This window comes from Argiope bruennichi, chromosome X1 (assembly GCF_947563725.1).
Source record: "Argiope bruennichi chromosome X1, qqArgBrue1.1, whole genome shotgun sequence".
In the NCBI taxonomy this organism is placed as follows: domain Eukaryota; kingdom Metazoa; phylum Arthropoda; class Arachnida; order Araneae; family Araneidae; genus Argiope; species Argiope bruennichi.
The window spans coordinates 65,279,258-65,351,346 of NC_079162.1; the positions used below are offsets into that span (position 1 = coordinate 65,279,258).

General features: G+C 27.7%; 1 protein-coding gene across 1 annotated transcript; it reads left to right on the plus strand.

Moving 5' to 3' along the window:
• The first annotated feature begins 5,815 nt into the window (after positions 1 to 5,815).
• Positions 5,816 to 44,649, plus strand: LOC129959248 (trissin receptor-like). The gene is made up of 4 exons (XM_056072070.1): positions 5,816 to 5,849; positions 6,338 to 6,439; positions 34,496 to 34,776; positions 43,708 to 44,649. The coding sequence occupies exons 1-4, from the start codon at positions 5,816 to 5,818 to the stop codon at positions 44,647 to 44,649; spliced, it is 1,359 nt and encodes a 452-aa protein (XP_055928045.1).
• The last annotated feature ends 27,440 nt before the right edge of the window (positions 44,650 to 72,089 follow it).

Genomic DNA, 72,089 nt, shown 5'->3' on the forward strand with positions numbered 1-72,089 from the left:
CTTTGAATTTTGATATTTTAGACTAATTAACACCCATCGTGAGAAAATTCCTTGTGTTGATTTGCCGTTCTTACTCTATTCGTCTATTGAAATGGCCTATAATCGTCTAAACTGTTGATATATATGTTTTTTTTTATTCTGTCCGCATTTGTCTCAGATAAGCAGAATTATTTCTTATATTTAAAACGTTGGAACAGTAAGAATATTTAATTTATTATGACTGATAAAAATGAGTATTTATTAATAAAGAATTAATAAATTGCATTTAATGAAATATTGAACGTTTTAATTTTATCAGCAGACCGCTTATTGATTCATACAACAAAATATAATTATTTACAACGCTTAAAGCATTATCACTAATCTGAAAAATATATGTATATTTAACAGTTTAGAAATAAGCCATCAGACGAAATCAAAATGTACAGCCTGTATATAAATCTTATAATTGAAAAAAATTACATCAACATACTGCGTATTTTTTATTGCTTCATTAAAATTGTTCATATTCTAAACATGATATAACATTATCCTATTTTATTGTAATCCAAACGCAAGAATAATTCAAAATGATGCGTCATGTATGCAAGATCAATGTATGAAATTGTAAATGTTCTGTAACTATGATGTGGTTTACAATACAAACACGGTGCCATCATATATAGACCATTTTTCTTAAGGAATTGGTACGCATATAGTATTACGATTTCAAAGTATGGTGAGAATTTTTCCTTTTTACACAACAGCGCGCTTGACTGTACATCATATCTGAATATAAATACAATTAACTTGAATTATTTGTACAAAATCTCTGTTGTAAACAACAGAAGCAGTTTAAATCGGTGAATTGTGAATACTTTGCAATTATGGCCATTGATACCGCAACATCCGCATGGATTATTCGAAGAAAAGCGGGGGAGGGGAGACTCTAAGATGCAAAATGCACAACTCATTAAAGTCAGATGATATTTCAAAATGAATTCGAAACGATGATAAAAAATAAAGTATTTTATTTATTTATTGAACAAGAACACCAAAGCTATATCCTGCAGCTCGCTTTTCTTGATTCCGTGATTTATCAAAAATAAATAAATAAATGCATAAATAAATATTAAAAATGAAACGATTCTCAATTTTATTCTCTTTATTTATTTTAAAATGCCCCTTAATTTTGTGAGCCATGAATTACTCTAGTATGTTTAAACAGAATGCAAAACTATCCAGAAAGGATTATTCGATTGTTAAAATAAATAAAAAAAAATACCTTTTTAATCAAAAAAATTATAATAAAAAATATCTTTTTTTTCCCTCATGAATATTCATTTAGAAATATTCCCTTTTATTTTTATTCTAAGTCCCTATCTAGGGCATCATCTTAAATGAGGTCGCAGTCTTTTAAGATTAGTTTTTGGGTACGATGCTAATGAATAAAATGTATGCACTTTATTAGAACCGAAAACAATAATGCAGAGATGATTTTACGTCTTCACGCTGTGAAATGTAATTAGAAGACCAAAGCAGTGTTCATACAGTGTTAAAATATAACTAAGATGGGAAAAAATTCTGAAGTTAATGAGGGATATAACGAGAGCCAGTTAACACAAAAAGAATCTTATTAATGCTGTGATGTAAGTAACGTCTGCCAAATAATTATAATAAAAAATAGATAAAGAATAAGTGACTCGATTTCCATATAAAGTTTTAATGCAAGAAGCCAAAAATAAAACCATACAAAATATTAAATATAGCTTCTTAAAAAGAATGGTCTGAAATGGACTTACTATAATTAAAATCGAAAACAAACAGAGATATTTATTAAACTCATTCTTGTTAAAAAGAATAAATGCAAGAATGTTAAGAATTTTAGATAATAAGTTTTGCTCTGTTAAATGATAATATCTCACGGTCACATCTGAAATATGAAATCGAACATAATTATTTGCAACTTCACTAATGTTAAATTCGTACTTGGGCATTCATGATAGACAATCTGCTTCGTTTCTTCAAGCGTCAAAGCGTTACGTTAATCCGCGGTCTTCCTATTCCCGGGGGAATAACTTGACGTTATTATATTAGAATCAAATCAGCAGTAAAGGTATGGAGTGGTCACTGCAGCATGAATCTCGATCCGTGCGATTTCCCCATGTGGAGCATCCTGAAGATTCAATTACGCCAAAGAAATGTTTTGACGTTTGAAGAGATTGAGCAAGTTATCTTTGTAATTCTGATAGAACTTACCTCCAGCTATGGAAGGTACAAAACTGCATACCGCTACAGTAAGCACGCGTAAAGGTTCAGTTGACACAAATTCTCTTTTCCTCATATTCTAGCTGTTCTTCTTGTTGGTCCTGTATGATTCTTGCCTGTTTACGTGCTTTATCTTTTTCCCCATTAGTTTATATGCAATAACTGAATTTATATCTTTTAAAGAATATAATTTTGGCATATGTAAAATCAGTAATATGAAACTCACACACATTTTTTTTTGATATTAATAAAAAAAGAGAATAAATCATGTTATTAGTTCATGAATAGATATAAAATCCTATTTGTTCATCAAACATACATATGTCGATATTGAGATGCGACCTATGAAAAAGAAAAGAACAAATTCAACCGAAGAAGAAATTTGTAACTGATTAAATGAACAATTTTTGTCTTATTCTTTCAAAAATGATATGACGTCTCTTTTTAGCTTTTTTATAAGCTACCGTGGTAAGAACTTATCAGTTAATTGTCTTTATTTGTATCTTTCTTGACTTAACTTCTAGGACAATGGTTTGACATGCGTTGATCTCTTTAATCCTATTTCAGTTGACAGTCCTGAGTGTTATTTGGGTGATATCGGATTCCAATAAAAGGACTCGGATCTAACTCTTTTTCTTTTTCAATGGTACTCCCGACTTTTTAGATTTCTTTTCGGACACTTTATCAGTTTTTATTTTTCCCTGTCATTTGCTAAGACTGCTATATTTCGTCAAAGGAAATGACAAGTATTACCGACTTTATTTCGACATCTTTCTTCTGTGAAGATAGTTTTCATCTCTCAGTTTTATTCAATTAAGGAAAGAAAGAGGTTAATAGAAAATTAAGAAAAAAATTCCAGTTTTTGATTATTATAAATTTTACCTTAATTTCCTGTATAATTCACATTTTTTTCTGAGATCTTCATTTACGGTGGAAGTATTTAAAATCTTGAGAACATTAGTCGGTTTATGTGTCCATGCATTTATATAATTATCACAAAGATGCTTGTTTATTTCAGAATTATCCTTGTAAATGCTTTATTTTTGACGTCTGATGTAATAAAAAATGAATAAATATTAGTTTTATTCATATATTTACATTAAAAATAATGAATTGTTTGTGGCAAAGAAAATGTTTGTCTTTTCTTATAAGACTTAATTTCGAAGAACTCATCTGAGAAATATTAATTAAATCCTTGCGAAATGAAATGAATGCCCAATTGATAAGTTTGTTTTTTCTTTGAAATTCTTTCATTTAACAATTTTTCTGAATTTCATACTTTAAGGAGTTTCGATTTGAATAATTTGCTCGCTCTTAGCAAAAGAGATCTTTAAAAAAGTTTAAAAGAATGTCATTTCTTTTGAATATCAAATTGTTGCATTTTGGTAAAACAAATTCACATTAGAAATTATTTCCAACATTTGAATATCTACATATATATGGGTAGTTCTTTAAAATCATATATTTAAGGAAATAAGATGATTTTCGTGACTCCCATATTTTTATTATTTATATTATATTATTATTATTATTTATATTACATTATTTATACTATTTATAAGATTATTTTTATTAGATGCATGATGATATCGTGCAATAAAATTTTCTTTAAAATTCAACTGAGAAATTTTAATACCCTTAATACTTTTTTTAGCGAAACAGAAAAATCACGAAACTCAAAAATTTAATACATAAGAAAATCATACATTCGAAGTATTTTAAAATCATTTAAATTATTTCCGACTATTATAAAAAGTGTTTAAAATGGAATTTTCACTATACATATGATGGATTTTGATACGATTGCGATTCAATTTTTTTACGATTCCGCATTTGAGAAAGATGAATGAATCAAACAGGCTGATTGAGTTTAAAATTAGAGTCCCAATTTGAAGTGACATTAAATCTAACTGCAGATGGGCCTCGTAATTTTGAACCTTTGCCAGACGAAGAGTAAGAGAGACATGCACTGGCACTAATGTGTCCAAATTTGCAAAAGAGAGACATTTTCGATAGATTTTATATCAAAAATGATAAAAATAGAAATTTCCACTAGGTTGCAGCTGCTATGTGACTTAATTAGCTGGAATTATATTTATTATAATGCATTCATTGACTTATGTAGTAACTACATTTTTAATCAGGTTATTATTAAATCGAAAAATTATTTTCTGAATGCTATTCAATATTTCAAATTTAAATCTAAATGTTTTTGCAGGCTATAAAGTTATTATTGTTTGAATGATTTCAGCAGGTAACGACTGTTATGAAATGTTATTTATATACTCACCTTCCACCATTTTTTTTTTACCTATGGCTGGTTGGAAATATACAAGGTGTACAAAAAAATGGAGCAAGCATTTATTTCATTATTGCACCTCGACATATATTTCTTGATACAAAGTTTCAGCAAATTATGCCGACGATTTTATGAAAATACTTTTGTTTTTTTGTTGATTAATAACAAAACGTTTAAAAATTTAAATTTTTATACGATCCCCGTAATGTAAAAGTGCCAATTAGTAGAACGTTTCTCTTCAATTGTCTCTGCATACAAATGTCAACAAAATTTGCAAAGTTTTGTTTATTTCTAGATTTAGAAAACTTGTAACAAATTTATATGGACGCATTTATTGTAGAAATGTAAATTTGTTCAATACAAATAAACTGTTATAAGCAAATATTTTTATATATGCAATAGTCTTGATTTTAAATAAATTTGCTATGCAAGCATAATGTTGTTTACTTTGTCTGGCTAACAGTTGAAACTTCTATTTAATATAGAAGTTAAGAAAAATTTGAGAAATAGAATATTTTAGATATCTAAGGGAACTGGTACAATTACGAAAACAGAATTTTACTTGCAATTATGCGCTATATATCAAACTTCCCTAAAAATATCGAACTGTCCTAAATTTCCCTGAACTTTCTTCCGTAATGAGGAACTATTTGATTTATATTGTATGTAATTGTAATGCAACTAAACGTGAATGCAAATATTGTTAGAAAACTACAATTTCGTATAGGTATCGAAAATGTTTACTTTAAACAAGTTTTGTAAGCACTTTAGTTATTGTATTATTTTAATATTTTTAAAAATTTAATAAGAGCAAATAAATGTATTATTATTTTCTGATTCCGGCCTTTTGACAACCTACTGAGATATGTATTATCCGAAAAATGTGGAATGGAAAAATCATTCTGACACCAAACACAAATATAAAAAAAGAGCCTGCCTTTTTAATACTTTAGAGAAATTTACATATAGAAACATGAAAGTTTGGTTTGGTGTAGGTGAATGTAAGAAAAATATTTTACTAACTGACACTTTTAAGCTATGCAATTGTATAAAAAAAACTTTTGACTATCAACCTCTACTAAATTTTATATGTATTTATCCAATTACCTACTTTATTTAATTAAAATTGGAACTGAAAGTATTTATCTAGGTACACTAATTAAGGAAATAAATTCTTTTTTCACTTTTTTTCGGACATAATCTATAGGTGTCAATGTATTCCCTATCGCATAAAATAACCAACTCATCACATCAGACATAACAAGAACAATGAAAGAATATTTACTAAACTGTTCTCATACTTTTATTATTATTATTATTATATTAACATTAAAGCCTTTTTACTCATTATACCTTCTTGTGTAATATATATATGAATGACTTCAAATAATTTAAATTTATAATAACTCTCATTAAATTCCAGAGAATCTGGAATCTGGAATTTTTCAATCGCTCTGAAAAAAACAAAAAAACTGAAACTAAATTAAATATCTTTCTATCAAATTTTCTGGGGCCAGCTGAACACTACTGTGAAAATCGAAATTTTTCCGAAATTCACTTGAAAATGTTGTAAATGTCCCAAATGTTGCAAAACGTCTAGTAATCATATCTACATAGTGATTGATTTATATAACAAACATTGAGACTATTCTCTAATTTCGATATATTTTCTACCTTTAGGCTTCCTGATGACTGCGATGAATGAAGAGTATCCGTTAGGAGTGCAGGGGGGCGGTGCAGACGATGGCGACTGCCCCAAATGCCGTCTGTATTTTCCGAACGTGTTCAACATCACTAACAGCACTGTGGCTGCGGATTATATCTTCAATCGCCTTGATGTCCAAATCTGCTTGATCCTGGCATACACTTTTGTGTTTTGCTGCTGCTTCTTTGGTAAGATGTTTCATCTTTTTTTCTAAGAGGGTAAATTTATGTGATTTAAAGCAATTCCATACACTTAAAAGTTGCTATTTTTTGACTCATTAATGTTTATAATTTTTTATGAGAAAAATGATAAATAAACAGAAATTTCTTTTAAAAAATCATCTGAAAATATTTTTAGTTTTTAAGCAACTGGGTTATGAAGAGATGGCAATAGGTTAAGATAAGCAATTAAAAATTTGGTTTTCTAAGTTCATTTTTTATCCAATATCTTTTAAAAAATTTCAGAATGCAAAGGACTATTATTTTTTGATTTTACTTTATTATTATTATTTTTTGATTTTCGATTATTTTTTGTGTTTTATTTTTCTTGAATAGTTAATTTTTGTATATTTTATGAATTTAAGTAATGATATATTTTGAAGATGATGTATCTGTAGGAAAAATTTCACGTTAGCACTGTAAATTTTGTATAAATAAAACAAACAGCAATATAAATTTACAGACATTTAAAAAGTAGAATTTAACGAATAATCAGAAACAGTTAATGTTCTTCTTTCACAAACTATCTGTGATATTTTTTAGGAAAGAGTGAAACATAAAAAAATTAAAAATTAAGCAACTGAATATATAGTTTTCTGTCTTATCGACAAATATGAATAAAGTTAAAGAATTTTTGTTGAATATTTCAATATCTACAATTGTTTCAAAGAATAAAATTTTGTATAGCTAGATTTTATCATTTTGTAGTCATTTTTATAGATTTTATTTTTCAAAGAATAAAATTTTGTATTGCTAGATTTTATCATTTAGTAGTCATTTTTATAGTTTTTATCATTTCAGTTTTCATTTATTCTTTTTCAGATTTATTAAAGCGTCTATTAACTTTTAACTAACTTATAATTCAGTCGAATTACCTAAATAAATTTTGATTTTATACGATAGGTATTACTTTGTAAAGAATTTCAGAAAAAATTCACAATTTATTTTGTACATGGTATTTATTTACATTTCTTTGTTAATAGTATTCCTAAATACAAATTGAATAATATTTGAAGATAAAAATTATTCAGAATGATTAATTTCTTGGGATTTTATCATTTTCTTATGAATATTGAAAAAAAGATGAAATCTAGATTTATTGCAGTCATCATTTAGATAAATAACAAATGTATCATTTTCTCAGAATACATACTTTGAATTCCTTTATTCATTTTTTTCCATTTGGATTCTTATTAAATAAACATCAGAAGTAATTTTAAATTTTCTTGTAGAACATAAATATAAAAATCAGTTCATTTTCAAGACACGTTAGAAATTAACTCTGATTAATTATTGAACCAAAATCTGTGCTGAAGAATAATTAGCTTGAGAGTGTCGAGGGAAAATTACTTTGACTCAATAATCCTTCTGCAGCCAATGAATGATCCAAAGTATCTCATTAATGTTTTTATTTTATCGGAAGTTTCAATTCACAAAAGGAGTTTGGAAAACGTTTCTATTAAAAGTCAAGGGCTTATTCATTTTTGAAACTTTTACTATTGGAATTATTAATAAAACCCAGTTAAAGGATTTATTAGGGTGTCCTATAAGTTTCTTTCCTATTTCTAATATGAAATGAATACACAATATATACTGTTTAAGATATTATTTATTTTGTTACATAAGAACCCTTTTGCTGTATTACCTTTTTCCATCTCTCAGGAAGCCTCCTTATGCATTCTTTCTAAAATTGTTGTGTTTTAGACAAGAAATAATCCTTGAAGTTCACTTTTATTTCGCTGATTTAAGATGCTTTTCCCGAAGAGAATTTTTTAATTACTAGAAGAATAAATAATCAGATGGTGCGAGATCTGGAGAGTATGCAAGATGTGGTAAAACATCCCAATCAAAGTGTAAGAGCTCCTCTCTTGCGATTAATGCAATATGTGTTCTCGCTTTGTCATGATGAAAAACAATGCCACGTTGGTTCATTAATTCTGGCCATATTTTTGCTATGGCAACTTTCAATGGATCCAGTTGATAACAGTATTTCGTAGAATTTATTATTTCATCTTGAGGAAGGAGCTCGTAGAAAATTCGCCTTTCCAATCCCACCAAATGGACAAAATAATTTTTTTGGTGTGTAGTCCCAGCTTAGGGTGTAGTAGAGCTCTGGTACGACTGAAGTCGATGACATAGACGGTTAATAGATAAGCCTGCATGTTCGCACAAGCAGGGCCAGATAAGGCCCTTCATAGCGCGATGAGAAATAAACTTTTGGGGGACACCCAAATACTTAATGAACGTATGAAATAATTAAAATGAGTAAAAAACTTTAACTTATTAAATGAATCATGAATTAACTTTTTTACTTAATATAAAATCATTTTTTTTTATTTCATTTTGAGTACTGTGAAAAATGACCACTATATTTTCAAAGAATGAAAGTAGAAATAAAATGGATAAGAAATTTGATATACTAAATGCTTATCTCTTAAAGATGGATTTCATATTTTTTCTCTACAATCAAATGACGAAGGCAGCATTTACATGATAGCATCGAATTATACATACATTTTCATCTCAATAATGACAAATTTATTTTAAACCGCAACAGAATACATACTTCTAATGCATAGATTGTAGAAAAGTTTTCGTGTAGCACAGACTATTATCTTTCTAGAAACTTTCGATTCCCTATCCATTTGAAATAAAAATAAAAACGGTTTTTAAACACACACTCTTACTAAAGTACTGAAAAAAAGGGTAAAATATTTTTATTTCAATTATTTTCTGCTTTCAAATCTGATTTATAATGCAATAGCTTGAATACTTACCTTCCTCAGGATGAAAATCCTTTTACTTCTACAGTTTTTGCATACAGTACAAATTATTTTAGTCAGAATATTATAGTACATAAATTCTACAATGTAATTTATAAATAATTTTTAAATAATTATATAAAACTTAATTAGATATTACAAGTATCATCCCGGAAGTAAATAAAATAAAATAAAATGGTTTAAGTTATCTGTAGAATTTACATCAAATAGGAATGGTAATACTAAAAATAAAATAGTTCTTCTACACATGGAATCTGCTTTTAATTAAATTCATTGTTTTCAAAGATTCACAAAACTTCCTATGTGCTTCATAGCGTCTATGATCAAAATTTGAAATGCGTGTATTTAGCAACCTGTGTCTACCCTCTTTTGGCCGATTTTGATGCGGAATTTGGAAAAATAGAAGAATTTTTATCCAGAATATTTGTTAATTATAATCAATTCCCAAACTGCCTATTAGTTCTTGAAAACCCATTTACAAAATAATTTTACAAAAAGATGCCACATAAAATGTATTGTTTTCCGTTGTTTGGTTTCGTTCTTTTTATTTGTAGGAATGTTAAGATGACGACCTTTCTTCGTTTTCAGCTTATGGCTGTAAAATGGTGATAGCAGAGAGAATTGTTATAGCAATGAAAGGTAGTAAAAAAACAGTTTTTGTAAAAATGTCACTGATTCTTAGCATCAACTTATAAAGAGAAGAATAGAATGAATTTCAATCTGCTTAATCCATCAGCGAATACTATAGGTCTGACCTTCACAACACGGTGTAACAAGACATCTTTTAATTTATATAATACTAAAATTTGTATCATCACCCTCGAGGTTCAACTAATTTTTCAAAAAACTGATAACTCTTTGGTAAAATATGAAGTCTTAAAAAGAATAAGATAGACTTAAGTATGCTGATTTTGTTCAAGATTCTGCCTAGAGGCTGCAAACAATTTCTCAGAAGACTAAAAAAATTTTGTCAAATTTGAAAACTTGTATTGGGATATCCTCCTGCCTCCTATATTGATTTTGTTGAATTTTTTTCTTGGTAATTTCTCTTGAGACAGTTTTTAACAAGTTTATGAAATTAGAATATTCCTTCTTTTTAATTTATATTTCACTATCAACTGTTCATTTCGTATAAACAATCATGCAAAAAATCTTTATATAATTAGAATAACAAAACATAATTAGAGTTTCTAGTTTTACTGCTTTTAAAGCAACATCTTTTATCCTTCGGCAAAATTATTTTTAATAAATGGAAGGGTACTTGAAGAAATCAATAAATTTCCTTTCATTAAATTTTTCTATCCAAAATATTACGAATTTCTTTCTTTCTTGATTTGAAATTTCTTTCTTTCTTTATTTAATTTTTATTTTACTTAATTTTAATACTTCTGTAATTTTGTCATGAAACATTCTTGTAACTATTTCAAAATTTAAAAACGATAGACAAAAAAATGCCCAAGGATAAATAATAATACATTCAATCTAATCAAAAAATGAGAGGAATTAAATAAAGAATTCCAACTATTTGATATCGCTGTTGGAAGTAAATGATTGGTTGACATTAAAGGAAAGTCTACTCATATTAGCATTTGTTTGGAAATAATGGAGAAATCCACCAGATTTAGTACAAGGGCATTATTTACAAGACCAAAGAAATTTTTCTATCATAAATACTTCTAATGAAAAAAACCCAACAAAACGATACTGTTAATATTTGATAATACTTTACGCAGGTTTGAGAATGAATGTTTTTTAAATTAATAGATTTTTATTCATTTTTAGGAGAAAAAAAGAGCTATTATTGCCTGTAATAAACACTTTTGCATAAATAATTTAGTTTAGCATCAAAATATAAAATATACGCAACTTAAATTTAGATTACCAAATCTAGTTTGGACCCATACTTTCTCTTCTAATCACCCTTCAAGTTTCAGCTTAAAACAAAATCAAAAACACTTAAACGAAATAATATATTTCAATTTCTTGCGAGGTAAAAATATTCTTACCACTAATTTTTTTTGTAATTATCTATGCCGGTATAAGTTTACTCAGAGTTTTTCAATAAACAAAACATTAAGTGCTTCAGTTTCTCCTATCACATCAAAACGAAGTGATTTGATTTGATTTGTTAATTAATCATCACATGCAAATAAAATTTATTTAATAAACTTAATGAATCGGATCAATCTCAATTCTAAAATTATCTTAATATACCAGCTTTTTTTAAAAAGTCATTTAAAGGATTAAACAACACATTATTGGTGTATTTATAGTTCCTAGTAACTTTTCTGTTTGATGAAAAGGGAAAAATATTGAGATGATAACTTGCAAATTTCTTTTTTTTTTATGATTTCCTGCAAATAAATGTTCCGCAAATTGAATTCTTCAGGTAAAATTTTCTTCAAAATTAGTATCAGTGTTTTATAGCATCTTTTATCGAATCAATGAAAAAGAAAGTAAATCTGTAAAATTTAAGTTAAAATATGAAGGAAAGTTATTTTAATTCTTATTAAGAACTATTTTCAGTTTTAAAGAAATAATTTTCATACTTTTCTCCTTAATTATCGCAAATTGAGTCAGAAATTAAATTATTTTTGCAAAAAATGAAAGTTATAGAATTTTTTTGAAAAGACTTTTAGAACAGCTTAGTTAATTTATATAAGATTTAATTTAAAATGTAAAAACTTTTTATCCGATACATTAAGATAATACGGGAACAAAATTCTTGTAAGTGTGTATCATTACACATTTCACCGAATTTTACTTAATGTACAATTTTATCATTTTAATCTCTTTTCTGGTTTTTATTACGCATTTTTTTTCGTTATTCATTAAAACAGATAATATTTACATTATTAATTTAATAAAAAGAAGAAGCTTAACTTTTTCATTAAAGAGAAAAATAATTTCTACATCAATAATTCTTTTAGTAGCGGAATTCATTCGGTTAAATTTACATTTCTAAAACAACTTTTTAAGAAAATGAAAATGTAGGTAATTTTAAATAATAGATAATCGCTTCAAACATATATTTTTAGAAAATAATTATACCCCATTTTCTAATTCACTTTTTGCAACGTAGTAATAATTGAAGTTCTCTTTTATAAAACGTCTTAGCGTTTCCTAATTTCCGAGGAGGTTTTCTCTCAAAGCTTTTTTAAAAATACTTGAACTAAATGAGTTGGATTTGTGAAAATAAAAATAAAAATTAATTTTATCTGATATTCTTTCAACGGATCCTTGATACAAATATCGGAATTTAAAATACATAGATAGTTAAACAAAGTCCAAAAATTATTTTCTTTGGTATAGATATAATACAAATAAGTATATAATTGTAATGGTAAAAAGTTTAAATGTAGCAAATAATTATATTTTTATATTGTTTAAGACAATAAATGTACTATTGCAGAAATTATGATCGAATTTACAGTCTCAGAACTTATTTATTTAATTCAATAAAATATTTTGTCAAACTAAAATTTTAAATAAAAAAAAAACTCTAAACTTAAACTCTCCGAAGCATATTTTTATTTCTATCCAATGGTATTATAATTTGGTTCCCTTTAATTAATTTATTAAACATCAGTAAGTGTTGCTTTTTTACAGTATATTTCTTTTTTGAAAACAAATTAGTTTAGAAATTTCATTTATTAGTTTAGAATTTTCATTTCAGTAGTTTGAAAAATATGTTTTAAATCATTTTAACAATTCTTCGAGGCACTTTCCAGTTCATCCACAATATCCCAAAAGAGTTATGAAAATTAAAACCCATTTTAATAATTTTATAGCGGAAAATTATTTGTAATTTTACCAAATTTTTTATAAATCGTTATAACGGTTTTAACGGGGATTTTAAGCCTCAGATGGTAAAAAAAAAAAAAACAACATTAAATTATTCACAGATGTTTCAACTTCTTTTTTAATAAAAGTCATGGATTCTGTTTATATCCAGGAGACAATATAAATAATATGAAATAGTTTTATAACTACTATTATTGTATTTTTTCCCTCTTGATTCAAACGCTCTTCGCGGCCCAACAATTGCGCTGCATTCTGTTAAAATCATATAAACTACAAGAGATTCAAAAAATACGCATTAATGAATTTTCAATGCGATTAAATTCTAACGCTAACATAGAAAAAAAACTTTTAATAAATATTATTCATTTTTATAATTTATCATATTAAAACTAATTTAACACAATTCAGGTGGAAATTAAAAGAAAAATTAATGGAAGATATTATTAATTTTTAACATGGTTAAACGCAATTCAATGAATTAGATAGTAATGTAATTGCTCAAAAATAATTTAAATTGCATTCAAGTTCCAATTCCTGTTTTTACCTTTGCATCAAAATAACTGTTCAACTAAAATCGTTTGAGCATTCCTTTAATCAAAATGTCCTCAACTCTTTAAAACTTTCGTCTGCTATCTTTTTGATACGTGTGGGAAATTTTATTATAACTGAAATCTCTGTTTTCAGAAAAATGCCTCGCTTAATTGTGATTTTATTTGATTTGGAATTTCTAAAGGTTGAATCAAAATTTAATTGTAAGACCGACGGATTAATTCAATTTTTTTTCGAAAAGTCTGATTTTTATCGAAAAACAATTTAGATTTAAAATATTAATGGGGAAAACTCGAAACGAAATTTATTCCTTCTTTATAAAGTCTTGAAATTCAAGAAGGAAGGGAAAAAATAGAATATAATGCGTGGGTTTAATTTTAAAGTGGGGAACAAAAAAAAATTACTATATCATATTTCTATGGTACATTACCTGGAATAAATTTTCGATTTCCAAATTTTTCAAGTTGTTTAATTTATTTATTAGTTGCTCTCTATTAAATCACATAATTATTTAAAAATATATGCAATCTGAAAAGCAGTAATATTTTTTTTCTCCTTTTAAAATTCAATTTAAAATGTTATAGAATTTTAAATTATTTTGTTTAATCATCTTAGACTTCAAAAGAATAGTTTCTTCTTCTTCATAATATTATTTGTAAGTCTCAGAAAATGTGTAATAAAGATCATCTGGAGTAAATATGGTACTTAGAATTTTCTTATTAAGTTGAAATCGTTATTGATTTTAAAATGGCCCTTCATTAAAAGTTCAAAATAATACCAAAAATGATAAAAAAGATGAGCATTAAGATTAGATTTTTAATGTGATTGAAAAGTGATTAATGAGGTAAAACAATGCATATGGAATTTGAAGTGGGTGAACTTAAAAATTGATGAAATTTATGAGTAAATAAAATTTCATCATCGAAAATCAAATAGAAAAACAGTAGAAATTAAATTTCATAGAAAAAAAACAACCAAAAAATTTCCTGATGAACAAAATAATATATTTTATTCCTTTATTTATGTAATTAATGTAAGTAAATGAACACCAGTTCTGGGCTTAATTTGTTAGTTGAGCTAGAATTGACACTGTATAATTGCAATTTAAAGTCAAAGTTTGAACTTTTGACTGATGAAACACAGCAAGTTTATTATGAATGGATATGAAGAAATCATGTCAGCACAAACTAGGTAAATATGAGTTGAATTAATGAACTTATTCCAATTCTAACTGCGTCGATTATAAAAATCTACAAATCTTGTAATTTTTTCAAAATCTGATATAGAACGTGGTTGCCTTGAATCTGTGCATTAACTATACTAATTATTAATTATGGTTCTATGCAATTATACTAACTATTAACTATGGCTCTATGCATTAACTATACTAACTATTAACTATGGCTCTATGCCTTGACTATACTATATTACTAATTATAAAACCAATGTTCGCAATTTTTTTCATCAAGATTAATTTAAGCTATAAAATCTAGATTGTGAATGCGAGATAAGTATCATACACGATTGATACTAGCTTTTTTACTTGATTTATAAAACGACTGAAAAAAGTGCCTTCAAAATTACCTTTTGTAACTCAAATGGCACCAAAATGCTGCCATGTTCAAAAGAATGAAAAAAAAAAAAAATGTTTGAAATGTTTCCACGAGCTTTTATATGTTTGTGTACGTAATGTATACTGATATAAATGTCATTTCAGTCTTCAAAGTTAATTGAATTCTTAGAGTCACATGCGACTCATATAATTTCAGAATAAATATGAAGGATTATGAAGAGATAAAATATTTTTAAAGGTTTATTAAAGTTATTAGTCTCTCAAAACATTAAAAATAATTACATTTTTATACACAAAATTTTCTTTGACGTGACTTAGTAAGTATGGACATATTTTTTTTATATTCTTTGCAGCCTAAACTAATTTCGTGGAAGCAAACACCCTCTCTTTAGAGGAACAAAATCTAGCAATCCACTTCTATACACCTAACTCAGAGGATTCTGTAAACTTTGGGTACATTTGCATAAAATTATGTCTCCTTTCGGCTAAGAAGTTTATGTCAGGAAGTTGGGCAGGGTAACTTATTTAAAGCAAAGAGAGATTTTCTTTACTTTAGAGCTTAAGGGAGTAAGTATTCTTGTTGGTTCTAAGAAAGTGGATTTTAAAAATGAAAAATTAAGAAGTTTACTATAAATGAGAAATGTTACTTTTAAATACAGTTACTTTCTGGAAAACTTTTTAACCGGTAAAAAAAGTGCAATATAAAATGCAAATTTACTTTCAAAATCTTAAAAGAAAATTAAATATTTTTACAATTGTATTATATACAGAAACTAAAGGAATGACAAACTATGGTACCAATGGATGGAAAATAAAGGCACGTAAAGCAATATTCTTTAATCATTCTATAAAGTTAAATTTTTCGAACTGACGTTGTAAGTAACCAAATTATTCTTTGCATAATTAGCAGATTCTGTTGTAGTGTGTAGCATGAAAAAATAATCAAAACTTTCTTCAATATAAAAGTATCAAATCTGACCCGATCTCAGAATAAACTTTTAAACTTTACCTAGCATTAGGTTATAAACTTTTGGCTCAGTCTTCATGAAAGAATTAATTAAAATAATTAAAAAGAATTATTTTATAATATAGGCTGTCAAAAAAAATTGTTAATGGCTCCATTTCTGAACTGGACCATTATATGTAACCATACCATAAGTCATGTCTTAAGTCCCATCATGTTTCATTTACTCATTTAAGCTTATCAGTTGTACAAATAACATATGATGCTCTTCACGCTTCAAGTTTTTTTATATTTGTAATTATAGTGGTGATGCTACATAATGCTTGATGTAAATAAAAATATTTAGCTCTTAATAAAAGCATAGATCCGAGTCCTATTTTTTTTAAAACCAAAATGAATTAAAATTATTTGAATTTTTATTTTTAAGAGTTATACTGCAGCTTAACTTTTCTTTAGCAAAATGATAAGGAAACTTTTTAAAAATAGATATGAAAATATTCAAATACTGATTTTAAATCAGTTCATGCCAAATTCATTGAAAATCATTTAATATCTGAAAGCTTTACTTTGAATATGCTCTTTATCAGTTAGGTGATATTGCAAATAATTGAAAACGGGTAATAAATTTAAAAAAAATTCTGTGTCAAGAAAATAACATTTATTATTAACTCAAAGAAATATTATAAAATGTTCACTAAATTTCGTGAAAAAAAACATAATTAAGTTATTATAAACAATTAAACAACCAATAATGAGTTCATTTATGGAATTTTATATTTTTAATTTATATTTGTATTATTTTATATAAAATTCCATAAACTAACTCATAACTTTCATAAATTAAATGTCCTTAGCTAAGATATAATCATCGCCCAGCGAAAACCATTGCAATTTGAAACATTAATTACTTGCTTCTTTTTCAAAATGGGCCAATCATTCTTTAAACAGTCATTATTATCAGGCGGGAATAATGTATTCAAGCATCGACCATACACTGACAGAATAGCTACTTCCTTTGTTTCCCTCGCCTGTAATTTACCTTTCTCTTTTGTAATTAACATATTGTACAAAATTTAACAAGTGGTACGATTCCGATACTCGAAATGCTCTATTTTACGTTTGTTAGTTACTTAGAAATTCTACAATTGATGGAATTGACAAGATAGTTAAGCTTTAAATTACTCTTCCGATTATTTCGTCGTATACAGATCATTAGCAGAATCAGGCTTAAATGGAAGGATTCTGTCATTTTGGCAGGCAAAAATCATTTGCCATCTTAATTCCATCTTTAGAACAAATTCTATCGATGATTATCGATCTCTTTACTAAATGCATCTAACGAACAAGGTGCATATCCAAAAGTCAGATCTTAAAGATAAAGGGTTCTTTGACTTGGTAAATGATTAACCAATACACTCTGCATTAGCTTTCATACATAAGTATTGATTTTAGTAGAGAAATTGTGTGGTTGCTTGAAATAGCCCTCTCTATTAAGTCAATGAATTTTCTCGTTATTAGAAGCTTAATAGGAGTCGAAACAGAACAATGACATTTCTATAAATTATAAACTTCTCATAAGCTTAGCACGTATCTCTATTAAAGCCAGCTGTTTCAGATATTTTCGATCATTTTGCTCGAGGAAGTGACTTTTAAATATGATCGAAGGATTTAAGTTAATATGACCCCGCCCTTACGTCAATGACCAATGCAGAAATAATTTTGGACTATTTTCCCCAAAATTAATGATTACTTGAAGAAACTTCTTAACATATATTGTATAACATTTTGTATTCGCTATTCTTGTAAATTGACTAAATCAGTGGGTAATATCAGTGGGAAGATTTTCCTTTCGAATTTCGTATATTTAGAAAATATGATCAGATGAAAAGTGACAAAGTGAATTGTTTGAGTTTCGTGTATTTTAACTTAACCTCCTTTACTAACCAACTGCATTCAAAATTTGATATAAAGTATATAGTAATTTAATCGAAAGATCATACATTCATGAATTTTATAGAGTTTTATAAATTATATAGTTCAAACAGACTTAATTAAAAAGAACAGCAGAAAATCATCTCATTAGCGGATTATCATATCTGCAAATCTGGTGAAAATGCATATGCCGAATTTCATTAATCTAATTCAGTGTTGCATGTGATCTTTTTCATTCTTATGCATGCAGGCAAACAGACAGATTTCTCATAGATGAAATAACATATTTAAGCGGATCAACATATTGTTGCATTTATCTTGTCCATTCTTATGTATACAGAAAAGCAGACAGATTCCTCATGGATGAAATAAATCTAAAATTTGATAGAAATATACTATTTTTGTGTAAATATCACCTGCCAAATTTTATCCGTAACGCTTGTTGCGATTTTGATTCATTGTCTTCAAATACAAACAAACAGATTTAATTCTAAAAAAGTTTTTTCAACTTCAGGCAACTTCAAGTCTAAGAGACTCACCGAAATCTTTTTAGTTTGAATTTTCTGACGATTACATTATTTTTCCTTCCTACACACCTTAACTGTTTGCAGGTTTTCCTTTTGCATACGATTTAAGAAGCTTTTACTTTTGAAAAATACTCAAGAAATTGGCCTTTTACTTAGCTATTCTCTAAAACACTTATGGTTTTATGACAAATCTCAGAATTACACGAATAAAGCCAGGAACTAAAATCGCTGCTCCATTGGAGAACTACCATGTCCGAAGGATTTGGAAGGAACCTTATATATAATCAGATTTCTTTGACACTGATTATATATAAGGTTACTGTTTCCGAATCGTATGATATAGGAACTCGGAGAGTAAGGATCTATCCCCTTTCTAGCTGCATCTATATATTTGTAATTCAAATTGCAATGTCTGTCTAAAGCGTTAATATCGTTACTTCTCGAAACACTGTTTAAATAAAATCATTCCTATTAAATAAAAAGACAATTCCTCTGCATTTCATCGAAACTTTTAGATGCAATCAGTAATGAAACAAACAACATAACTTTATTCTGATATATTTAAAAGTTTTGAGAAAAAAATTAAGAATGTAATCGAAACTGAGAGTAAATAAATACACTTTTCTAACATAAATGTGTAAAAAACTAAATAAAGACTTTCAGATATTTTTTTATGATAAAAAACAGGAATTATTAATTTTGCGAAAAGCCACAAAGCTACAAAAATTTTATTAATAAAGCCGTTCTAGCACCTTTTATTAAAAATTATATAACAAAAATCTGTATAAAATTATATGAAATTGAGCTTAGAAATTTAGGTCTCAGGTTAGAAACTTAAATAAAAGCGGATTTCTAAAATACGTCTTTATTAACAGTTGATATTTTAAAAATTTAACATACTTACTAATTTTTAGACTTTCACTATTATAAACCTTATAGGATCTAGAAATAAAAATGTTTTCAAATCCATTTACAGATGGTACTACGAATATATAATCAGTATTTGATTTAAATGATAATTAATCTGTCACATTAAAAAGGGAGTTAACATTAAAACTGGCACATTAAAAAGTGAGTTAAAAATTGAGTACAAAATTCTATCTTTGAAACTATGAAAGGAATCAAGTTAAATAAAACTATTCAAAAATTACAAGGAACGAAAGTTGATACTTTGTAAAAATTAGAAAATAAATCAGAAGAAAAAAGTTTGCATTTGTTCTTCAGAAAAAAAAAAATGACAAAAGAAAACATAAAATGATTTTCTTTTATAAATTTTTTCTCTCTTTTTAAAATCGTGCAATCAAAGAAAATGTGAATCCTAACAAAGAACCTTTTATTTGACTAAAAATAGGATGCTGAAATGGAAATCAAAATACAAAAAAATATCGTTGGAGCATTAACCTTTCGATGATAATCTCAGATTCTGGATTTGAAGTTCTCTCTACTTAGCCAACTATTGGCAATAGCCTTGCGTCAAGAAGTGCTTCCGTGGAACCTCAAAGCCGATTAGAACTTACTAAGTATCTAGACAGTTACTAGATTAGTCTTTCCTAAGAAGGATCTGATTCTAGACATGATCTTTTTTCTGACTAGACAATGCATTTTTTGGCACCATTAAATCACTTACTATTAATATATGTTTTGTTAAGAATAAAACTCTTGCATTAACATCTACGCCGCTTTAAGGGAAATGGAGGAGAACCAAGGATTTTCTGTCTCTTTTCTGAAAAAATATGTCAAAAAATTAAGATACGATGAAGCTTTTAATACATGCTGTCGCATTTTTGGAACCAACTTCTCTCTAATGGTTTGAAAAATTATTTCTTCTGCTTCATTAAAATTTGTACTAACATTTTTATAAGTTTAATACTGAAGGCTAATAATTAACATGGCCAAAAGTAATTGAAGATTATAATTAGGAAAATCTTACAATTATTCGGTCAATTTTTATGAAAAAAAAAGTTATTCTTCCGTTAAGAAAGAATTTTGGGTTTTGAAAAAGTTCCGATTATTATGTTATAAATTTTTAAATCCCTTTTTTATTCAATGTGTAAAAAAAACATTTTTAATTCCTTAACATAACCATTTTATATGATATATTCTTTTGTGAGTAACAAAGCATGTTTTCAACTTTAAAATATGTTTGGAAGCATTGTCTTGTTGAAAAGTCAAATTCAAATTAATTTAGTGACATCAGTCGTCATACCTTCTACAAAACGTTTCTATCTGAACTGATGAAAAAAAGGCATTCCTAAACGATGTGAAACGTAACCAGAAGCAGTGAAACAGTAGATAAAGCCTCAACCGGCAGAATATTTTTTTTTAATGTATTGAAATGCTTTCCATGACATGTTAAATATATATTTATGCCTAAAAATATTTTTCGTTAAGATTTTCTATGGGAGAAGGCATTGATTCAAATTGGTTAAGGTATGATTCCTCGCCACTAGATTTATTTTCTCGTCAAAATGAAACTATTAATCATACTTTCCATTGATCTCACCCACGTAAAGTTTGTTTGTCGAAAAAAGAAAAATTTATGACAAAATTCATCGAAAGAGTTGAATCTAAAAATATTACCTGACGTTAGAAGAACCTTTGAGAAGTCATCCTAAGCTCTCGGAATTTCTCCGAGGCACAAAAGAAGTAAAGAAGGTGCCTTTTTGGCGCAGAATAGCGTAAAGATTTCGGCCTTTAGAAAAAAGAAAATCAGGCAAAAGCGCCGCAAGAAATGGGATTTCCGAAATTCTCCTGAATACATTTCAATTTTTTTCCTCTTTTCTAACTTCATATGAACTGTCAAAAAGATTCTCTGGGAACTGCTATTTGTAGTTCTTTTGTTCAAGTATAAAACCATATCACTATATAAACTATTTGGTTGATTTAGTTTCTGGGAAAGTAAAAGCCCTTACTCTTCGCTAATATTAAATGGTATCATTATCTTTTGTCCTAAATATAAGCAACAAGCAACTCAATGGGTATTTTCTTTAATTTGTTTTACCTCCCGTAGATGGACAGTCAAAATAAAAGGTGAAAAAGGTTATCTCTATTGCTATTCCTTAAAAAATGAAGACAGTCGGAAAGCAGTAAAACTGAACAAGATAATACACATTTTACACAGTTACCGTTAATGAATGTTTGAATGCATATTAAAACTATTTAATACAGATTTTTATGGGAAATATTCTCGATATTTTCCCTTTACTAATAATTATGCTTTTGCATTTTAAACGCTTCTTATTACTTATTAGTTCATAATAAGTTTTTTTTTTTATCTGTAAGGAATTCTGAGGTTAAATTTGTTTTTGAAACACATAGAAAAATTGAAAGTGTATAATAAGAATTTGCCAGTGAATTCTTTTAAAATAAACACTCTTCTCAAATATTCATATGAAACCAAAAAAGATGCATAAAATAAAAATATTAAATTGAATCTTTTGAAATTTTTTACATACTTAGATTCTCCATAAGTTAAACAGAACTTTTCTGATTCAATTAAATGAGAATTTTTTGAATTTTAACAATTCTAATAGAAAATCTTGTTTTGATTTAATTGTTTCCCTCTGTAAATGTACCTTTTCATTTTATCAGTTATCAAATTATTTTGAAAATAAAGAAAGGAAACAACTTAAATATCATGGTGAAGATTATTTTTCAAAAATTAGTTTTCCTCAGATATATTCATAAAATAAAGAAACATTTATGAAACATTAACTTTCAGTATTTATTTTTTCACTGAACGGAATTAAATTATGTAAATAAATGTAACTTTAGTTGATATTTTAAAAGTAAAAATAATTTGTGTTTCAACGTAAAGTTTCATTGAAACATGAATGAATTTTATAAAACATTTGTTCTTCATAACATTAGATAGTGAAATAGGAATTTAAAGAAAAAGAATATGTCAGAGCGATAAATATACTTTTCTATAATTTTTAATAAACTTAATCAAGAAAATACATGCTTTAAAGGTACACATTATTTTTTACAGCTTAAATGATAATTTTAAACTAATATATGTGAAATATTTATGATATATTTTGCCTAACCATAAACAAAAATGTATTTTGTATGAAAAGTATCAAAGAATTTTAAAAGTAAAGTAAAAGTTTAAAAGTAAAAGAAAAGTTAATTTTAAAAGAAGTTCAAAAGTCTCTTGGTTGTTTATTTGATGCAGAATATGTAAATCTAGAAATAAAAATGATTGAGAGATTTTGCCTGTTTAGAAATGCCAATAGACAAATTTACCCGTCGATTTTTAAGATTTTCTATGTTATTAAGCTTATCCAATAGTATATGCAATGAAAATTCAAAAAGTAAACATGCTTTTCCACAAAAATTAGGCTGCTAAGAATTATACAAGTTACATAATAAATGAATTTTCTTTTCGTTGATGCGACTTATGCAACTTAGTCAAGGGAAAAAATTTAATTTTAAAAAATTAAGGAATACAGTATATGCAGATGCCTTAAAATGTCCAGTAGGTGTATTATTAAATGCCATCAGATTAGATCATAGATTTGTGCTTAGATCATAGATTTAATAAGCTCATTCAATAACTGACAATGTAATATTAACATTAAAACTGGAAGTTGTTAAAGAGTTTTTTATAATCAATCATATATTGGCGAAAGTTAACATTTATATAAATCTATTTTTCATGAGAAACTCAATGATGTATGGATAATATTCTGAGTTAACTATCTTAATTATCTTAAAAATATTCAGAATGATATTGCTGTAAACACAATATTTTGTAATTTATTGAAGATCTGTGGGATTTTTTTTATATATATCTGCTTAAATAATTCTATACTCAAGATATCATCAGTTATTCAATTTATCATTATGTTCATCAGGAGAATTCTATTTGGGCAACCGCAGCCTCCATTAGTTATAATTATTGATTAAACTTAAGACTGACAATCTCTTCCCTCAGCTCGCAAAATGTTCGTCAATGGTTAAAATGCTCACCAAACAATCACTATCTTGGATAACGTCAAAAATCCAAAATATATAGTTTGAAAAATATGTATATTTGTAATTTATATTGTTTTTAATTATATATTATCAAATTTTTTTTTAATTTCATAAAAACATTTTTACTCAAAAAGGCTTATTATTCACTTTTTATGTATTACGGAATTTAAAGAACAAAATCGTTAATTAATAATGATCTCTGATAACTAGAATTACATTCTAATGAAATATTTCGTTTTCTATGCATATTATACAATGTTCGAACATTTTATTTTCTCCTTCTCAGTAAGATGCTTTATGAGTATAAGTGTCATTCGAAATATAAAAATAAATAAAAAGTATGCAGTTGAATTGTTTGACTCAAATCAAACATTTTTCATTGTAGTTTATTTTTATACTTTATATATTAATAACCATTGAAAATCAGAAATAAACCTCCATATGCGTTGTTTTAACATAATACGGTTTGTGGATTTAATTCAAAAAATAATGTTAATTATTATTCTCTTGATTATCGTATGAAAATTTCTTATTGTCACTTTTTAGCAAAGTCAGCTTTATAATTTTTTATATTAATTAATCATAAAAAAAAGAAACCAATACTACTAATAAACCATATTTCTCGGTGCAGATATATTAAATATCATTCCGGCTTAGAAAGAAGAAAAAAACCTTTAACAATCAGTAAACAACGCCACTTGATGAAAAAATTGTATCTCTCTTTCTGCGAGAAAGATTCATTTCTTGATATTAATTATCGATCCAAAGTGAGGAAAAAACGACAGTGTTATCTATCTCCTTTGATGTTCGGTATTATCCTCATGCAGTTACTAAGAATAATTTAGTTGGATAAAGAACAAAATGTATTTAACAATCAGCGAACAGTACCTGTTGACAAAAATGATGTATCATTCTCTTCCCGAGAATAATGCATATCTTGATAATAATTATTTATGAAAATGAATTGGAAAACAACACTATCTTCATAGGTGTTGGACACTGCCATGAAGAAGCTAAGAATATAATAAAGTCAGAGAAAGAATAAAATGCCGTTACCAATCAGTAAATAGAGTTTTTTGTCGAAGCTGTTCTATCATCACTCTTCTAGTTAGATTCATTTGGTTACCAGTGGAAACTGAAAAGAAGACAGATTTTTTAGCTGTAAGAAATTTAGATAAATATATTAGATATGAAACTGCGATAGAATTTTAAGTGGACAAAAATTTTAGATAAGATTATTACCACAACTTGATTTTGAAGCAACTATAAATTTCTCTTTCAGACAGTATAAAAATGTTTATTACAGACCTTCAAGACACCACCAGATTACATAATTAGTGTCTGTCCTTATTTTGGTAGAAAATATTATTTTTTGAGAGCTGATGCCTTCTTTGCCTGATGTAAAATTGCATTATAGCATATTATCAGTAATTTTCGAATGGTCTCAAAAAAGGATTGAACATGAAAAATTGAAATCAATACTTAAAAAGAATGCACATTTTTCGCATTTTTATTGCATCCATAAATATAAAAGTGTTCGTGTGGCTGCTTAACCCTTAAATGCATGATTATTTGTTTTGAATTTAAAAAAAAGCGTTTATTATAGGAAAATAGTTATAGGTTACGTAAAAAATAAATAAATAAATCCAGGTAATAACATGGTATATTTATTTTGAAAAATGTTGTATATAGACTTTTGGCAACATACAGTATTTCCCAAAAATCTAGCTAGTATGTAATATAATTTTCAAATACAACATCAAACATTGATAGCTTACCTGACTACAGATGAGAAGTAATTTTTTTAACCATTAGATAAATCACTCCTTTATAGGACAAATTATCTCTTCAGGCAATCCACTGAACTTCCACACCCACCAAAAAAAAAAAAAAGAAAGAAAAAAAAAAAAAACGATATAACTTACCTGACAAAAGTAAAGCCAACTTTTTTTATTTTATGCATGATTTATTGTCTATGTTATCAACGTGCATTCGGAAACGAACACACTCAGATTTTTCAATAAAATTAAGTGAAACTGAATGCAGACAATAGGAATGATATTTATTTAAAGGTCAAACCAAAATTTATTTTAAATTCTGATAAATATATTAATTTTTTCTATTATTATCTATAAAGCAAAATACTTATTTTTGAAAATTTACTTCAACCTACGACAACTTTAATGCTTTAAAAAGATGCTACTATTGTTTGCTGTAACTTGATAATATTTTAAAATAATGATATTGAGAGCTTCAATGAAATGTCTGCAATCCAAACAAAATGATCTATACTTTTTAATAGAACTGCTTTCATCTTGGGGAACAAGTTCTTGCTGTTCATAATCTTATAGCAAATAAATTTTTATTAGCTTCTGTGTTCCAAATGATTCATTTTTTAAATTTGCTTAATGTGACTGAATTTCCCACTTTCTGAATGAATAATCTAATTTGAACCTTAATAAAGGGGATAATATATCTTCGATATTGAGCTAAATATTAATTAGCTGATAGTAGTATTAATGTGAAAATTCATCTAGAATTTTAGGTTTTTTTACTCACATATTAATTTCATTAATTCGATTTAAATTAAAAGCTAATCGCTTTAAGTGCAAATAAATAAAACTAAATGTGTAATGGCTTATTTCAACAAGATGAAGAACAGCTAGAAAAATTGTCATTAGTAAATTCACGATATGACAGAACATCATCTTTACACTCAGGACAATTTTTTTTTTAGATTTCTATCTTTCGTGGATATCTGATTCGTTCAGAATCAGTAAAATTTCAATTGGAAGTAGTATGAATCAAATCATTGAATTTAATCAATTTTTAATTACACAAAAAACTGTAATTGAAATTTTGATTGAATTGAAATTGAAATTTGAAACAAAATCAGATATTTTCGGATTTGGTTAAAATATCATCCAAAAAAGAAATATATATGTTTTTTCAAATATTCAGATGAACAATGAAAAGTTATCGCACTTGTTTATTGTATATCCCTTACCTCCTTCTTAAATTTTTTCCTTGTCTCTTTTTCAAAGTAATTTTTCTGTTTCTACAGTGGGTTCCGATATCTTTGCAATCCATAAAAAAAATTAAAACTTGGCCAGATATCTCCTAAAATGCAATTTTCTGACAATTAAGAAATCCAACATTATAACATGTGCATAAATCTGTATGTGAATCTGAAAAATATGCTTCAAAATTTAAACATTCTAAACTATACCAAAATAAAGACCTGGTACATATAAAAAAATTCTATATTTGTTTAACCAATCATGAGTAAGTATGTTTTCAATTAGTGCAAGCTGAGGAGATCTCTGTCCTATAAAATTAATAATTAGTTAACAATGCTATGAAAATTTTAGATATTTAAAGCAATAATACAAAGAATAAAACTAGTTCGAATATATTTTTATATATTTTATATAATTTTTTATTATATTCAGAGAAACATCATAGCGATACAAAAATAGTACTAAACTTTCAACAAGTATTGCATAGTATTATTAAAAATGAATATTTGTACTTAATTCAAAGATAGTTTTCAGCATAAAAGCCACTAGCTGTGGAAGATTTAAAAAAAATTCTCCAAAGTTTCTAAGAATGCAATGTTCAATATTTTTTGCCACTTATTTATTTCCAAGCTAAAATAAAAGTATTGTATTTCGCTAAGAAAGCATTATTTGTGGTAAAATAAGATTTTCTATCGATTAGAGAGTAAACATCAGCAAAGCATCTGAAAACAAAAACCCTTCTCAAGTCAAAAAAGTATATAAAAATGGAATTTTATTTGCTGAAGCCTTTTAAATCATTGGAAAAGAAAAAAAGAATTGACTAAAATATCCCAGAATAGACGCGAAAATCATTGCAAAAGAAAAGAGAATTGACAAAAATATTCCCAGAATAGACACGAAATAGAAAACAGATGTCTGTTTCTTGGATGCCCCTTTCATCAGCAGCTTTTTCTTCTCCCCCGCAATTTAATGATGTTTAGTCACGAAACTAGATAACGAGGAAAACAAGTAAGAGACCGAGAGAATTTACTAAATATTATTTTGTCTTTTGGGGTTTTTTTTCTTTAAGCCACTTTCTTTCAAAGTAGATTATTTTTAATAGAATAACTAGGTTGAAAAAGTTTTCCAAAAATCAGTGCTTTATTAAAGCGCTAATTATGAGAATTCAAGGAAAAAAGACTTAAAACGATGGAGGCTAATAGTGTTTATCAAAAATAATATTAAATAAATGATGAAACTCATTCTGGCAATTGATTGTCTTAAGATTTTTTTCAGAATCATCAAAGCCATTTTTCAGTGATTGCAATATATATGGTAACAAATCTGTAATGTTGCTTCCCAGCAAGGTTAGTTCAATGACTGTAAAACCATTTTACAATCAGCTCTGTTGGATACTGATTGGATGCCGAATAAGTGATCTCGGGGCTTGGCGATCATTTGGCGACTTTGGTGGTAAAATAGATAATATTGGAATATTCCAGAATTTTGGTGATAGAGCCAATAGGAACCAAGATATCCCTGATTGTTCCAGAGCATTCTCTTCCCTCCTCCAGAAACTATAAAAGGCCGGCAGTCTCGAGCCGAAAACAGTCGAGTACAGAGTCATGGAAGGAGTGCTCGAGAGGTATTGAGTCGTAAAATGAATAAAATGCAGAATAGTTGTGTCAGTCTAGAGAATAGTAAGCGTTGTGTGGACCTTATGCGTTTGGTGAATTGAGCTGTGTGCCGAATCCCAGTATTTATTGTAAAAACAGCATCGAGTCGTATGATGAGTAGCCAGTCGTGTAGTAGTGAGTCGGCGGCTGGATACAGCTAAAGCGAGGTGACGTTAGAAAATTGTAGGCATTTTGTAGGCCGTAGAGTGTAGCTAGATAGAATCAAACCTCCTGCTGAATTCTCTCAGGCCACTTTATATGCTGTGGATGTTATTACTACCGATTACTACTTGTGGGCTACTGTTTGTTGTAGTGTGCTTCTGTGTATTACGGGTGTTCGTCTCGGCTGTATATTTGTTGTCTGTGTATTCGTGTTTAGTAAAAATTGTCGTTCATTACTAAAGGACTGTCTCGTCATCGTATAACAAATCGAAAAAACCCAGAATCCATAACAATATATTTTATGGGATTTTAATGTAAGAATGTATGTTTTATAATGCTTTCAAATCTATATTTAATGCAGAATATATTTTAGAAATATGAAATAATACCTAAAAATTGTCAATCATATATAAGAATTTTATATTATGTGATTACATTTATAAACTAAATGAACAATTTAATGCAACTTGAGGCAAAGAATATTTATTATTTTATTTTTTTAACGATCCTAATCTTATAGCTCATAGAAAAAAGTCAGCTAAAAAAATAGATGAATTGCATGATTTACAAAGAATTATCTTAGTATCTTACCCTTCAAAAATATGATCAGAAACCCAGATAGTTAGCGACAATTTTGAACCTACAGCAACAATATTAATTTTACTGAATAGGCTCTTAATGAATATCCTAAATTAAAAAGTTTCATCATATATATTGCTTCTATTTTTCTTTATACTTAAAATAAATCTTAAGCTAAATTCCATCTTTTGAATAGATCCTTCATAGAATAAATTTGGTAATGAGTTTCTTAATATATCAAAATCACATAGTTCTTTAAACTTTCATAGATCCATAGTTTATTGTACTCTAGTATGAACGAATACAACTCAAATGAGCTATTTATATATTTGCGTTGAAAATAGCTCTTTATCGAGCTTTAAATGCAGACTTGGCAGAAAAATAATAAAAACATCTTTTAAACTTTTATAGGATGTTTCTCAAGTGAGGAAAAGAATTAGATTGTCTGGTTTAACGTCATTAGGAACATTTTTCTCGTTTCAGTCTTTCAAAAAGCAATAAATAGATGTTGAAGAAATAAGGTTGAAAGAAATAATGAATCGTATAATGCTCTTTCAATGAAATATTACAGACATTACGTATTCTGCTTTCTTCTCTTTACTGAATAATTTCCTTCTTAATGAAATTTTATTGATTACATTCAGGCATGATGATTTTAAAAAGGAGGGTTTTGCAATTTAAATACTTTTACCATAGGGTTATTTCATTTTTATTTAGTTTATCCCTATAGCAAATTGCCAAGAACCAATATTTTGACGTCCTAGTTGGAGTTAATTAGCCTGGGCATGAGAAAACAAATAATTATTACTTTCTCATAAATTATAATAATTATGATACTGGTTAGTAAAAACAATATAGTATTTCTAAAAGCCCACGAATAGACTTCAACAACATCTAAACCAAAATTTAGTCTATATTTATAGCAATAGTTAATTTCCTGCTCCAGAATTAAAATGAATGATCAAAATGCATATTTTAAGCAAAGATTAAATCGAGTTATAATATGGTGAGTAGAGATTTTACAACATCACAAAATTCTGAAGTTAAACTTTTATTCTAGATTCAATATATGTCTTAAGCTTATATACTATTGTAATATATATTAAATTTTTCAGTGAACTTTTGTCTTTAAACAAGATCCTGAAAATTCTTGGAACTTGCCATTTCTTTTAAATAGAGAAATTCATTCATAGATATATGATCACACATACCCAATTCCTCTTCAAAATGGAATGACTAAATTATTTGCTTAGTAATGAATAGTTTCTTCTACTTAAGGTATACGTACACACTAGAAGATTTTCTTTAAATTTTAACTTTAAAAATCCAATTTTTTCACAGTAGGTCATTAATATATGTTTAAACTCATTTCAGTGAGAAAAAACCATATTACACTAATTATTAATTAATTAAATAATATTTAATGAGCAAATTAGCATATTTTTTGAAACTTGATATCTTAAATTCTAATTTGTACAGACACTCAATTCTAGTTGGAAATTATGCCTAATATTAGTCTTCATGTTGTCTGCCTCAATCAAGTTATAAAAATATATAATTTTTTTTAACAATTTTTTCATCAACGATGAACAGAAAAAGCGAGATTTTTTTCTGTAATTTTAACTTTTAAATAGCTATAAAAATTTATTTCTTTAAATATAACTTTGATTGAGGCACAAAACATCCGCTATTTCATACAGATTATTTTCATATATAAATAACTGTATTTGGTTAATTTCTTGTTGAGTTATGATTGTTTGAATGAAGCAATATAGTGGAAAAATATCATTCTTCATAAAATGAGTTTTAAAAAAACTGTAACTAGAGTTTTTAATGAAATCATCTCAAGAAAAATAATTATAACTCGAGAAATATTTCGAATATTGACAACATCTTGGTATCGTTTGAAAGCTAAAGGATGGGAAAACATTATTAAGCAATAAAAAAATTTCGATATTTTGAACGATTTTCGAAGTTTCAAGTGTGTACATACACCTTAACAGTATTTAATTGCTAGTTTTATAGTTTAATACCAAAAGTTTGGGTACTTTTATTGAAGTGTATCATTTTTTAACTCTAAGGACGAATCCCTCTCCTCTGTAGATTTAAATTATTCAGACTATTCGTTTATTTTAGTCTCACATATCCCAAATTGACTAAATACGAGGCAATTTTTTCTTCTTGTATAATTGCGCCCTTCATAGATTTATGGACGTGTGTGTTTGCGTATGGAACAACTGTAAATATAATAACGTTTGGTTATGATTTAGGCATGCATTTACTGAAAACACAAAAATTAATATATCGTACTATTTACACAAATCGCTCGGAAATTCTATTATAGTGTTAAGAAATCAAAACAAATTAAGTTTAAAGTTAAATGCCGATTCAGTGGTAATGTTAAAAATTAAAAAACGTCAAACTCTCTTAAATTTAATAACAAGCTGAGTAAGAGAACTTTTCGGGGAAAATATACAAAAAAAAATTTAAGTGATATTTTATCCTGAAATCATTCATTTAAATTAAATAACTTAAAATTAATACGTCCAATTTTTATAAAATTGTTTAGGAGTTGACATAAGCTTAACTACGCAGTTAGTGCAACCTGCAACACAATATTGTACAATATTATATAATATTGTTCAATATTAAACAATATTATTTAATATTAAACAATATTATTTAATATTAAACAATATTATACAATATTGCAAATATTATTTAATACAAAATATTGTACAATATATGTGTGCTACTACGGTATTTTAGAAACATCATACAAAAAGAAAATGCTTTCTCCAGCAGTGGATTTCCATCATATCCTAACCCCCAAAAATACAACTAAATATTATTTTAGCGTTCACAAATTCAAAAACATTTTCCAGGGTATTTATGACCTCGTATAAAGCTTTATAGCCATTTGATATAACAATTATTGTTTATAGCCCCTCTCATTGTATTTTGAAGTCAGGGCATACCAGATCACCAAAAAATAAAAATATTACATAAATAATATTGTTTATTTTAAATATAAAAATGGAAAATTTGGAGCATCTGTTCATACTAAAGAGCAATAATGAACTTTTAACCAATTAATATTAATATAAAAAATAATATACCTTTATTTTCTTTAATTTAATATCAGCAATTTTATTTATTATATCAACGAATATTATTTTCGAATGAAAATAATATCTCGACATATGTGAAGTACTTTTTGAGTCAGCAAGAATGATTTATTAAATTTACACTGAACAAACAAATAAACCGTAAATTTAAATCAATTTTTTAAAAAAATATTATTTTCAATGAAAAATGCTGAATATCTATATATGATGAAAGGCTGCTTCTTCCTATGATTTTAGACAAGTATTCATAACATATAAGAATTAAAAGAGTAAAACATTATTTCTATATTTTTTTTAAATTCATCTTTTATTTGCAAGATACTGTACAAATGTAAAATACTTTTCTGTTTACGCTGATTTTTGCTTTTCATTTTAATTTCTCATGAAAAATAGGTTTTAAATCGTATTCATTTTATGTCTTGCATTGCTCGCTTACTAGAAATTAAGCTGTTCTTTAATAACTATTAAATTTAGTAACTATTAACGTAATTATTACATTTTACAATAATTATACAATTAATGCTAAAATTTGGAAAGGAAGTGCTTATAAATGAAAATAGTTAAATATTAATTCAAAAAGCACAATCACTTTACTTCAGTTTTCGATTCTAGTGATATCCACATAATATCAATCCTGTCTAAATAATTAGCATTTAATATGTGCTGACAATCGATTTCTAAACACGAACCTTCTTTTTAAACGGCAATTAGTGCCATGTAAACAGTTAATTTCACTGCGTTGATCTAAAAAAAAAAGTTTTGTTAGTATGACATCTCAAATCGTAGAACTCTGTAATTGCAGAAAAATGGACATAACTTCAGAATAATTAGTTCATAAATCACAGTTTATTTTACAACTTAGTTGAAATGATGTTTCTTTTCTGGTTGAGATTGCTAAATTTGTTATTCAATTGCACCGAAAATTAATGGGAAAGCAGAGGGGAATTCATAAAAGGTCTGTATTTTCAGGCTGTTAATACCAGTCAATGAAGAACAATTCTGTTTTGTTAGCATTCTACTTTTTTCCTCATTTCCCTCCAGTCATTAATTAGAATCTTTTTCGTTTCAAGCCATTAGTGATGGAGGTACGTAGTTACTTAAAAAGACTAATTAAAAGAGAGAAAACTGCCGTTTCTCTTGGGTTGCTTTTCTTCAGCAAATAAATAAATTTTCACTTTCTTGAAGATAAACGCCACCTTGTAATAAAATCCCCAGAATAAAAGATTCGCTCGAGTTTACATTTCCTTTATACCCCTCCTTTTTTAATAAATTTGATTCTCTTCATGTTAAAATTATTTATTATTTTGAGCTCAAACAGACTTGATATGAAAATTTGTTTTTTTTTCCATATCTTTCGTGAATTTTTTCCATTGTAGTAAAAGAAAGTTATTTATCGGATGTTTGAAAAGCTGAAGGCTATTTTGTAGTCCTGCGAAATCCTAAATTGATATTTATTGGATCTTCTTTAATAGCAGCAGTTTTTTTTCACAAATTCGAACTAGATTCAGTATGTAATGATAGAAAAATTGTGAGAAGAATATGAAAGAAAAGAATGATTTTCATTAATGTGAAAATTTGTAAGAGGAGGAAAATAAAATATTAAATTGATGGAGAAGCTAATGGTTTTTCCACAATGTCACAATTTTTTACGCTGCATACGCCTTGTAAAAATATATTTTCCTCTAGCACAAACTCAAGATATGAATAGGTCTTTTTTTCAGCTCAAACCAGATATTTTTTATTTTTTCGTATATGAAGTGCAAAAAGAGAGAGTTTTCCAATCATCAAAAATTTTACTCGAGATCTTGAAGAATTTTCACAGTTCAGCTCTGTCTGAATCAGAGAAACAGTTAAAAAAAAATATGGCTGTCTATCGCTTGATCTGTTTGTGAACACGATAATTCAAAACCTCTTTGAATTTGATAATCAAATTTGATATGGGTCTTTACATCAAGTAGAAATCCATTCAGAGGTTTCCATTTCCGTTTCTGAAAACCATTTTGTCTCTCTGTCTCTCCGTCTGAAGGACGCAAAGAAAAAGAACATAACAATTGCAAAGCGCAAAGGACTAGATAGACAAAACTGAATATAGAGTCTTCGCATATAAAATGTAGATCCTTATTAAATTTCCAGTCAAATTGTTAAAGAATCGGTCGTTTATCTGTACATCTCCGTGCATGAAAACAGGAAAACTAATAAAAGCAACAACTAAGATAAATGCAATTTGGTATGTGATATTGTTACTATTACAGTGGCTCAATAGCAAATTTTCGGTTTGGCGGTTGACAATAAAATGTCCAATGTTTTTATTGAAATATTGGATGACCAAAATTATACATATATATTCATTATTTCGTTCTTTCTTTCCAGGAAACCTGCTGGTTATGATTGTGGTCATCTTGCATCGCCGAATGCGGACCATCACCAACTTCTTCCTGGTCAACCTGGCCGTTGCTGACTTGTGTGTTGGATTGTTCTGCGTTTATCAGAACCTGTCCTTCTACTTGACCAGCCACTGGGCTTTCGGCAATTTTTTATGCAAGATGTATCATTTCGTGCACAGCTTGAGCTATACTGCTTCCATCGCTATACTGATTGTAATTTCGGTGGAACGCTACGTTGCCATTGTCCACCCTATGCTGAGTAAGCAGGTAATAGTATATTAATAAGAGTATATTAAGAGTATATTAAGTAATTGTTTTTTACATTCAGACATTTCGCTTCACTTTTTTGATATTTGTGTAAAAAGAATTTTATAATCGACTAATAGCTGGCATGTAAGAATAATGAAGCTCTGTACAATTGCATATTGCCGATCAAAACATAATATTTATTATTTTCAGAGATTATTCATGAATTATGGGCTTTAGTTTAATTATAATTTCGATTCCATATGGCAGATATTAACTAGTGATGAATTCGAAAAAAATTGAATCGTAAGAGTCCATAATAATACAAAATCCAAAGAAAAAAAATTCAGATTCTGTCTCAGCAAAATTTTACCTGATATATTTTTTCTTATAGAGGTACAACATTTTTATTCTTATTTGAAAGAGTACAATTTATCAAGTAAAATGCCGTAAAGAATTTACAAAAACTTGAAATATAATGTTCTAGATTGAAGTTTATAAAAATTTAAAATATTTCATAAAGTTTATGAACGTCTTATAAATCTTTGTTTTTAGATATATATGAAATAACATTTTAAATGAAAAGATTCATTTTGTTCAAATTCTAAAGATTTTAAGTTTTAATATGCGAAATACATTGAGTATTAGCTCCTTAACTTCAACAATACTGAAACGAGATCTTGTAACATTAATAAAATGGGTTAATTTTCAAGTGATGCGTTTTTCGAATAACACAGTAAATTTTGTTCGATATTAATATGAAACATTACTCAAAAAATGAAGTCTAATTTTCGCAATGTTATAATACCGTTGATAAAATGTAACCCAAACTGACATTACAGTGAGTTTAACTAAAATTTTTACTCAAAGAGGAGCACAACTCAAAAGTATCTGAATTACGTAAACAGAATATTCCAAATATTTACAAACAGTTCTTGAAAGCTTCATTAATAATTTCTTTGACATTTTCAAAGAGAAACAGAAAGATCATAGTAATAAGAAATACGGTATGGTTTTCTTTCAAAATCGTAGCAAAGAATCGTAAAAAGTAGTTTTATCTTTTACTATTAAATACTATAAATTACAAATTCTGAGCAATATTCCGATCTTGAAAGATTTATGAAAGGTTATATTTTCAGTAATTGCTGGTTGGTTGCAGGTCGATATAGAGGATGATGATAATTCGACTCAGGAAAGAAAATAGTATGATTTTTGTGTAGAAAAATAATCATGAATGAAAAATTATTTAAAATTAAATATAATATTCATTGGAAACGTTTAAAACAATTTAATGCAGATTGATCAAACCTATATGATGGGCATCAGTGAATCACTTGCTATCGAGTTGTATCTTTTTCTTGAGGGACAAATTCCTTAGACGACTGAATCTGGCCAAACTGCAATCAATATTCCCTCAGGCTTCTACTTTTCATTTTCACTGCTCAGTTTAAAAAAGACTTTTTGACAAAGCCTTTTCCTTTCAGAGAAAAAAAGTATCTAGCACTGTTGAAGTCAATAGTTCCATCAATCTCTCAAAGATTTTGAGTTAGGAATCACGAAGACGTCTGTCGTCATTCGAACTTGAAAAAGGTCGAAAGGAGATGAATTTTTATCGATTCAGGTGCATCTTCAGATAAAAATAGGTCATTCCTCGTTATTTGTCTTGCTTGTTATGTTTGGTAAAATTGTTTTACTCAAGAAAAATATACAGTTGAAATATCTCAGAAATGTCACTCGTTTTAATGAATATTATACAAGAGCATACACTCTTTCAAGATTTCGGAAGAAAAATAATCCTTACATTTTCTATGACCAGAAGGATACAATAGCTGAAAATAAAGATGACTCCGTTTGTTTGCTTTTTAAAAACGAGCGACTGTTTTCTGAAAAAGATGCTTAAATGTACTATTTTTTAGAGCTCCTAGGACGAACTTTTTATTTTCGAATATATGAAGTGTTTTTACCATTATTTTTACAAACATTAATTATATTTATTAATCACTAAGAAATTATGTTCTTATTAAAATATTGCTAAATATTAGCCAAAGTTTTTTGGAAGTATAAAAAACCTTTATTCATATCAAAACAAATCAAAATTCGCTAAATATTGATGCGATGAACTTCTTTATGCTGCATCCATGTCATTTTGAAGATAATTAATTTTAACTGAGTGTAGGGAAAGCAAATGGAGCAAGCTCTGCATAAATGAAGTGAACGGTATCTCTACTTTTATGATACTCATACAAAATCAAGTGTCAAACCCAGTTCTGCACAGAAATAGAGAATATTTTCATTTCTTTAATGTCAGCATGCAATCGAGATGCTTCAGTGGCAATTATTTTGTCTATTGATTCTTTTCTTTCTCTATCCATTTTTCAATTCACATGTTATGACCAACAATAATATGGAATTCATGCCAATGATTTTTTTTTTGTTAATATTATGAATTGGGATAAAAAATGTGTCAAAGCTTCTGTTTTTCTTAATTTCGGTGCAAAAATGAAGATTGGAAATTTTAGTAGATAAAACGTTATTTTTGTGATTAATCATCTTATCATCACATTTCACCATAACAGAAGTTATGCTTTTCTTTATTAACCTATATCTCCAATAGTTTTATTATAGGACGCCTGGTAACCTTGGGAAATAAAATAAATAAGATTTGTGGTAATTCTAAATTAACTAGCATACACATCAAACGCAAAAATTTCCCTTCATCGAAACCTCATTTTCGTCTAAACAGAAAAAAAGTATGTAAACACTTTGAATTGTCAAGAAAGAGTATTCTTGACTCCAATTTCACATTTTAATATCAGGTTGAATGATTAAAAGTATATGTAAAAAAACGAAATTAAGAAATAGAGAGTATATTTTCATTTGATATACCAAAAAAGGCATGCTTTTCTTTCAGAATGGAAATAAGAAAACTTTCTCTCAAAATTTTTCCTACTTCCAATTTTTTTATTAACTCGTATTATAAGGCTTCCTTTCTTTCTATATATACTTATTAACTCACGTTAAATGCTTTCGATGAAAAATAATACTCAATTTCCGCAAAGAAACTGAAATATAGAAATTACACATCATGAAAGACCATTTCCAAAAGCATCAGCCGTAACGAAAAAATACTGTATCCACTATTCTCTCAATAATGTTTCGAAGCACTTAATTTAATGGTAGATTTCCAAATAATAATACTCAGTGTTTGAAATCCACTTGAAAGCTGTATCTAGATTATTTAGAGTAATCAACTTAGATGCCCAATCCGATAAACAAATGGTAACAAAAGAACGAGGACCATAATTCCTTCTTTTATTCTGTGAGTTCGATAACGATCTAAGGAACCAGGAATTCCTTGGAAACTAGCAGCTGTTTTGTTATCTCCTGTTTGTACAAGCCGAAATGCTATGCATCGTTATCTCTATTTTACAGAATCGTGCTCTACTTCTCGTCAGAAAGAAATTCATATCATATTTTTAGAAAATAATCCAATCCTGTTGATAGAAAGTATATTTTCTCATTTAATTATATCATAATGAATGAAAAGAGGCGTTAACAACTGATACAGCTAGATAAAATCGTCAATTGTCAGGGTTAGTTAAATCTTTAAGAAATCATCTTATTGAAGTTTAAGATCTTTCTTACCAAAATTCAATAAAAAAATCTGCTAAAATTTGGTTTTTAAACTATTCTTTTAAATTCCTCTCTTTAGCGTTAAATACATTTTTTTAATAGTTTTGTCCATAAGAAAACATGTTTCAAAACACTTCAAAATATATGTACTTAACGATATGTCTTACTACGAAAATCGTTACAGATGAAACTTAGTCAATTATTGCAAACTAAATGAAGATTTATGAAGAATTTGTAAAGTATTAAATAATTCCAATGTAAAAGATCAAGTGGATGAATCGGAACATGAGTTATGAATTTATTAACGAATTTTTTAACACGTTAGTCGCGTGATTTATTTTCAAACAGATCTGGTTAAGCTGCATCCATCAGTTGTACCAGTATATATTGTTAGCATTAGTAAATAATATAGCGTAGTAATCGAATAATATAGATATATAAAGCAATTTAAAGTAAACTCAAACAAAAACACAACACAATTTTCCCAAAAACGATCTAAGAAGACAACTAAGAAGTTTCTCTCAGAAATAGTATTATCTAGTTATTGAAAAAAGAAGTATTCGTACATCCGTCAGATAAGGCGCGACTAACAGAATTCAATCATGGCTTAATTTCTTATGATGGCGACAAATTTGAACACATTGTTATTGCTTTTTTCCTTCATCACTAAAATTTACAGGTTGGATTGAAACTGCATCGAAGGTACGTCTAAATATTTAAATTTCACTGATTACACAATAAAAATAAATTAATGTGAAAGAAAAAAGAACATTTAAACAGATCTAATCCTCTAACTAACAAATAGTGCAATGTTGTACTATATCTTCATCAACTCGCAATACTTTTGTAAAGCACGAATGATTTTGAGAGGAAAACTTCCTCTCGGCTTAGATACTACTAATTACATATACTTTCCAATGATTCCTTTCTGGAGTTATAACTTTTTAAAAATCATTTTAACTCTAATGACTTAGAAAGTGTTTTAAAAAGACAAAATCATGAATGTAACTCTTAATAACTCTCAAAATACATTCTTTTTTAAAAGATTAATCTTTTGTTAAAGGATTTAGGCTTTGAGGCTTTTCACTGCTCCAAGTTCCCTTTGGCTTGGCTGTTATAATATCACTCATCTTCTACATTTCATAGTGAATCTAATTATTTATTGTTGTGTATTTTAATTTTTTTTAAAAATAAGCTCAAAAATAAATATAATATTTGAAGTTATTTTGAATAATAATTCATTTTAATTTATTAAAGTTTTACTCGTGTTTATCTTTTAAACAGAAGGAAAATTAGAAAATAAAATACGGCCAGTTACAAAATTGGCTCAGAAAACAGTTAATTATTCAGAAATGTGTCCTATTTCGTCTGATATCTACCAATCGAGATGCCATACAGTCCACAAGTTTTTCTAAAAGTCGATTGGATACTTTTTAACCCGCGAGCGCGCGCGTCGGGCCTCAGAGGCCCGAGCGCTTGAAAAAAATTCTGCAGAAAATCGGTTTTTCAGCGTAGAAACTCAAGTTCCCCAGTAGCTGCGTCCAAGGTCATTTGCCACCTGACCCCAGTCATTCTAGGAATTTAACCCCTCTCGTTTCTTGGAAAATGGAACACCTGCTGTCAGAAACAGCAGCGCGGGCCTCGAAAGCCCGATGCGCGCGTTCGCATAGCTATTTTTGTAAGCAGTGGAGACGGTCGCAATAATGTCTCGATACTTGAGTTATAAAGAGGAATGAGAAAGATTGCAAAAATTCTTAGCGGAAGTTTCAACAGATGAAGAATCTCTTAATGAGGAAGATGAAGAAATTGTTGACGAAGAATTAATTAGTGATCATCAATCGAATTCAGAAGAGGAGCTAGATTCAGACAGTGAAGTGTACGTTTGTGAATCCACCGATGATTACGTTGGGAAAGACGGTAAAACGATATGGCATAAAAAGGAGCCAAGGAAAAATGTGAGAACTCCTGCTCACAATATCATTTCAAAACTGCCTGGAAATATTGGCGAAGCAAAAAAATGTATCCTCGCCAATAAATTCTTGGACATTTCTGATTGATGAAAGTATGATATCAATTATAGTCGAGTGCACGAATATTTATATTCGATCAATTGCATGTAAATTTGGAAGAGAAAGAGACGCTCATCCTACAAAACTTTCTGAAATAAAGGCATTTATAGGACTTCTCTATTTTGGTGGACTGCACATATCTTCCCATGTAAATGTAAAGGACCTCTGGGCTACTGATGGAACAGGAATTGACATATCCCACCGTACTATGTCCTATAAACGTTTTTTATTTCTGATGAGGTGTGTCAGATTTGATGATATAAGAGATCGTTCTTCTAGAAGAGAAGTGGATAAACTTGCTCCCATCAGAAATATTTTTGAAATGTTCGTCGCAAATTGTCAAAAAGTTCAAACTCTTGGAGAATATGTGACAATCGACGAAAAATTAGAACCGTTCAGAGGAAGATGTTCATTTCGACAGTACATGCCAAATAAACCAGCCAAGTATGGAATAAAAATTTTTGCCTTGGTAGATGCCAGAACATTTTATACATGGAACCTAGAGATTTATGCAGGAACTCAACCAGCAGGACCATATAACGTTGAAAATGGCCCAGACAAAATTGTAAAGAGATTACTAGAATCTATTTTCAATTCAGGACGCAACCTAACTGTTGACAATTGGTACACAAGTTATGATTTAGCAAAAGACCTCTTGAAGAAAAAAATTACACTTGTGGGAACAGTCCGAAAAAATAAAAGAGAGCTTCCAAAGGAATTCATTTCTGGAAAAAAACGAGAACAATATTCAACATTATTTGGATTCCAAAAACATTTGACACTGGTTTCTTACGTACCGAAAAAAAACAAATGTGTTGTTCTTTTATCCTCAATGCATAATGGTGGTGCAATTGACGCTTCTACAGGAGAAGCAAAGAAACCAGAGATTATAACATTTTATAGCCTTACAAAGGGCGCAGTTGATGTAGTGGATGTGAAATATCAGCTACATATTCTACTGCCAGGATAAGTAAAAGATGGCCTATGGTCATATTTTTCAGTATGCTGAATATTGCTACTGTAAATTCTCGTATCATATTACTGTCATCAAATACGCCACCCGTTCAGTATAAGAAAAGAAGTTTATTCATAAAAGATCTTTCTTTAGAATTATAGAAGGACCACCTTCAAGAAAGAAGTATGCAGACTACTCTTCCCTGTCAATTGCGTGACCAATTGAATTGTAACCGCAGTGAAAATTGTGATACTCCCCCACAAAAAAAGCAAAAAATTTCTAGAAAAAGATGCCATGTATGTCCCAGTACAAAGGACAGAAAATCCCAAATGTGTCGTTCCGCGTGTAAAAAAAATGTATGCAGGGAACATAGCAGCGTTGTTTGCTGCAAATGTCTCTAAAATGTAAGTTTTATTTTAATTTACTAATGTAGAAATAATTTTTATTAATAAATACTAGCAATAATTTATGTCTCATGTATGTTTTGTAATTTTCAGTTTTAAAGAACCTTTAAACTATTTTAAATATTTTGTACTTAAACTAGTTGTAATTGTGTAATTTGAAAGTGGCATTTATCTGAAAAACATTATTTTATATTTTCAGTAGTATGCTTTTGTGAAAATTAGATATTCGGTAATGTAAATGTAATTTTATTTGCGTTTTTCTCACGAAAAACGTTTCCGGGCCTGCGAAGCCCGATGCTCGTCTTCGAGTCACAACAGAAGCGCGCGTCTTCGCGGGTTAAACGAATATTCGATCGCATACTTTAACTCATATTTATTGGCGTAGCAATGCCCACCTGCATAAATATCACGAGTCACCACGCCTTACAAATTTTTCGTATGGTTCAAATCGGAGCTTTTTGATGGCCAGTCGAATAATTCTACTTCATTTGCTCGAGGCCACGTTTTTGTAGATTATGACACATGGATAGAGGCATTATCTTGCCCACTTGTGATGAGAGGAGCTTCTGGTAATACATTTTCAGCAAGCCTGTCTGTAGTTTTTATTTTCACAAAGGCTATCGTAGTTGTTCCATTACGGGCAAATCTTCTCCAAACCATAACACTACTTTCTGAATTGGCGTTTTGAAAACATTGTTCATTCATGGCTGAATCATGTTAATAATATCGGAAGCCGTCAGGTCCGTCCAAATTAAATTTCTTTTCATCTGAAAAAATAACGTCAATCCATTTATTTCCAAAAATAATATTTTGTTTTTCCCATTCTACACGATTAATCATTTATAGTTTTGTTAACAGGAGATTTTTTGTTCTCATTTTGACATATTTTACATGTGAAGATTTTAAAAGTACATTACGCACAATTCTACTTGAACAAGCCAACTGCAATTCCTTTTTTTAATTTGAGAAGATTGGTGTTGAGAATTAATTTTAGCTCTTTCTAATAATTAGATGAAGATGATTTTCTGATCGTTTGTGTTTAACGTAGTGGTTAGGAGGTTTTAAGAAGTTATTCACAATACTTTTTGAGCGTCTTAATCGTATTGCAATTCTTTGAAACTAAGAATCTAAGAACACAACTTTTTCCTCTTTCCGTAACTCAGAAAATATTATGATTTCGTCAAAAATTCTTTTAGCCGAAAATGTTAATAAATAAGTAACGTTAATAAGTAATAACAGAAATAACGTTAATAAATAAATAATTTTTGTATGAATAAGAGAAATAAAATAACACAATATAATAACGAAGAACAAAGAAAATGTTTATCAAAAGAATAATGCAAATTTTTCAATCAAATTATATGCTGAAAATAAACAGCATCTTTTGCGATAGTAAAATTAACATGCACAGTTAAAAAATTTTTACTAAAATCGTTTGGTTTATGACACATTCTAATAAACTAAAATCGTTTGGAAAAGTTGTTTGTACCATCTAACTGATTAAGATTAAAAATAAAGACAAAATAATGTAAGAAACTGTGTTGCTTTATTTTTGTTTCCAACTTTGTACAAATATTTTCAAAAATGATTAAAATATAAACAAATCACTAAACTTTTACTAAAAAAAATCTTTTTTCTGCTAGATATTTAACTTCCTAAAAGGTTTAATATATAATATTATAAAAGTTAGTAAATATTGGTAAATTATAGCAGGGCCTATCAGTTTTTTCTACCAATGTAGTTTCTTTTTAGTCCAGGGTTATTTTATACGTGTTATAATTTAAAAATAAATTCAAAATGCCGTCTTTAGTGTCATTTCTAAATTTCGTTCATCTGTGCATGGGGCGATATTTCTTGCCTCTAATCATTTCAATTTTTTTTTTCTCTTCAGGTGATGACAAGTCGTCGTCTGCGAATTGTGAGCGTAACAGTTTGGCTGGTGAGTGCCGCTTACTGTAGTCCTCGACTGATCATGTACGGCACTGCTGAGGTACCTTCGATTAATGGAAACATGGAAACCATCTGCATTTTGAAGCGCTCCTTCTATGATTCTAAGACATACGATCTTGTCAACTTCATTGTATGTTTTGTGATCCCTCTCATTATCATTTCTGTTTTGTATTCTATTATCTGTCTCCGTTTATGGCGAAGTAATCAGGTTTCTAAGCATTATGGTAACACTACCTTCACTGCTCGTGCTACTCTTGCTTCAAGGTCAAGGGCCCGTTCCTCTAGCCACCCAGATAATTTGCACAGTATGTCTTCAAGGAATTCTTATGAAATGCAGGATCTCGGACAATCGCGCACTCTGAATGGTCGGAACTTCCGAGCTTCAGATATTATAGTACATGATGGGCAGTACACCATGACCCTTAAAAGACCAAGATGCCCGAGCACCGAATTACATCCGACTTCAACCTGTCGCAGTGGCACTAAAAATCATGTTCTCCAGTCTCGCCGAAAAGTCATTCGTTTGCTCGTATCTGTTGTCTTGACCTTTGCTTTCTGCAATTTGCCCTTTCATGCCAGAAAGTTGTGGCAGAATTGGTCACCTGATTATGATGGCACCAGTGCCAATTCTTCGATCTTCACTATTGTGACCACTTTGATTCTGTACATGAATTCTGGCATCAATCCTCTCCTGTATGCTATTTTGTCGGAGAATTTCCGCGCCTCGATGTTGGATATTATCATGTGCAACATGAATCGAATGCGCAGAAATCGGGCAGCTACCCGCTCAATGATCCGAAATGATGGGAATTCGCTTACTGTACGTAGCATCAGCATTTCCCAAGATGATAATGATAGAAACCCAGGTCACGAGTTGGCTTAAAATTCCCGACACTACTACACAAAACTACATTTTCAAAACCATTAATTTATTTAATAATTTCATTTTTTTGCATTATCTTTTTTTAAGGTTTATAATATAATTTCATTTTTTAGCATTATTATTTTTTTAAATTCCATAATTCGAATTTAATTTTCAAAAATTTCGTTTTACAAAATAATAATAGCTATGTAAAAATGTAATTCAAAAGTCATAAATCTCATTTTCTTTGATGTAAAAAAATATTAGGAGCACCTATAACGTACTAAATGCTGTATTTTTCAATTCAAGCCAATGACGAGGCCTTTGACTAAAAATATTTATTTTTCAATTTTTTTAGAATCTTCGATGATGAATATATAATTGTATAAAGGAAAAAAAAAACTGTTTAACAGTTATTACTTTAAAATGTGTATATTGGTCTTTCTGTTTTAATGTTTTCTTAATGGGACGGTGGACTCGGTTAGACATTTTTACTAATTTTTCATTTAGGATTATGAAATTTTTTATGCCTATATGTTAAAATATAAATAAGCCAAATTTCTTTTAAAAATTTTAAAACGAAATATATTATTTTTTAAAAAAAAAATAAAGAATATACAATTTTTTTAAATTTTAAAAGATTCCAAGCAACTTAATTTTTAATATTTTATATCATTTTTTCATTTTTATCCAATATTAATTTACTTGGAACAAAACTGTGTAGGATTTTATAATTTCAATCAAAAGCTAATTTTTTAAGAAATATTTTTAAACAAACGTTTATTGAATTTTTCTAGGATTTTTATGTTTTTCTGAATTAAAATTGACTTTAACTATCTAAAAAGACTCGAAATATAAAATGCATACCCTATTTTCTTTTAATGTTTAACCGAAATCTTCATTATCAATTCTATTTCATTTCTTTAAAAATTAAGACACTTGGAACGTTTCAAAGATATTTAAACCTAATTACAATATCATCTTGAGAAAAGTCATTAAGATGTACTGTTTTTTCCTCCCAGCCCTTCAAATATTTATTTTACTGAGAAATGCATTTTATAACATTATTTTGTGGAAATATAAATATATATTTTGCTGATGAAATGATAAAAATAAAATTTCATGTTTTTGTCCATTTTTGCTCATTTCTAAAGTCCACTGTCCCCTTAATGTTTTTCAGACTATTTTCTTTTCATTTCTAATTGTGGTTTTTCTGCTTAATTTTTTATTATAATTATTTTTTGTTATAAAAATAACTTCTCATTAAAAAAAAAAACTTTTTTTTTATTTCTGTCGATATTGAACATTCTACCATAATGTTTTAAAATCATCAACTATAGAGAATAACGCACAGATTTTTAAAATTTTATGAAATCTTTATCACAGCAGGTGCAAACACTATATCATTCTTTTAAAATATCATTCGAAAACAGCTAAAATCATTCAATTAATTCACTTTTTGCATTCTCGGCTGACATTAAACTTCAAAAATTATATCGATCGGCATATTTTTTGCGATATAATTAGAATATTAAGATTAAACATTACAGCTTTACTTATTTTTGTTGGTTTCTTTTTTTTTTTAGTGCTTGTCATTTTATTTAAAATTTGATCGTAACAGAGCACAGAATGCTCTGTTACGATCAAATTAAGCATTACAATAATGAGTTAATGCACAATAATGTTTTTCTTGAGCCATGAGTTTTGAGAGGAGCGCTTTCTGGCTTGTCCTTTAAAGAAGCCAATTAATACATAAAGCTTAAAGGATGTGACTAAAACTCCAATTGTTACAGAATAGAACTGAAAGTTTTCCACCCACCGAATTATAAAAAGAATTTTTAGCTATAACCAATATATGATCAGATGTGTATAAAATGTCCAAATCTAGATACATTCGTAATCATTTACTTTATATCAACTGGGTCTTGTAGGTATAACTTGCATTTAAAATGAAAAAAAATATCGAATAATGAATTTTAGATCTTTAAAAAAATTCAAAGCATGTATTTTAAAATAATTTTATTGAAAAAAGTAAAAATCAAAGAAAGTTCTTGAAATGTAATATGAAATTTTGCACATACCTTAAACAGTTTCTTTAATGTCTTTATCTGCTTTAAGGTATCTGACTAGGTTCAGAGACGGATATTTAAAAAAATGATATATAAACCTTTTTTTTTATTGTACGAAAAAACTAAAACAAACTTAAATATAGAAGAAAAAAAATACACTCATTGCCATTAGTTTAAGAAAAACTGCTTATTCAATGAAAATTTTTAAAAAAATTCAATGTTAGGATAAATTTAAAAAAATTTTTTAATATAAATTTAAAAAATAATTTAAATATTTAATTTTCATTTCTTTTATATATAGCTCAAACTGCATAAAATGTAACAAACCACAAGATAAAAATTATTTTAATAAATAAAAACTTTTTAAGCATTTGGAGTAGTCTTTAATGATTTTTTGTCAAAATTTGTGTATTTTTAAATGTATTATTCACGATATCCATGCAGTACTATTCACGATATCCATGCAGTACTATTCACGATCTGTATTCATGTCTATAAAACATGTCTGAATGAAGCTATATTAAAATCTGCTGTCTTTCATACGTTCGAAGGTTTAGGATACATGCATACCAAATTTCATGAAATCTTATTGATTTTGAGATGCCATTTCTTTTGTGAATCAATCACAGTGAAATATTCATTCTTCAGAAAATGCGTTTAGATATTATCCTTATAAATTAATTCACCCAAATTCACTGGAAACAAATATAATTTTCAAGTTTTTATTACAGAGATGCCAAAAATGAACAAACTACAACTGAGAGGTAGAGAATTAATATAAACATATCAAATATTATTTTGGAGAATTTTACGGTAAAAATAAAATAAATCGCCCATTTTTGTTTAAAATTACCGCAGTTTTCGATTTTATTTTTATTTGTAGTGTATTAGTGAAATTACTGTATCTATAGTTCTGTATTAAAGTATATTACAAACAAAGTATGTTGTAGAATCTTCGAAATTTTGACTTTATTTTCCAATCATAAAAAAATTAATTCAAATTTTTCTGGAGAACGCTTCTTTACAACCTAGTCGGATATCTTAAATACACACACAGCTGAAGAGGTATCATTACCACATTATTATAATAAATTTATCTAGGCGAAATACCTGTAAGATTTTACTTCTGTTTTAATGAAATGATAATTACATATAATGAACATAAAATACAAGAAGACAGTAAAATAGCATATTATACTCTATTTTTATCCTATGAATCTCATATACTTGCCTAAAATTATTCAGTCTTGAAACAATGTTTATACTGAACCATTCGCAAAACTTAGTAAATTATTGACTGGAAACTAAACAAAATCTGCCTTGAAATTATTAAGCTATGTCAAAATTTCATGTCTGCATTTGCAACAAAAAGGGCAATGTCATTGAGGAAGAAAAAGTTTAGTATTAAAATTTAAAATCAAAAATATTCAATGAGGAAAATGAGTAAGAGTTTAAAGAATAATGTCCGTAATAATGATTATGTACGAATTTTGGAGCTAAAAAGATAATAAAATCTACAGATACGTTTCTCCAATCATACGGTATTTAGAAGAAAAAAATCTCCTTCTTAATATTTTTGCAGAAATAGAATAATATAATATGATTACTCTAAATTTTCCCCAAAAATTATTACAACTGAACATATCAATCTATATGATTTAATACCCTATCATTAAGGAATCAAACGGAAATTTACTTCAAATACTATTAAGTGTATTTGAAACAAATCAATGGAAATCCAATGCTGTCGCCTCTACATTAGACCCAATATAAAATGAGTTATTTGAAGTCGGATGATCGGTGTATCGGACGTCAAGAAGCAATTTTGGTTGATGAATTTAACGTTTTATTGTTATTCTTATATAATCTCTCAATAATTGTTGAAGAAAGCATTAAAAAAAACGTTTCTTGTTTGATTTCTTTTCCCAATACGATGGTTATTCTATGCTTTCTTGGACATAATCGAATCTTTTTCGTTCTTTTTTTTTTTTTTTTTTTTTCATTTGAGTCTACTCTTTTTCCACTTTTTCATTTAATTTTAGACTTAATTTGATATTTCGTAAAATTGGTGTTTCTGTTCGCAGAGGAAAGGCTCTTGACATTGTGGTTTAGAAGTCTGCAGATATAGAGAAAGAACTAAATTCTATCAATTGTTACTGAATCTGATGATTAGTGGAGCTACGTCACATGATTTAAGTTTTATATTATAGAAAATTTGTATTTGTGCGTATGAAATGTAAGATTGTATTTTCAAGACACCAGTGTTTAACTTGAAAATACAATCACAAAGTTGTTTTAAGAATAAAAAAGATGTATCATAAGCAGATGAATTTAAAGACAATTAGTTTGATTCTCAGATATGAGAGGTGAATGAAAAAAAAAAATCTTAACGGTCAACTTTTTATCCAATCAATGAAATATAAATACACTTAAAACAAAATAATGAAATTCAGGAGTTTATATTCTTTCCAGACCTATTGCAGATTGTTTAACTGTTTATAAATATGTAAAATTAAAATTGTCAAATTTCATGTCGAAACTTGAAAGGCTTTAAAATAGATCATATCTTTATGATCGTGAATAGGACATGCTAGGAGTAATATATGTTTTGAATAATATCGAAGTGTTCTTTTTACTTTGCATTGGGTTCTATCAACTATGTATGCGGAAAAACGTTGTGGCTCAATGTTGTATACTCCCGGAATATGACAAAAAAGGTTACAAGATCGACTAATTGATCTTACAATCTCACCGGGACGGCTTCATGGATACAAATAGGATGACTTTCCGGTATAACGGTTAGTTTTCGCCTCCCTGGTGGGTACAGTGATGATAGTGTTGCTCTCTAGGCCCATTGCCAATGGCAGGCCTTGCTCTGGATAAGGGATTGTCCCATGAGTTCATAATGGGACAATCTTCTGATTGTCGTGCCATTAAATTGGCATGCCGTTAATAACACAATTTTTATTTCATTTAGTTTTTATATGGATAAATCAGCACTAATGCATACACATGCATTGCTGTTAACTTCTTTCTGAAGAAAGATGTTTCTGTTTTCATTACAAAATGCAACGTGATTGTAAAAGAATACCTCAACTTCGAAAGGCTTGATTTAAAAAAAGGAAAAATATTCAAATCCCGATTGAGAAGTTACTTCAGTAAATAACACTGTTAAGATATTAATACCATCAATTTGTAAATGTTTGGATCTCATGAGAAAACTTCATGATATGGATTCGGTCACCAAACTTTTCCCACATTGTTTGCAGTATTTACAAGGGTTACAGTTTGGATGATTGCCTTTACTCTCGTTTCGGGATTGTCAATGATAATATTGTGTATGTAGGTTATAAAGATGATAGGACTTTTTTTTTTATCTGCATTGATAAGAAAACAACATCAAGATTTTTCAGAGTGACTGTTGAAGAGCCTGATAGAGATCTGCTGTTGCCTCCTTCCAACAGAAGCAGCCAAATTATTGGCATGCTGGCATAAGATTATTGTATTAGTAGCAAGTTCTTGATAAAAAGTATGGACCTAGAAATTTTTGAAAGATATAGTAAATAAAATTTCAGTCCATTCTGCTTGAAAATGGTTTGTAAAATGCAGTTAAATAACGTATGGTTGCTGATTGCTGAGATAGAGCCTTTCATATTGAGACATCCTTTTAAAATCACCCTGCTTATTTCTGTCGAGATTGTAAAACTAATAATTTCTTGCATGTTTCGAGTGTAATTGTTATATGTATTGGCTGGAAAAACGTACTTCTTTTCAGCTACTTAACTGAATGTTTAATGTAAATATCTTAGCAGTAGTATATATGTATTGTAGAGTAGAAAATCCCTTTGTAGTATCTGTTTTTCTTTTTTCTTTTTCGTTAAGTAGGAAGTAAATTCATACTGGAAGGTTAAGGTTCAATGGCTTGAAGTCCATTTTGAATTTTAAATCGGTTTATTAGTCGCCTATGATTTTTTGAATCGATAAAGAGATTTTGGACTAAATTTGAAAACTAACACTTTAAAAAATATTACTCAAATTTAAAATACATTTTAAAGATTTTCTTCAGGTAAATGCTTTTACCTGTTGGGAGTTTTAAAAAAGTTAATCTGAATTTTATCTATAATAAGGAGATAAAATTTTAATTCAAAATTATTAAAATATCTTAATTCATGAGAGTTGTTTTGATTGTGATTCTGATCAGTATTCATGAAATAAATAATTTCTTATAGAAATTCCAGTATGAATTTTTTAATATTTAAAATATGGCTATTAAATAGTGGGATGCGATCTAAGGTCTCACAAAGTGTTAAAATGAATAAAGCAAGAGCTGTGTCTCTTCTTATATTATCAAAAATCGAAACACTTTTATTGTCAAGTTCTATTTAAGACAAACAATGGCTTAAATGAATAAATTGTGAAATAATTCTGTTCAAAGCAGGCACAGAATAGACAGAATTTAATGCAGCTGCTTCATTATGAAGCGGTTTATTCAAAAATGATGATCGAGTCCAGTAGACATTCGATCTCATCCCCTGGCCATATTTTTGAGCAAAGATAACATCTAGATTTCATGCATGCATAGTCCCCCTGTTATTTAGATAACCACTTGCTGAAGAGGCGTTTTTTAAACAAACATGTACAATTTTAAAGAAATTGTCATGTAAAAAATACGTAATCTTTCTTTGTGTTTGTGAAACAATTCTAACATTGATGTTGCTATATACGTGTGTTCATGGTTGAATTTAATTTGCTTTTTAAAATATGGATGTTATAAATATTAACACAGCACAACATTAAAGATAATGTACTGAAAATGTGTAACATTGTGTTATTTAATATTAAAATGTATTTGTACTTGATATTTGTGATTCAGCTTTTTGTGCACAATTTGGGAAGTAAGCGATAAATTTATTTATTGTCAATGTAAAAATATTATTTATTCATTTCAAGACGCATTAAAAAATATGTGAGTTGTTTAATTTAAGCCAACTACTTCCCAAATGTTCCTGTCAGTATTGTTAAATACATTATGTATGTTAACACGTGTCTGTAAGATTGAATTTTGCTTCACAAAATAATGAATATTTCAAACATGAATACAGAACCTGATGGAAGATAAGGTACTGAAAATGTGTAATGATGTATTGTTTGATATTCATATATTTGTGTATTTGATATTTGCAAATGATAACGGTACTTGTGCGCAATTTGTGAGATATTTATTAACTCTCTGTGTAAGAATATTATTAATTCATTCGTTGGCACAGTAGATATATTTATGTAGTTTATTCTCAGCCGAATGTTTTTGTCTGCTGCTGCAATTCTATTAAATAAATACAGTCTTTTTTCATAAAAGACTAATATGACTTTTTCAGCTCTTAAAGGATGATGGTTGAATACTGGAATAAGATCTAAGATCTTACGAAGTGTCAAAATATGTAAAACAAGAAATAAGTCTCTTAGATCATCTGTAAGCAAAACATCTTCATTGCTATGTTCAGTTTAAGAAGAATAGTAACTGTTCAAAGCATAATGGACAATGCTTGAGGAATAGAAATGAATAATACTTGATTTATTGCAGCTGGTTCCGTGTGAAACGGTTTATACCAAAATGATGATTGAGTTCAGACGACATCTGATCTGATACACTGGCATTCTTTTTGAGCCAACGTAACATCTCATTTTCATATGCATGCATAGTCTCCTCGTTCTTTAGATAGCTATTTGTTGTAGAAGCACTTTATAAACAAGCATGCATAATTATATTGTCATGTAAAAAAAGTGAAACTTCGTTTTGTATTTGTGAAACCGTTCAAATATTGATGTTGCTATATATGTGTCTAGATGATTGAATTTAATTTGCTGTTTAAATAATGGATATTACAAATACAACACCGCAATGAAGATAATGTATTTAAAATATATAATATAGTATTGTTCAATATTGAAATGTATTTGTACTTTACTTGCAAATGATTCAACTACTTGTGCACAATTTGGGAAGTAAGCGACGAGTTTATTAACTGTCAGTGTTATTTATTTCTTGCAAGATACATTAAAAAAATGCGAGTCTTTTCTTTAGGCTAGTTCCTTCCCAGATGTTTCTGTCAGTAACGGTGAATTATATTATGTATGTTAATATGTATCTGTATGGTTGAATTTTGCTTCATAAAATAATTGATTTTTCAAATATAATTATAAAATCTGATCGAAGATAATGTATTGAAAATGTATAATAATATATTGTTCGATATTCGTATATGTATGTACTTAATATTTCCAGATGATACAGGTACTTGTACATAATTTGTGAAGTGTTTATTGAATATAAGTATAAGAATATTATTTGTTAATTAGAAGACATATTAGATGTATTTGTGTAGTTTACGCAGAGCCAAATGGTCCTTTTTGCTCCTGCAGCAAAATATTTCAATTCATTAAATAAATACAGTCTTTTTTTAATTAAAATACAAGTCTGAATCTTTTAGTTATTAAAGAAAGATTATTGATTAGTGGAGTAAAATCAAACATCTAAAAAAGAGTTTAAACGATTAAAATTGGAGATTTGTTTCTTTTGAGGTCGCCTGTAACAGAAACACTTTGACTGGCAAATTTACATTAAGAAAGTATCAGTTTAATTTAGGAGTAGAATGGACAGTAGCTATCGCAGCTACTTTATTCTGAATTGATTTAAAACCAAAACGGTGACCGAATTCAGGCGAAATCTGATCAGATTCAAAACTTTTGACTTTAAATAACATTTTGCTTTCATTTATATGAATATTCTCTACATTCTTTTGAAAAGTACTTGATGAGAAAGTACATTTAAAGGACAAGCATATGCAATTTTGAAGAAATTATCATTTAAAACATTTGGAGACCTTTTTTCGAATTGCGAAGCGATTCAGACACAGATATTGCTATATACGTGTCTTCATAATGTTATTCAATTTTCTTTTTAAAATAAGGAAGGTTTCAAGTATAATTCAGCACAGCTTGAATGTAATGTACTAAAGATGAGTAATATTGTATTGTTTCATTCTAAAATGTGATTAATATTTGCAAGAGATTCATCTAATTGTGCACAATTTCAGCACTAAAATAAGGTGTTTATTAAATGTCATTATAAGAATATTATTTATTGGAAGACACTTTATATATATTTATGCCGTTTACTCTCAGCCAGATGCACACTAATTAATTGGCCGATATGGCTCAATTACCTTACTTCTATTAATTAATATGTGTGTGCATGATTGAATTTTCTTATTGAAACTGTGCTGTACTGTATTGATAGATATTAAAATATACATGTACTTAATATTTGCAAGTTATTCAACTACTTATGCACACTTTGTGAAATGTTTGTTAATTATAAGTGTAATAATATTATTTATTCAACGGAGGACAACTTAAATATAATTGTGGTGTTTGCTATCGGATCGGACAATGTTGTCCTAATTGATTTGTCAATATTCTTGAATTAAGTTACTTTTATAAATATGTGTATGCATGATTGAATTTTTCCTTTTAAAATAATGGATATTTCAGCTATAAATACTGAAAAGAGACTAAGTTCTGTGAATGTATTATAATATACTATTGAATATTCGTATATGTGTGTTCTTGATATATGTAAGTCTTTCGTTGAAATACGTTTCTTATATTAATACGTGTCCATGTGTTTGAATTTTCCTTTTAATTAATGATAATGGATATTTCAAATATATATAAGATAACATAACAATGATAATGTATAGAAAGAATGTAATAATACATTCTTTAACGTTAAAATGTATGTGTATTAGATATTTAGAATACTTTCAGTTTCTTGTTCACACTTTGTGAAATAAGAGGAATATTTATTGATTGTCAATGTAAGAATATTATTTATTCCATTGAAGACACATTAGGAATATTTGTTTCATTTATTTGCTGTGGACGAGTTGCTTCCCATTTGGTTAGCAATAAGGATTTTTTTTTTATTCTGAAAGGATAGTTACTGCATAGCAAAATGAGGTATAAGATTCCACATTGTGCTAAAATGACTAAAACAAGAATTCCATCTCTTCTTAAATAGTCTGTAATCTAAGGCCTTTGACTGTTACGTTTGTTCTAATAAAACTGTCCATTGAGTACAAGAACTGAATTAATTGTTGTTATTGCAGCTATTTCACGATGAAACGATTTATACCAAAATGATTATTTAGTTTAATCGATATCCTATTTGCTGCACTTGCAAATTTTTTGAGTCAAGATAGCATCACATTTTCAATGTGTATGCTTAGTTTCTCCGTTCCTTCTATAACCAATTGCTGAAGAAGCATTTATTAAACATACATGCACAATTCTGAAGAAATTCTTATGTAAAAAATGTAAATTCCTGGATATCGTGAATAGTACTGCATGGATATCGTGAATAATACATTTAAATGATTAAGAAAGAAAAAATGTTTGATGAAGAAGAATAAACGAAAACTGTGGAATATTTAGGAGACTAATTGAAACGTGCAAGACTTGAAACGAAGTCTTCGCATCAAAATATCTTTGGATGTCAAAGAAAGATTTGTAAAATAGAATGATTTTAATCTTTGTACTGAACAGTATCTGAAAGATTAAGTTGTAATTTGCATGCTCCATATAATATTTGGGAAGATGAAATTAATGTAACTTTTTAACTATTCAAGAATTCATTTGTAGGAAAATATTATTAAGCATTTTTCTAAAAGACGGTACTTAATAGGAGATTTTGTTATTTAGAAGCCATACATGGTGCTTATGGACAATAAACTAGACAGTTTATTTTCCCATTTCAGAACATTTTAAACATTTTTATGATCTATATTAAGAGAATTGTGATTAATTTAGGATAATTCTTTTAGTATTTTTAATTTATGAATTTTGTGAAAAAATTGAAACACAAATTTTTCTATATATGTGTCTTCATAGTTGAATTTAATTTGCTCTTTAAAAGAATAAACATAACAAATATTAACCAGCCTCCGATTAAGGCTAATGTATTGTGAATATGAAATATTGTATTGCTTATTATTAGAATGTGCTTGTACTTAATAGTTGTAAGTTATTTATCTCCTTGTTCACCTTTGGTAATTGTCTGTTTATTAATTATCAGTGTAAGAATATTATTCACTGGAAGACACAATAAATATATTTGTGTTGTTTACTCTTAGATAGTTGCATCCCAAAGGGTTTTGTCAATAAGTTATAATTACGTTATACTAATATGTGTGTGCATGTTTGAATTTAATTTTGAAATTATGGATATTTCAACTATGATTAATGAAGAGAAACTGAGTACTGCGAATATGTTATAATATAATATTCCATATTCGTATATATGTGTTCTTGATATGTGAAAGTCTTTCACTGGAATACGTTGTTTATAATAATATGTGTATGTGAGTTTGAATTTTCCTTTTAAAGATAATGGATATTTCAAATATAAATACGGTAACATAACAATGAAAATGTACAGAATGTATGTAATAACGCATTCTTTAACGTTAAAATGTGTATGCACTTAATATTTGGAAATCTTTCAGTTTCTACTTTACATTTTGTGAAATAAGAAGAATATTTATTAATTTTAAATGTAAGAATCTTGTTTATTCCATTGGAGACACAATAGGCATATTTGTTTCTTTTGCTTTGGGTAAGTTGCTTACAATTTGATTCTGTAATCTCCTACGAGAATACGCATTTAATCTTAATACGCATAAAAAATACAATGAAGATTTGTTTTTTTTTCTATTTTAATTTCTTGCTTTATATTTCTCAAAAAAGTCAATTTCAATATTCGTATATGTGTGTTCTTGGTATGTGTAAGTCTTTAGTTAAAATACGTCATGTATAATAATACGTATCTGTCGTGTCTGTGTGTTTGAATTTTCCTTATAAGGATAATGGATATTTCAAATAGAAATATGGCAACATAACAATGAAAATGTACAGAATGTATGTAATAATGTACCCTTTAACGTTAAAATGTGTGTGTACTTGATATTTGAAAATCTTTCCATTTCTTTTTCATATTTTGTGAAATAAGAGGAATATTTATTGTCAATGTAAGAATCTTGTTTATTCCATTGGAGACACAATTGGCATATTTGTTTCTTTTTACTTTGGGTAAGTTGCTTACAATTTGATTCTGTAATCTCCTACGAGAATACGCATTTAATCACAATACGCATAAAAATATACAATGAAGATTTGTTTTTTTTCTATTTTAAATTCTTGCTTTATATTTCTCAAAAAAGTCAATTTCAATATTCGTATATGTGTGTTCTTGGTATGTGTAAGTCTTTAGTTAAAGTACGTCATGTATAATAATACGTATCTGTCGTGTCTGTGTGTTTGAATTTTCCTTATAAATATAATGGATATTTCAAATAGAAATATGGCAACATAACAATGAAAATGTACAGAATGTATGTAATAATGTACTCTTTAACGTTAAAATGTGTGTGTACTTGATATTTGAAAATCTTTCCATTTCTTTTTCATATTTTGTTAAATAAGAGGAATATTTATTAACTGTAAACGTAAAAATCTTTTTTTATTTCATTGAAGACACAATAGGCATATTTGTTTCTTTTGCTTTAGTTGAATTGCTTACCAATTTATTCTCTAATCTTCTTCGAGAAACTCTTTAATTTCAATACACAAAAAAAAAATACAATGTAAGGTTTATTTTTCTAATTTAAATTCTTGCTTTTTATTTCTAAAAAAAGTCAATTTCAATATTTGTATATGTTTGTTCTTGATATGTGTAAGCCTTTCGTTAAAATACATTACATATAATAATACGTGTCTGTATGTTTGAATTTTCCTTTTAAAGATAATGGATATTACAAATATAAATGTGGTTAACATAACAATGATAATGTATTCTTTAACGTTAAAATGTGTGTGTCCTTGATATTTGGAAAACTTTCAGTTTCTTCTTCATATTTTGTGAAATAAGAGGAATATTTATTAATTTTAAATGTAAGAATCTTGTTTATTCCATTGAAGACACAATAGGCGTATTTGTTTCTTTTGCTTTGGGCGAGTTGCTTCCCATTTGGTTCTGTAACTTTTTGAGAAAAACTCTTTAATCTCAATACGCAAAAATAATCTTTTTTACAATAGAATTCAAGATTGTTTTTTTTCTAATTCTTAAAAGATGGTTTGAATACCAAAATGAGTTATAAGATTTCACAGTGCGTTAAAATAATTAAAGAAAAGAGTCAGTTTCTTCTTAAATCATATGCAATCTAAGCCTTTTGATTGATAAGTTCTTTCTAATAAAACGACACTTTAAGTTCTAGAACAGAATGATTTGTAGTTATTGCAGCTATTTTGCTATGAAAAAGCTTACACCAAAATAATGAATGAGTATAGTCGACATCTTATTTACTGCAAAATTTTTGAGCTAAAATAAAATTTCATTTTTGCATGTATGTTTAATTTCCTTGTTCTCTGAACCACTGATAACCACCTTGATAACCACATGCTGAAGAAGCATTTATTAAATATAAATGCGAAATTTTGAAGAAATTGCCAGGTGAAAAAAGGCAGAATCTTGTTTTTAATTTGCAAAGCGATGCAAACAAATATGTTGCTATATTCGTGTCTTCATGGTTGATTTTTTTTTTTTTTTTGCTTTAAAAAAATGGATGTTATAAATATTAATACATCTCAACACTGAAGATAATGTACTAAAAATGTGCAATATTGCATTTTTTATTATAAAAATGTGTTAATTCTTAATAATTTTAAGTAATTTCTCTTCTTCTAACAATTTGGTAATTATCTGTTTATTAATTATTAGTGTAGGATTGACACAGTAGATATAGTTGTGTAGTTGTGTCATTATATTAATCATATAATAATATATCTATTTGTCTTATAATAATATATGTGTGCATTATTGTTCTATTTAAAATGATGGATATTTCAATATAAGTTCTGAATAAGAAAGGAGATAATATATTATTCAATATTCATATGTGTGTGTACTTAATATTTATAAGTGTTTCTATTTCTCCTTCATAATGAATGAAAAAAAGTATATTAATTTTCAATGTAAAATATTATTTGCTCATATGAAGACACACTAGGTAAATCTGTGTTGTTTTCTCTCAGCGAGTTGCTTCCCACTTAGTTCTGCCGCCTACTGCCGCAATTTTTTTTAATTCATTAAATAAACACAGCTTTTTATTTTATTAAAAATTCAACATGATTCTTTTCTTGTTCCTGAAGGAAGATTAAGGAATTGCGGAATAGCATCTCAGATATCACAAAATGTTAAAATATGCTCTTGTGAATGACAGAATTAAGTATAATAGAAAAGTATACTATTATATACTTTTAATATAAAGGTATATAAAGTATTTATTATATTTATAAAAGTATATTAGTAGTAAAATTTCTGAGGACAAAAAATTATACAAATGCAGGTGACAAAAACAATCACAAAATAAAAAAAGCAAAATGACAAACTGTAAGATTAGGATAAATTATATTTACAAAGTGAAATAATATGAAAAGTGATAAAAAGAAGTAGAGGAAAGAATGAGGGAAAAAAAGGAATAAAAATATTTACAAAAGTACGCATTTAAATCAGAATTTAACTTTTCTGTTTAGATATTAATTTTCTATTAGGTAAAAAGAAAAAGAAACGCTGAAGAATTTATTAGAAAAGTTTTATAACACAAAGAAAAATGTTTTTTTAAATCAGAAGATAATATTTTAAAAAATCTAAAATAATATAGAAGGCAAAGGAAAAAGCAATTTACCCTTTAAAGGGCCATTTTTTTCTAGTCATATTATGTTAAAATATTTTTAGGCTTGAAATTAGAATAAGAAAAGGAATTCATTTAGCTTATTAGATAAATTTAATTTGATTAATTAATTAATTTGGTTAATTAATAATTAAATAACAAATCAAGACACACCATTTTGTGTGAAATAAAGAACTAAAGCATGTAAGTTTCTGTATTTCTAAAAAAATTTGTGAAAACTTATGCCAACCTACATAAATTCATACAAAAATTGATAAATTTGGTGGGAAGCATACTTCCCACGGCCCTGGAAAGGGTTAAAAGAAATAAAAAAAAATTTAATGTAAAAAATGTTATTAATTAAAGAAATAAGTGATTCGAAAAGGATGAAAGCATTTAAATTCGAACACCATAATTAAAAACAGATATTAATTATAGTGTGCATAATATAAACTTTAAAACTTAGTAGCAAAAAAATGAGAGAAAAACCCGTGAGTGAGAAGAGTGAACATGTAAAACGAGACTAATTCTAGAGTTCAAACTCACGTGAGAAAGACATAGTCTGCAGAGAGTTTAAAAACCAGTTTTGGAGCAAAGCTTTGTGGTTGATAAAGATGTGATTAGAAAAATGTGAATTACAGTTCATCTTAAAATATAATCCTGTAAGTGAACTGGTGTTTCTTTAAATTACGAAAACTAATGGATTGATGAAGGAATACAAATAGATACAAGGGAAGCCCTTGTTGATATTGATTTCAATTTCTTGAATAGCAAAACGAGAAGAATGCTGAAAATGAGAGATCATCTTAAAAGGCTGTAAGTAAGAAATCCCAATGACTGGTAGGCAAGCACTGCCCTCCTCTGGGCTAGAAAATGAAACAAAAAAGGTAAAAAAATTAAGTAGAATTAAATGGAGTCGAGAAGAAAAAGACAGATTTTGAAGTAGGTTACATATGACGTGAATCTTCCTTCTTGATCATGTATTAATAGTTTCCCTGCAGAAACAGACTGGTTTATAATGTTACCGGACGATGCCAAATGCTATGATGCCGTGAGGAAATATTCCGTGCCATAATGGCTTAAAGAGAAAAGGTTGACATCCAAAATGATGAGTGAATATGTATGAGTATGAGTATAAATGATGAGTGAGAGCATCTTATCTGATGAATTGGCAAAATGTTCGAGTTCAGATAACATCTCATATATGATTTCCTTATTTTTTTATGGCTGCTCGCTGAGTATTTTTTTAAACTACAAGCATGTGCAATTTTGGAGAAATTGTGATGTAAAATATTTTGAGTCTCTTGTTTATATTTATGAAATGTTTCAACCATAGATGTAGCTATATATATATATGTGTGTCTTTATAGTTGATTTTTTTTTTTAAATTATGGATATCTCCAATTCAAATACAAAATCAGATCAAAGATAATGTATTCTTTAAATATTTTATATTGTAATATGTATTACTTAATACTCAAATGTATATGTATTTGATAATTTAAGTCGTTTAGTTAATTTAAGTCGTTTAGTTTAGTCTCATAATTTGTGAAGTAAGCGAATATCTATTAATTTTCGGTATAAGAATATTTTTTTAATTTGAAGACACATTATATATATATATGTGTGAGTGTCGTTTTATCGTAGCCAGTTGCTTCCCAAATGGTGCTATCATCTACTGCGACCAAATTTCTAATTTGTAGCATTGTAGTAAATACTTTTGTCATATTACATATCTTAAGCATGAAAATGCATTTTTATTAAAATCTAAGAGCATTAAGCTTGTAAAACTATAAATAAGTAAAATTTAGTTAATCAAAGATTTCTCTATAAGTTTCGCAGAAAAAATGTTTTCTCATGCGTCATTTGGGAATCATATGGTGCCATACCTCTGTGTAATATATATATATCATTCATATAATCAGGGTATGTATATATAATTGAATCGTGTGCTTCATATTGTGATAAATGTATTGATGTTTAAGATTTCATCAAGGAGCAAAATTTAACGTCCACTAATTTTATGGTTTTTCTTTTATGTCTTGTAATTGGATTCAAAATGGAAATAAAATCTCTTGGTGTCATCACGTGTGATTGCCTCATTTACGTCAATTTACATAACAATGACATATCTCTTCAAATATTTCATATAAAAATCGCAAAAATTAATATTTTTTCGAAATTCTTATTCAAATCATTAGTATTCATTCATTTTATACAAAAATAACAAATACTATAATCAGTTCTAAGCTTTTTTTCAGGAGAAGGGGGGGGGGGACATCTTAAACGAATTTTTCTTTATCAGTCATAATTACATCAAACACAAACAGGCTGCCGTATTAACATCTTATAAGCTTTTACTTTCATAAGAGTTTCATAAGAGCTTTTACTTTCATTCTGGCAAGTCAAAGTTAGATTCCTTTTTTATATTGTTTAAGTATAGTAAGTTGTGAACTATCGTTATAAAAAAGCAATTAAGCATTGCAGTATCTTCAAAAGGTTGATTCAGATTAATTAGATTAATGTCCAACTTTTAAAGTAACCCAAGGACTAGCCAGAGGCGGACCTTGTAATTTAAAAACGTGGTCAGATGACAAGGGTGATGCCTGAACTACCAATCGCATCTCCTTACTTTCTTAATACATCCTCGAGAGGACATTTGAAAATATCCAGGTTCATACATATAATAGATCTTCTATGGATTCGAGTGTCAAAATCTCGAACCCGTAACTCTGGTATGACGTCACCATCGCCTCTAGACTGGCGATTTAAAAATCTCAAGAATTAAGTGTGTATTATTATTTATTTTCGAGTCTTTTCCTAAGTACATCTAAGAGTAAATTATCTGCACTTTTAAAGGACTGCAGTTATTTAAATGCTTCTTATGCAAAGATGTTCACTAAGAGGAGGCAATTATTCACCTCACTTGAACAATCTTTCAACCTTCCACAGTTAAGAAGTTGCATAGAAATGAAAATTTCAATATTCATTATTTCCTCCTGCATTGAGTTGTATGATTTAATTATTTGATAATTTAACTCGCCCTATAATGTAATTGTCGTTCTTCTCAGCCTATGAAAGCCATCTGAGTTATTTTTCTCGCAAGTTAACATGACATATCATGAGAATCATTTCACAAAGGGAATTGACCTAAAAGAATATCATACAAAAATGTTATCTAATAATATTTCTTGAAATCATTTGTTTCAATTTAATAAAAATTGCCGCATCAACAATAAATTATGTATTTATGAGACATAGATCTTCAATGCACATTATCAGATTTCTTCCGATATTTTTACGGAAGTCAATTTTCAGTCTAAACATCTCATAAACTAATTCTATTACTCAAGTACTATAAGAAGCAATTTTGGAACATTTCCTTCCAATCAGAACTAAGAAATAACAGAAAAAATATATTCTGCTGTTATCGTTTGCCTCGCAAGTTTAAAAATTTCTTTTATTGAAAATAAACAAAACCATCCAACCTGCAAGTAGGTGAAGGTTTGTGCCTCCAAATATGCTTTGATAAAAAAAATGCTGAAAATGCTCTTAATACGTGAAATAAACATAAGGTGTTGTTTCGAATTCTAATCAGAACAAAAGAATTCTAACCTATAATTTTCTGAAAATTGAGAAGCATAATATATAAACGAAGATTTGTAATTATGTATATTCATTTGCAGATTTTAGATTCAGGAACATTGTATGAAAAAGATAACCTTACCATATTTAGTATACAAATGTTTGCGTCTGTCAACGACTATCTAGATGAAAGTTATTAAAAGTAGATTTCATTACTTTTTATTTATCTAAAATTTAAAAATGTTAAAGATTTTGATTAAAAAAAACAACAATAAACTGTTAAGTGACACCTAATTCTTGACTTTAATATTTAAATTTTCTTTAGTGTTGCATTTCCATCACTAAATAATTCTTTTGTCATTTAATAAAATGCATCATGATTTTATGATGATAGATACAACCTCTCTTATTTCCAATCCATTTAAACTATTTTAACTAATAAATAGAATAATTCTTATAAAATTTTGAATGGTGAACAATGCAAACTCGAACTTTCTATACTTAATTGTTGTGATATTTTATAAAAAAATGTATAAATATTTCAGTTTCCTTATGTAAAACGGTTTAATGTTTTTGGAATAAAGAGCAATAAAAAATATGTAAAATTAAAAAGCCGTGTAACATAATCCTAGAAGCAGATAAGATATATGAATGTTACTTTATGTAAAATAGTCAACTAATAAATATGTTCAGTTCATAAATATTTATTATATGATATTTCAGTCAAATATCTGAGCTAAAATATTGAATATTTAAAGACAAAAATTTGTATTTTATAAGAAAAAAATCAGTTAAATAATATAAATAATCTGTATTTAAACATTTTAAAAAATAGTTTTATTGTCCTAAATTATCAGTATATCAATCTTATAAATTATAAGCAGATAATGCAATTTTTTCTAAAATTAATAATCCAGACATTTCCAAATAATAAAACCTACTTTTGTTTGTTTCAAATGCAAATTTGTTTTTGACCTCAGAAAATATTACTTTCTACAGCCTCGAAGTTATTTCAAGTTTCATTATAAATAAGTAAGAGAGTTTTAAACTTAAAATCCATTAGTAAATATACTTTATTATTATAAAGCAAAAATCTGAAATATCGCACACTCAATGAAGTATGACATTAAAAGAGTTTGAACATCATATCAGAACATCATAGAAATAAAGAAATCATACAACGTCCTCAAAGTAAGAAATAGAGAAAATATTGGTTGAAAAATATAATATGAATTTTTATGAAGAAATTTTTTCAGAAATCAATATAAGAAATTCCATTTGTGATTATGATATATTCAGAATCCTATCAAAACCATAATATTAACTGCACTACGTGTTTTAATAATTAAAAAAAATTGAATGTTGAGTCAGTAATTATATAAGTTTCTTTCAATGAAGTTAAATGATTTTAGTACTGTTAACTTTCAAACGGGGATTATGTTTGTTTTTCGTACAAAAATAATTTAATTACTGATTTCGAATCAATTTAGAAACTTAAAGTTTACGGACGTTATTTTCAATCATTATTTAAACATTATTAGCTTATTTATACTTTTTATAATATTTTAGTTAAATTTTAGGTTTACGAAAGAAAGAAAAAATAATTGTTGCACTATAGTTAGATATAAATAAGAAAAATTGAGCGGAGATTATTTATTTGTAACAAAGTAATGTGTGAAAAACTTTATACCTCACTTTTATTTTGAATAACAATTCCGATTCACTGTTAGACAGACTTATTTACTAGAATAACTTCTATATTTGATGTTACAAGAAAGTGCCTTTATATAAATCTTTAACAGAGAGGGAAAAAAAAACTTTTAAGGATTACCTCCAAAACTATTATAATATAGAAATTTTAATAAGAAAAGATTTATTTATTTTCTAACCTATATTCTGATATTTCCACAACTAAAGATATGCTTTCTAGTTTCTTTTTTTTTTCGACTCAAAGATGGCGCTGAGATCGTGCAATTTATTTCATTTGGTGAAGACACAGCTTCACCAAGTGTTGTAGGCGGATCCAGCTTTAAGCGCGGGAAAGTTGAATTTAGTTTATTATAATTGTCTGCAGTGACGAAGTTAATTTTCTTCATAAAATCTTCTGGAATATTTTTACATTCAACTGGTATGTTTTTTGCTTTTATAATTTGATAAAGGTCTTGTAGTGGTTTGATTCAATTTTGATATGATCTTCCCTAGATTTGAATTTTAAAATAACATTTTGCCTATTATTTTTGTGTACTTTATTGTCATTGCTTTATTAATATTAATTCTTATCTTCAAAAACCTCAATTTTTTGGGATTTTCGTGTCGGGAGAGACTAATATTTGGACAAAAATCAGACCGCTCAAAAGAAAAAAAAAAATTTTGGTTCGAATCCCTGCCTGAAGGTGATCTTAGATTAAGTCTTCAGTCCGATTCTTCCTTTCTTTCTTTTTAATTAATTTTTACTTTTAAACTAAATATTTATTTCTAATTTGGTTAATTTCATTTGTGCTTTGGATGTAGCAGCATTGGTGCGTTCTAAATACATTATATCTTTCTATTAATAGTTTTGACTCGGGATGTATTTACTTTTAAGTTAGTTTCATAAAAATTGCTTTAATTTTTGTTTGATAGTTTTTTTTTATATAAATCTTGTAATTTTGTACTAGGACCAAGCTAAAGATTAGAAACCGCGATAAGAAGGACACCTTAAGCAGTACCTCGCATTCATCCTATTTGTGCATCAATATTGTTTCGATGTTCCACGGTATCGAATGGCTTTCAGGAAGGTAGCAGAACAATAACTTCTGCTAATAAGGAAACATTCACTCGACCTAAAAGTAACAATGGATTTTAGTCTGCTTTACGCTTAACATTCAGTATGCTCACTGATAAGATGCTTCTTCCATCAGATAGTATTTAGAATTCATGACAACTGCGTAAGTATACCACACTATGCCATCCGAACAAATGTCCTTCCTAACTGCAGTAAGGTCAATTCAAATATAATTCAATATGAATTGTATTTAATGACAAATAATTTTTTCAATTAGTTGATAAAATTTTTTTATAGATTCACTAAAAAAAAAAATCTAGATATTTGTCATAAAATGTTCCTTCTAATTTAAAAATTACTGAGTGGCAAGAAATTTTAGTTTCAGAAAAATTCTGAAAGTACTCTGTTAAAACTGAAATTATTACCAACTACTTATATTAACGAGAAGAGCGTCTGGTAGTCTTTTCTATTCCAAAGATAGATATTATTTCTGTTACTAGCAAAAGTTTTCATTTTTTCTTCGTTACATTCATTCTGAACTTTAAATAAAAAAGAACGAGGTGAGACGTAGTTAAACGCTGGTAGATTATAAAAAGTAAAAACCCGAAAATCATTATTCTGAATAACATTCAGCGAGTTGGTAAAACACACTCAATTGATTATTGTTCGATCAATTTTTAACATTTCAATTAGCAACACATCATCATTTTTAAAGGCATTTATTGAACGGAATTTAGAAAGCTGTTTTTTTTTTCAATAAAAGCAATATATTGAGCAGATGAAGTGCTAAAACCTTTCGATTAAAGGTAATTTTTCGACTAAAGGCTAATAATAAAAGTATAAATTATTAATATTTATAATTTTCAGTTGATACAAAAGGAGGGAGGGTAATCCTCAAGTCTCTTTTCAAACAAAAAAAATTGAAATTGTGACAGTTTTGACAGCAGATATGCAATTGGTAAATAATTATATGCTCGTAGCATATCTGGTATGTAATCGTCTGCAGAGATATGCATTTTTGAATCATCCAGACTCCGAATATTTTGCTAGGGTATGATCACTTTAATCTGCCTGAGTGAAAAATAAGATATATGATTTTATGTCCAGAGATCTATAAGACGAGACCACGGGTTCCACTGGCTAACACCTAGTCAACATGATTCCTTTGGGGGCGGGGAGTTATTGACTTCAAGTGCAAAGCCTTGGCAGAAAACTAAAATCAAGAACTCGAAAATCTCACCGTCGGAGCAGCATTTTCATAGCAAATATGCTTTTTTTCTGTGCAAAACCTTATTTTGGATGTCTTTATCCAGAACATGTTACATAATCTTTTATTTCACATGACTCTTTCATGATTATTAGTGATTTTTCATTGAAACTCTATATAATTACTTGCATATTGAAATGACTTGATTGGGTTTTATTTTCCCACTTATTTTAATCCAGCCCTGTTGTTAAAATTTAAAAAAAAATGATTTGCAAATTAGATTACTTACATAAATCCAAACTGTGAAATGCACTCATTTTAAATCAAATCAGCTGATAAATTTCTAGTGTGCCGAACTTTTAATAATCAAAATTCATTTTTTCATTAGTCATTTTTAAATTAGTATCTAAAGATTAACATCTTATATTTTAATTAGTTCAAATAGCGAACATATTTACAGATTTAATTATAGCAACATGGTTTAAGTATTAAGTTTAAATATGATAAAATTTAATGAACAACTGTGTTTTATTCTGCAAGTAGACTTTTCTAATATATATTAAACTCTATTAGTATATATAAGATTCTAACTAAAGAAAACATGGTATAACAGATTAAACCAACTTAATTCTCTTTTAATTCTATAATATATAATTAAAAGCATATGTATTCTTGATAACAGTATAGATAAATAAACTGTTTATGTGAAAGATCTATAAGCTTTTAAGATTAGAATCTGCTATTTCATATATGAAATTAACTAAAAGTATCGCATTCCAAAGCATTCTCTATAAGCATAGGTTTTATGCAAAGGACGTAGTGAAAGATAGTGTTTCCATAGCTACGTTGAATGTAGCATTAAGGAGAAAATGTAGATTACATGAAATGGTGATCATTAGTATTTCACGCAGAGCATTTAGGGTAGAGCTAAAACTATTTCAATAAAAATAAGATTACTTGTTTTAGATTTCTAAGTAATTACGAAACTAATTATTTCGTATAAAGAATTCCAAACATACTATGAGAGTAATACATTTCCCTGAAACGAAATAGTTTAGTGAAAGAGTGTGACTTTTAGAAACTTCTGAAATCTAATATTGCTAAAAATTTGGAACAATTGGCTATTTAATCGAGAGTTAATTGATCAACTGTTTATCTGTTGTTTACTTTTCCAAAAATTCCATAATTGTAGATTTCGTTAACTGATCAGCTGTTTAGTTTCACTTTTCAAATATTCTATAATTGCAGATTTGCTTATTTTAAAGCATCAAGATAGTGCTGATGGAAGATAATATTGCATAAAATAATTTCCTGCAATGAGGACACTTCTACGGTTAATAGAAATAGCAAAGGTATTTAGAAAATGATCATGATGACCATAAAAGAACGAGAAATGTTCTAAACTCTTCATATGGATCATCTCTTGGTCAAATATAACAAAAATTGATTTAAAAAAAAACATCAATTTTCGATATCTTTAAAAATTGTAACCAAAAATAGCATCCAGGTTCCAGATAAAAGATAAAAAAAATATAAACGTTTCTGACAATTCTTTACAAACTTTATTGTTTGTTACAAAAAAAAAATTCATCTCATTTTTCCCACTTTTCTAAAGTTGTAAAAGCTGTGATACATGCTGTTTCTCATGGCATTGTCTAGCGACACTATTAAGAGATCCAGTAAAATCAAATTATGCGACTGTTTATTACACATTTATCATGGTCATTATCCTTTTTGTAACATCAATATTTACTTATTTGTTGCCGTTCTGGTTCCGCTGATAATATCGTTGTACTATCAAAACAAATTAATTTTTTTGCTCTATTAACAAGAAATATGATTACAAAAGATGATAATTCTCATAGTCATTCATTTTTAAATATTTTATCTGACTTCTTTCAATTCTAAAAATATGGAATTTTAACATTGGAATTTCCACATCTGTATTTTCAATGACAATACTCTATTTAATATTTTCATAGCATAATTATCAGCTAATCATTAATTTAATTTGATTTTTACCAATTGATGGAGAGTTTGAGAAATAAAAATTGTCAATATTAAAAAGTTTAAAATAAAAAAAAAGGAATTAAGTTCCTTACTATACTAATCAAAGTAAAATTCCTTTTAATTTAATTTGTTTAAAAATGTTTGATTTTCATTGATGTTTGTTGAGACGGAATAATGCGACCGATTTTTGATGTCCATCTGATATTTCCGATGACAGTAGAGCATTTCAATATCTTTCGAACTTAATTATAATTAAATTAATTAAAATTAAATTTGATTTAATATACTTATAGCCATCTCGTTGTGAATAAGATAAAAAATTGTTTTTCAGATTCCAAAATTTTCATAATTCTGTTTATATATATATAATATATATATATATATATATATATATATATATATATATATATATATATATATATATATATATATATATTACGGTACTTGTGTATTAGCCCCATGTCATTTTCATCATAGCTAAATTTTGACTATATTCCCCAATGTCATGCATTTTAGCCTGAAGTCAGCCAATAACATGTGGTTGATATATATTGCAAGTTATTTATATTACTATTTCTGCTCTGCTCAAAAGTTGAAACAAAGATTCTCATTTTTTCATTGACAACGGTGCTTAAGCTTTTCATTTATAGATTTAGGACTAATTGTTAGCACCAATACAAAATATAATCAACTATTAACTTAAAAAGTATTTACAAAGTTCAAAGTACTTGCATTCAGACTGCTGAAAGAGAGAACAAATAGAAATGAAAATCAATATGATTCTTATTATGCTTATGAGAAAGTTTTAGTTATATTAGCTCAAAATCAAATGATTATGTCGAAATTACCCTGTGTAAGTTTACCAAAATGAATAGAAGAATTTTTCTTCAATTTTTTTCAGAAACAAAGCAATTTTAATTGAAAGTCCCATTAAAATTTTGTAAAATCAGTTATGTATACTTTGTTTGTTTTTTCAGAAAAAAAGTGGGTTTCTCTCAGATAAAATAGATTCAGGAATGGCTCAAATTTTGTATCTCCGAATATCTTGCGAGATATTTCCATTTACTAGACAATTATATGTTTATTAAAATATATTATTGTAAATTATTTTTAAATTATAGATAGAATGGAAATTCAATGCTATTAGTCTGATATTATATAATATACATTCTTATGAAAAGAAGAAATTTAATTCTGTCTTTGTTAAAAGGAAACATTCCCAACTCTTAAGAAGCATCAGAAGCCTGTAACATTTTCTGGTAATAGATGTTTTCCTTAATTATGTCGTATGGAGTTGGAGATTTTAATGGCAAAATCCGATTATAGGAGTATCATCATTATGTTTCTTTTTATGTATTTAAGCAATTAACAAATGCTGCAGTATGTCAGAATAAAAAGTATTTTATCAAAGAGAAATATATGTTTAAAAATGAAGAATTCATCTAGGAAGGGAAGTTTCTGCTCTTAATTTGGAGAAAACATTGAATAAAAATATTTTATCACTATTTTTTGAAGTAGAAAGCTAATTTAATAATTAATAGTTTTTATATCTCATTATTTTTGTGTTAATTAGTACCCATAAATAAAATGCTGATAAAATTTCCACATTTTATTAGAAATCATTCCATTCTGGATGGAATCAAAATTCAGTTAAGCTCTAAAATAGTCATAATTAGACCCTCACGCAAAGTGGAATTTTAATATAGCTAGACATAGAATCTGTTTTTGGTTACATTTTTCAGAAGAAATGGTCACGTGTGTGTGTGTGTATTTGATAGACGGATTGTCATATTCCATGCATAATTGCATTCAGATTCTCAGTTTTGCATTTGTTTTAGAAATTCTGTTGTTAAACCTCAGTACTTCATTACTGCAATTAAAGATCAGACTAAAAGTTCTAAAAGTTATTCGTATACTGCAAAACCCTTATTCAAGAATTATCTAGTAGAGCTCGTTTTTGTCCTAAAAACTTTTTTTTGAAAGCTTACGAATCAAAAGCAGTGCATGTGTAAAAACGTTTTTATAATTGAAAAATATTTTTTCAATTATTAAAAAATATTTTTTTAATAATTCTAAAACGAGGAAACATCTAAACAAAATTTATATAAGATATATAAATATATATTCATCCATTGTTTTTTTATTCCAACAGTCAACAGCAAGTTTCAAAAGACTGAAGAATTTAATATTTATCGATTTTAATATGCTAGAAAATTATCCATTGTTTAAATAGATATTATCAATATGCCAACCAAACTCCTTTAAGTATAATGCATTTCTCTCATAATTTGAGCAAAAGCTCATTGGGTCAAAATGAACCTGGAATAATGCATTATGAAATTCATAAACTGATTACCTCATGAATCTAAAGAATTTAATTTCTTTACGTTACTTAAAATTACTCTTGAATTCAGATTGAGTGACAAAAAGAAATGAGAATTTATCTGTATTATATAAATTAGATAAATATGTGTGCTACTTTTAATATCCAAAGACTCTAATTACGTATTTTGTACATTTTCTTGTCCCCATTATGTCAATGTGAAATTTGAAATCGTAATAATCTTTAAAATGATACTGTCATGCATTATGCTACAATCAGAGCATTTATGTATATGAAAAATATTTAAAAAGAAAGCAGGCGTGAACATTTAATCAATAAGCACGCGTTATTTAATATTTCCTCGATTTCCAGATACATAAATAATGAAATTTCAATCAATGTAATGATTAAATGCGAATTATTTCACTTACTAAATAACTAGTAAATCATCTACATAAAACGCATTTCAGATCAAAATGCTTAACCCAAAAGCCTAATGTTTCAATCTAATCTAATGTTTTCTAATGTCTTTCAGCTGGCAACATATAAAATTTATTGCAGAATGTGAATTAAAAAAAAAACATCTTGTGCATTGAGTTGAATTGACTTTGAGCAAAGATGAGTCTCTCTTAAGGTATTATTTTTAAGTAAAAGATCATTTACAAACTGACATTACTTAGGGAATTAACGTATTCTTCATGAGAATTTGGTTGTTAGA

Bases quoted from the DNA above. Each gene is read 5' to 3' on its own strand.
- LOC129959248 (XM_056072070.1), top strand. From the start codon at position 5,816: ATGAAAGAATATTTACTAAACTGTTCTCATACTT. The intron at 5,850-6,337 runs TTATTATTATTA...ACGTGTTCAACA, and splicing joins ACTAAACTGTTCTCATACTT to TCACTAACAGCACTGTGGCT. The intron at 6,440-34,495 runs GTAAGATGTTTC...CTTTCTTTCCAG, and splicing joins GTTTTGCTGCTGCTTCTTTG to GAAACCTGCTGGTTATGATT.